At 39.2% G+C, this 62,309-nt stretch overlaps 8 protein-coding genes across 12 annotated transcripts; 1 reads left to right on the top strand and 7 right to left on the bottom strand.

Moving 5' to 3' along the window:
* Positions 1-1,730: 1,730 nt before the first annotated feature.
* Positions 1,731-3,665, bottom strand: LOC137030571 (uncharacterized). 2 transcript variants are annotated; one of them, XM_067400975.1, is made up of 6 exons: positions 3,578-3,665; positions 3,120-3,473; positions 2,661-3,038; positions 2,404-2,532; positions 2,062-2,105; positions 1,731-1,968 (listed from the first exon to the last, which is right to left on the bottom strand). In XM_067400975.1, exons 1-6 carry the CDS (start codon positions 3,657-3,659, stop codon positions 1,837-1,839), a joined length of 1,119 nt encoding a protein of 372 aa, XP_067257076.1. In that variant the 5' UTR covers positions 3,660-3,665; the 3' UTR covers positions 1,731-1,836. The 2 variants fall into 2 exon arrangements, with proteins under 2 accessions (XP_067257076.1, XP_067257077.1); XM_067400976.1 differs by having other exon boundaries at positions 2,404-2,529.
* A 1,630-nt stretch (positions 3,666-5,295) lies between these two features.
* On the bottom strand, positions 5,296-10,806 carry LOC137030573 (uncharacterized). The gene is made up of 11 exons (XM_067400977.1): positions 10,739-10,806; positions 10,237-10,590; positions 10,075-10,122; positions 9,762-9,917; positions 9,598-9,632; positions 8,442-9,172; positions 7,919-8,269; positions 7,709-7,756; positions 7,452-7,598; positions 7,250-7,281; positions 5,296-6,476 (listed from the first exon to the last, which is right to left on the bottom strand). Exons 6-11 carry the CDS (start codon positions 8,482-8,484, stop codon positions 6,369-6,371), a joined length of 729 nt encoding a protein of 242 aa, XP_067257078.1. The 5' UTR covers positions 8,485-9,172; positions 9,598-9,632; positions 9,762-9,917; positions 10,075-10,122; positions 10,237-10,590; positions 10,739-10,806; the 3' UTR covers positions 5,296-6,368.
* Positions 10,807-19,636: 8,830 nt separating this feature from the next.
* Positions 19,637-21,613, bottom strand: LOC137030569 (uncharacterized). The gene is made up of 6 exons (XM_067400970.1): positions 21,536-21,613; positions 21,079-21,432; positions 20,620-20,997; positions 20,324-20,452; positions 19,932-19,975; positions 19,637-19,846 (listed from the first exon to the last, which is right to left on the bottom strand). The coding sequence occupies exons 1-6, from the start codon at positions 21,603-21,605 to the stop codon at positions 19,724-19,726; spliced, it is 1,098 nt and encodes a 365-aa protein (XP_067257071.1). The 5' UTR covers positions 21,606-21,613; the 3' UTR covers positions 19,637-19,723.
* A 2,886-nt stretch (positions 21,614-24,499) lies between these two features.
* On the bottom strand, positions 24,500-26,759 carry LOC137029931 (uncharacterized). The gene is made up of 6 exons (XM_067399749.1): positions 26,705-26,759; positions 26,148-26,504; positions 25,957-26,028; positions 25,713-25,865; positions 25,466-25,497; positions 24,500-24,721 (listed from the first exon to the last, which is right to left on the bottom strand). Exons 1-6 carry the CDS (start codon positions 26,745-26,747, stop codon positions 24,614-24,616), a joined length of 765 nt encoding a protein of 254 aa, XP_067255850.1. The 5' UTR covers positions 26,748-26,759; the 3' UTR covers positions 24,500-24,613.
* Positions 26,760-27,274: 515 nt separating this feature from the next.
* On the bottom strand, positions 27,275-29,227 carry nitr10a (novel immune-type receptor 10a). 4 transcript variants are annotated; one of them, XM_067400974.1, is made up of 6 exons: positions 29,176-29,227; positions 28,649-28,999; positions 28,452-28,544; positions 28,126-28,281; positions 27,951-27,991; positions 27,275-27,412 (listed from the first exon to the last, which is right to left on the bottom strand). In XM_067400974.1, the coding sequence occupies exons 1-6, from the start codon at positions 29,216-29,218 to the stop codon at positions 27,305-27,307; spliced, it is 792 nt and encodes a 263-aa protein (XP_067257075.1). In that variant the 5' UTR covers positions 29,219-29,227; the 3' UTR covers positions 27,275-27,304. The 4 variants fall into 4 exon arrangements, with proteins under 4 accessions (XP_067257075.1, XP_067257072.1, XP_067257073.1 ...); XM_067400971.1 differs by having other exon boundaries at positions 28,452-28,499; XM_067400972.1 differs by lacking the exon at positions 28,452-28,544.
* Positions 29,228-41,102: 11,875 nt separating this feature from the next.
* nitr9 (novel immune-type receptor 9) lies at positions 41,103-42,464 on the top strand. The gene is made up of 5 exons (XM_067401180.1): positions 41,103-41,139; positions 41,185-41,401; positions 41,495-41,589; positions 41,830-42,174; positions 42,259-42,464. Exons 1-5 carry the CDS (start codon positions 41,103-41,105, stop codon positions 42,462-42,464), a joined length of 900 nt encoding a protein of 299 aa, XP_067257281.1.
* A 3,692-nt stretch (positions 42,465-46,156) lies between these two features.
* Positions 46,157-50,064, bottom strand: LOC137030565 (uncharacterized). The gene is given in 7 exon segments (XM_067400967.1): positions 46,157-46,619; positions 46,708-47,031; positions 47,127-47,172; positions 47,174-49,068; positions 49,290-49,345; positions 49,487-49,612; positions 49,954-50,064. Coding segments are annotated over 4 exon segments (834 nt in total). The 5' UTR covers positions 47,498-49,068; positions 49,290-49,345; positions 49,487-49,612; positions 49,954-50,064; the 3' UTR covers positions 46,157-46,479.
* Positions 50,065-60,087: 10,023 nt separating this feature from the next.
* Positions 60,088-61,981, bottom strand: LOC137031044 (polymeric immunoglobulin receptor-like). Its single transcript, XM_067401622.1, has 6 exons — positions 61,939-61,981; positions 61,410-61,760; positions 60,911-61,267; positions 60,609-60,701; positions 60,453-60,499; positions 60,088-60,213 (listed from the first exon to the last, which is right to left on the bottom strand). Exons 1-6 carry the CDS (start codon positions 61,967-61,969, stop codon positions 60,088-60,090), a joined length of 1,005 nt encoding a protein of 334 aa, XP_067257723.1. The 5' UTR covers positions 61,970-61,981.
* Between the last annotated feature and the right edge of the window lie 328 nt (positions 61,982-62,309).

Below are 62,309 nucleotides of genomic sequence, written 5' to 3'. Positions count from 1 at the left end.
ACAGTATCACACTGAATAACAGTTTTTTATGAATTGTTTATATTGTGTCAGAAAGTTAATATTAACTTACACATTCACATGCATATGAATGAATGATAATTTAGTCAAATTATCTGTAGACTATACCTGCAAGTGCAAGTGCCTTTCTTCAGATGTCAAATGTTCAAAGAGAATGATCTTGAAAGGGATATAAATTGAGTGTTGATGTGGAGACTTTGTGAACATTACATGTAACTTGACCGCTTTTGCATTTTCCTGTCATGTGGTCAAACGTGTCATTTATTGGGTTTGTTTTAGAGTAAAGAAAGCTTTATTGTGCAATGTATAGGCCTATAGTTCTTTTTTTCTTCTTATTCTTTTTTTTTTTTTTTCAAATAATTCATATCACTAAGTTCCAAAAGGTTAAAGGTTTAGCTAAGATACATTTTATTAGGCCTATATTTTTTAGTGCTAAAACAAGAGGACCAACAATAATGGAACAAATAATAAAGTTGACATCTTTTAAAGAAGTATGCACACATTACATGCATTATTTTCAGGTTGCTGTGGATTTTATCACTTTACTGGCCAAAGTCTACGACGTCAGAGTCAGGCTGAACTTCCTCAAAAATGTAGTTTAAAAGCAATTAAAGTCCCCCTGCAGTCAATAATGTTATCCCTTAAAACTTAAAAATACTTGATAATCAAAACGACATATTTTAAAGTTTTTTCCCCTCAGAAAAAAGAATTTATCCCTTGCCTTAAAATAACTTTAATGTAACTCTACATCCTTGCTTTATTTATATACGCAAATTCATCGATATGCAAATGAATCCCCGCCTCCACTCAATACCAGCTCGGACTTGATCCACTCCGTCAATATAAACTAAACAATGGCAAGTGAAAATATTGGTTTAATTAAGCCATATGTTCGAACCAGAAACTGATTCAGGAGAAGAAGAGGAAGAGCGAATTATATTTGTCCACAAGTCAATGGCTGCGTCCAAAAACTGGAAAATGCTGCCTTCGGAGGACATATTTCAAGGTAGGAAGGCACGTCCAAATCCAATGTTAGATTCACTTACTTTTTCCTGACGGATGAGCCCTTCCGAATGGAATGCAGGGAGAGTCAGAAACATTTGAGTTCTTGAACTGCATTTTAATACAAACTGCTTAATCTGTGCAAACTCGATTGTCAACAGCAGGGGGAGTAAAATAAACAATCGTTATCAAAGCAACTGCACAACCTAGACATTCTGCTTCATCTGGTTCAGATAAGCTTGTTTGGGCGTTATGGTCTTCATCAAACAGACTTTAAACTGCTTAAATATGAATTTTTGTGATTTATTTATTTTTAAAATTCATGTGTATTTAGGTTCAGGTGATTGGCTCGAAAAAGCCTGGTAGGCTACTCAGTGTAACTGAGTGGCCATGTGGCAGTTTTCTTTTATAAGGGCAACGCATTGAGGATGGGTGTATTTTGACCCTCTTAGTCATAAACATAGTTCTACAGTATATATTGCAATATTTCAGTTTTGCTTCTCTGATCATTGGTTCACTAATATAATCAAATTTATTAGTGAAAGAATAAGGCTATCAGTAAATAAAATGCCTTGTTATAAAATCTTTTTCCACCAGTGAATTCAAAACCTTTGTTTATTGAGGAATCATACAGTGTAGGCTTGTTGTGGATGACAATAGAATCACTATAAATGGTATAAAAAGACAAAAGTTTTTATAAGACAGTGGCATTTGTTTTATTAGAGCTCACAACTACATTCAGATACAACTAATACACACACAGGGCAATATTACTTTAATTTAAATGTTATATTACAGAATTATATCACAGAATTATTATTTGGTACTGTAACCTCTAGCAGTTGAGTACAGTACATGTGCATATGAGCTTCTTCTTTCAGTCTCGTGTCTGTTTGAGTTTCTTCCAGGGAAATGTACCGCTGCATAGCTTATCTCCTCTGGTGCACCCTAAAACCAACACCAAAGTGCTCAATTTACATAACTAAATGAATAAAACATAAAATATTGGGAGTACAGCAATGTAGTATATTTAAATTTTACCTCATTAGCAGGAGATGAAGAAAGTGTTTGTAATGGCTGAGTTTCTGCAAAGAATATTAACTTTCCTTTTAGTTATTTAAAGACATTTAACATTTACACATTTTGATATGTTAATGTGCAAATGTATATTTTGAAATATGTACTCTAAAGTAATCAAACCTCTCTCAATCACATCTCAATGATAAAATCAACATTTAATCATATTTTACTGTGGAACATTATTTAAATTCAGATGGATTTAATTTTAAACAGTTATAGTTTGTAATTTGTGTCAGTTATATTCTAGTAATCAACATTATCACAAAATATGGTCTGAATATTCTTAAAATTCAAATGGCTTACCGGAAAATGTTTCTTGTCGTTTTTGTGTTCTCTTACACAGAAGGATAGCGATGATCACCAAGCACAGTATATTTGTTGCTACCAAAACTGGGACATTTAAGTCAGTCCAGGCGAACTCAGAAATTTCTTCTAAGATTAAAAAAAAGTCTAAATATTCGAACTGCAATTAAGAGGATTTGATGTATCCTATATATATATATATATATATATATATATATATATATATATATATATATATATATATATATATTTCTCACCTCCAATTTCAAGCCTACTTCCATTCCCAAACAGCATCTCTCCACACATGGCCACAGCGCAGTAGTAAGTCCCGGCGTCAGTTAAACTGAGGTTCCTCTTGGGGAGATTGTAGACACAAGACTGTGAATGGGAATCTCTCTCAGACCTCTTCTTGCATTGATCATTGCTGTTTTCATGCTTGTAAATGATTCCTGGATGTGTATCTCCAGTTTCATGTCTAAACCAGTAAACGCTGTGATTTCCTACACATCTCTCAGTGAGAACAGTGCAGTGAAGATTCACAGAGTCTCCTGGGTTAAACTCGTGCTCATTTACCCAAGTATTCGAGTCCTCCGCAGACAAAAACTGCTTTATATGATGATGTCTTGTATTTACCCCTGAAATGAGAAATCTTTGGGGATTATACATTATTATATTATATAGATTAATTTATATATAGTTTTGCTTTGTTTACTTACCTTTATAGTTCAAAAACAGCCCATTACTAAAAGTTATAAGATCATAGTCACGGGTACCGCAGTAATAGATTCCAGTATCTGCTGGCTTTGATTCTTTTATAATTAAAGCAAAATAATTCTTGTTCTTTACAGCTGTCAATCTTTCATCATTCTTGAAGTCTCCATAAAAGGCTGGTGTTGTAGCATCAGCATAGAGAGTGAGGATGCATGTTGGAGCTTCTCCCAGAGATTGCTTGAACCAGGAATAGTAGTTCTCGTGCTCTTCAGAAATAAAGCACTCTAAAGTTATAGTTTCACCTGCATTGAAGGTCTCCAGGACTTTCTTTTGAACTATAGCAGCAGATGTGATGAAGCCTGAGAGGAGAAAAGCACAAGCAGGACCATCAGAGCAGATCAGAATAACACCTCTTCATAAATATAACTTTGCAGAACAAATCTCTCTTCCAGAGCAAACACACCTGTCCTAAAGAGAAGAGAAAATATCAGAAGTTTAAGCATAGTTGAGGTCCTCTGTGCATTTGACAACATCTTATGGAGCATTTGTAAGATGTGTGGGTGTGAAACGCCTGGTTTAGAGGAGTCAAGCCTTGTCTTTCTGATTTAGATGATCTCTGGGTCTGATTGGCTGTTGTCATTTTTCCATTCAGGCTGTCTGGCCCAAAGACGTTTAGCATGTGGTGTGGCTTATCTTTTGTTCTTATGCTCACATTTGGAGTCTTTTGAATCTGGGTCTGGTGTAATGATCGATTGGTAAAATTTAATTCTTGCGAACTCTTTTTTTTCAGTAGTTTTTGACCTTTTATTTCCTTTATTTTATTTTGTTACACAACACGCTCAGAATAATAAAATCTCACCCAGTCATGAACTATTCCAGATAATTCAGCCTGTCATGGATGTTGGACACTCTTTGCATGTTTTTTTTTTTTTTTTTTTTAATGCCTAATCAATTATTTAACCCCAAAACAGGTCCACTTACATGACCACTAACAATATTATCCTGTAAAACATGTCAAGTAATGAACTACTGCCCCCTATGTGCAGTCAATGGAAAAACAGGCTCACAGCACATCCTTTTTGTCAAACTATTACAAGCACACTTTATTATAATTCCTATAATATTAATGTCACAATACCTTAATTTTATTTTCCTATTTTAATGCAAATAACTGCATATTTATTCTTGCAAACTTTATGGTCATGTAGCAGTTTATTATGTGTTAAATCAAGGTTTTTGGGGTTTAAAAACAGCATTAGTTGATTGCAAACAAATATTTACATTTGATATCAGAAATGGGCTTTTGTAAGTTTTTTTTGCGTTGAGAAATACAGAATGAACTTCTGTCAGCTGCACCTTCAGATCCAGAGCATCTAGTTAAATGATCTTCTAGCATGTTAAAGTACAATAACCTTTGTATGTGGCACATTTTGAATCACTGCTTGTGCAGGATTGGTCGGTAATACTCTAAACATGGCCAGATCACAATTTTTTGCTCTTTGCTTTGACGCTTGGGTTTCACTGCAATAAGATGCTGTATGGAAACTTTTACCCACAGAGATCTAAGCACGCTTAAGGCCGTTTGTTTGTTCTCTGTTACTTTCAGAAACAAACGTTGACCGCAACCTAAGCGCTGTGGGTTAAATTCATTGTCTTATATATATATTTAGTGGCATAAGTCTGTTTCCGAAACCATTAGTCAACATGTGAAAGGAACTAATGTGTGGTATGCATGCAGTTGCAGGCTTTAACAGTGCTTTGCGAAAAAGATTGCATTGACATTGAGCCTCCAACACACACAGTACTAAAAATAAGGCACTATATTAAAGCACAATATGACAGTTAAATAATGGCCTTAAAATAGAAGTGAAAGAATCAAGTTTCATTGCTGCACAGTGGTAAACAACTGATTATGCATTGAGAGAAATATTGTTGAAATGTCCATAAAAATAGGACCCAGTGTACTGTGTTAATATGAAATATGAATTTTGCGTATTGATTTTTCGCAGGTGTTTACCTGTTTTTTTTAATTACGTGTTGCATTGTGTTGTGTTTATGGTTAATGAGCTTGGCCTGAGAAATGATGCTTTCAAAGTTGCATTTTATGTTTTTTAATTAAAACAAGGCCGTCAATACACTGCATCTGAACACAAGAAGATAAGTTCTATACAAACATTGTGGTCTTGAATTTAGTGTAGTAATTATTTCACTTCTCTTTTATTGATATTATTAGCACCATCAGCATGTGGTGTTTTGGCAGGTAATTAATACACAATAATAATAATAAAAGCCATTTGAAGGACTTTTTTGAAATGTCACCTGTCTTCTGTTGTCATTTGACCTCTTAACACCAAATTCTTTACACATTTTCAGCTTCATTGTGCAATCAGAACCTGTCTGTAACATTATATTTATTTTTTTTAAAGTATATATACTTTTTTTATTAAAGTTATTGTCATCTGTGACTTGCCCCCTCACTTATAAACAAGGGGTATTTTGTTTGTGGTTATGGAAAGTAGTGTGAAAGGCATGTAGTGTGAATGGTGTTTATGTGGTTTAGCTGCAGTGAGGGGTGTGAAAGATGAGCCGAGGGTCAGTCTGGTGAGCGGAAAACAGTCAAACTGTGATGCTCTTGTGTGCTGACAGGTGCACCCACTGGCACGAAGACATTTTAAGATTTTTTATTTATTTTATATATATATATATATATATATATATATATAAATACACATGACACAATGTTTTGTTTTGAAAGCATGTTCTGCTAATAAATTGCCATGAGCAATATTATAAAAATGTTCATCATGATCAGGCTATACTGCTGCTGCTTACAGAGTATTAAATTGTTGTGAAATGTACACAAAGGTATAATTATGTTTTGAAGTGTATATTTTCAGTTTTGTAATCTGGTCCGCTGAAGTTCCCCTCGGCACGTCTCATTCTACACTGAGCAGCTTCTTCCTGTCAGGGTCTGTATAGGAAATGATATCATTCACAACCCCTGCCTCTTCTGGGGCCTAGTTATATCTTCATGATACATATATAAACAGATCTAAATTAAATTTCTTTTTAGAACTTTCAAATGCATTTGATTTTTCACAACATTTGCATCAAAAATAGTACACATTACAAAGCCCACATACACTTTAAATTTATGGCATAGGCAATAGCGCATAAATATTAGCATCTTGATGAAAATATAGCTTGTAAACATAAAAATAGGCTACAATATTTGACCATGTGTCATTGTTGGACTATCTGGTAGCAGAATACACAACATCTGTATCCTCAGCATGTCTGGCTGCTCTTCTGGTTTTCTGTTTGGAGAACTGTAGAGCAGCATACAACGTTGAATGAGGCTCCTGTAAAAAATCCAAAGGCACTTTTAACGACAGAGCCACTGTAAGCTTTCACTTATTAAATTCAAATCAAATGTGTTTAGAAGAAAATCAATGCATTTAGCAAAACAAAGGAAAATTATTATATATAAAATAGACTTAGTAGCATTGAACTTCATGATATACATTCACTGTTGTCATGTACATTTGATTATTTAATTCTGATGTTGGGAGAATTTGGGAAATAGTCAGGGAAAGAGAAATTTAGCTGATATTGTTCCTGATTTGTAGTCCACACATATAAAATGCAAGATACTTTAAATTTTATAACCCAATATTTATTGCTTTTTTCCTCACTTTATTTAAGAATAAATCATATTTAATTTTGCTCAGATAGAGCGATATTCTTTTCTATAGATCTGGATTCTTACAAAAAGATTTAAACCATGCAGTCCTATATAAACAGAAAAACAGACGCAGGCCTGCAATCTATATGCGAAAGATCCTCAAGAAACAAACTGTATCCATCATGAAGAATTTTAGACATTTAAGGAATATTGATAAACTGATATTAGAAACGTTATTATATGCTTTTAAAATTATTGTGATTTTAACTCCTTTAAATAGCAGAGATGCACATATTCAAATCTTTTGTACACGTGTCAAGATGATGTCAAACTCGGGACTAATTGGGAGTTCTGAGTGAAATATGCTTTGCTTTTTATTTGTGAATTTGAATTTAATTTTCACATAGTAAAATCAGCTACTATTATTTTTCATTTTAAGTATAAATTTACCTCATGGTGTTGTGTTATATGCTGATCAGCATCTGACAACACAGAAAGACATTTAATCGATTTACAGTGTTTTACATTATAATTTATGTTAAAGACATTAATTATCAAAAATTGTTTCACAGTACAGTTATTTGCCATTCATACACAAACTATGTTAACACATTCACAACTTAAATCTGTTCAAATGAATAGATAATCTTACCTTTTTTCTGTGTTTTTCTGATCTTAACAATGACAAGGGCAAGAGGAATGGCAATGAGAATAATAATAATACCAGCAAAAATATAGGTCAGTTTATAAAAGATGTTTCCAGCACAGTCTTTTGTAGAAATCAAACTCTCCTTGAGATCTGTTAAAAGGAAATCACATTTTACTCTACCAAGACACAATCATATAAAAGCATTATTGTGTATGGAATTATGAATGTTAAAGTGTTAAAGAAAGTCAGATGATAAACACCTTTATTTGTAATTTCTGTTTCATTTTTCAGTGGTGTAATGCTCCTTTCTGTGCAATAAATGATTGAAATATATTAGTCATTTAGAAAATTAACACTTCTTATCCATAAAGCGTCACTGAAAAGTGGTCTGGAAATCATAATGATGAATGTCTGTATTTTGCAAATGTTGGGAAGCAGTTCCTCTAGTGCTGTTGATAAAGAAAGATTACCTTTAATATCTAGGTGTGTTCCACCACCAAATGTGATCACCCAGCTATGCCAACCACAGTAGTACAGGCCAGAATCAAAAATATCCACATTTAAAATCCTTAGGGAGGTGTTTTCTCTGTTTAGAGACATCACAAGATGGTCTGGTTGAAATCCATTTGAATATTTTGCCTCTACTTCAACATCGTAAGGTAACATCATATATACAATGCTAAGAGGTACAGCACAGTTTTTTTGCTTGAACCAGTGCATGTTGTTTCCAATTTTTAAGGTGTGTTGACACCAAAGAGTGACGTTATCTCCTGGTCGAGCTGATATATTAGTTATCTTTGATGCTGTAGCTGTGCACAAACCTAAAACCCACAGAGGAATAACAAATAACTTTATATTAATATTTATAACACTGATAATACACGAGAAAATGCTGCATTTAGAACTATCTCATACCTGATGTTTACTAATTAATATTGAATTAATAATTCCTATCTTGTATGACTGAAACAATTATAGTGCAGTAATGCTTACCCATGCCACAGATCAACAGTGCTGAGATTATTAAATGATCCATCACTGTACTGAATCAAACTAGAACAGATGAGGAAATTAAGATGAGGAAATCGATGTGCTTTATTTATATGAGGGGGTGTGGCTTATGCAAATATCCAAACTATGACAAACCTGTCAATCAACAGGCAACTCCACAGCTCATATTGCCAGTTCAAAAAAAGAAGTATCATTATTGATCAGATGTATTGATTTGATGCTTGTTTACTGATTTTGCTGCCCATAATTTCCCCATAGCTCTTTTGAGAATACATTTTCCTAAGCAGATTTACAGCTAAATCAGATAAAAAGCATCTTTCACTCTTGTGTGTCTTTGAACATGTGTTTTATTGAACATTTCTGAATTATATTCTCAACATGATACATTTTACCTGGCCCACAATTGGTTAACCTGATTTTATCCTCATTTTAATTCTGTGAAGGCCCAGGGATGAAGCATATGACACTGAGTTGGAACCTCAGCTTTCTGCCTAACAATTTGACCTCTGATAATTACACTTAAAAAAAACAAACAAACAAAAAAACCCTGTGATATTACTCGGGTGGTAATAATAACCATAGCAAATAAGTTTTAGATCATGTTATGTTTCAAGTAGTGTAAGTGTACACAACAGTTGAGTACTTGGCTTGTCTGCTGTTTTGGGTCTCTTGTTTTTGAAATGCACCGCAGCATATTCTACTGTATCATTTTCCTGCAAAGAAGCAGAAATGTCTTTCAAGATTCTAATCCAAGACATCTTAGATTTTATTCTCAAGCCTGTTTTCCTTATTCTTAGCCCAAAAAAAATTCTACTACAAAAAATAGAAAAAGCTACTGTTCATGTCCTTAACAACCAACAGAATTAAAAATAATATTGTTCAGAAACATAAAATAATAGTTAATACTATAAAACAATCCAAAAATATATTATAAAATAAAATTTTCATTTAATTTCAAATCAATTAATTAATTTAATCTTGTTCTTTACAAAAAGGTCAAAGTAAGTGTAATCTGGGAGAAAACACAACACTGATGTTAAAAAGAATTGGAACAAAGACAGAGATTTGCTTGTTCTCATTTCTACTTTGATATATTTTGAAATTGTTTTATTTATCCCTCAGAATAATCAAAGTTTACCTTGTCATCATGCTGTTGTGCTTGACATTCAGCGACTACCACATAGGAGAGGAAAAACAATCAGTTACTGTTAAGATATTGAGAGAATTAATTTTTTTTTTAAAGTATTGCACATTTGTGATTAACATGTGATTGATCTATTTAACCATATGTAAATATCATACCTTTTTTATGCTTCTGCCTTTTATGCTCCCTGATAATTGCTAAAATGAGAGGAATAATACATGTAAAAACAATGATGCCACCAAATAGGAGGGTCAGCGTGAAAAAAATGTCTTCTGAACACTCCTCGGTACTAGACACGGGCGATTTCTCATCATCTGTAAAAAGTGGATATTTCAGTTGTACATTTTACTTTTTGCCACAAAGAACATATTACATATATGAGAGACTGACAACACAATAAACAACATTCACATATTGAACACCTGCAGATTCAATTAAGCACAGTAAAAGAAAATAAAAGAACAAACATACCCTTTTTTGAGGTCCTTGTGTCATTTGTCTCTGATATAACATTCTTTTCTGAATGGGTAAAAATAGTTGAATAGTATGAATCATTTACCAAAAAAAAAAAAAAAAAAAAAAAGAACATGAGAGGCTGCATATATGAACATATAATAAGATTCAACAAGATACCTTTTATTTCAAGCCTGGTTCCATCACCAAATATCATGTGGTGCTGTCCCATAGCTCCACAAAAATAGAAGCCAGAATCAGAAGTACTTGCATTCTTAATTGTTAGGGTCGTGCTTTTGCTGAACTGATGCATGACCAGGTGCTCATTTGTGAAATTGTTGAAATAATTTGCCTCTACCTTCTGAAGACTTCCATCGTATAACATGTGCACAATAGGAACTGGTACATCACCGTCTGTTTGTTTGAACCAGTACAGGTGTCCAGTACCATTGATAGCATGTGGACACCACATAGAGACACTTTGTCCTGGCTGAGCCTTTGTGCTTGCTGTCGAAAATGTAACTTGGAGAAAACCTGAAAGCCATTTAAAAAAAAAAAATCATAGCACACCACAAAACATTTTATCACTAAAAATGTGTTTGCCCATTTCAATAACTCTCCAAATATTTCATACATGTCTCACATCATAGAATTGTAGTTTACAGAAGATAATTATTCTTACCCGTTCCAAAGAGCAATAATGCTGCAGTTGAAATACGCAACATTTCTGCACTGTCAAACCAGAGCTAAGGAGGAAATTAAGTGGGTGATATCAAGGAGGAGGAGTGACTTTTACCACTGAAAAAATTATAAGACCTCCCAATGAAATGGCCAGTCAGGATCAGACACGTCATATGACACAAAAAATCGATTACACTACTTTGTTTTTAGTCTTCTTTTTCCATTGCTCTGAAAATGTTTGGCATTTCTTGAATGAATTAAATTAGAATTTGTGATTTAATGAATTTTCAAAATGTGGTCATGGCTTTATTAATTATAATTATAAGATCTTAAGATGCGTGTATGTTACTATTTGGCTACTCATTTGCATGAAGTCACCTACTGTCTAGAGCCTGCAAGCCTGCTGAACTACATGTGATGTTAAACCCAATGATGTGCATTGGGCCTAACAGCCTGCAGTCTCAGCTTCAGATGTCATGCCCACAGACGGTTGGATGCATCTGATGCATATGGCACACTTAAAGGTGCTACAGAGGATGTTTTGTTTTATATATTTTGCAATATTACTCGAAACTGTCTTTACTAACTGATAAAAGACTATTTATTAGCTGCATTGAAAGGAATAATATTAAAGGTTCCATTTTTCGTGTTTTTTTGAAGCTTTGATTGTGTTTATAGTGTGCAATATAACATGTGTTCATGTTTCGCGTGTAAAAAAACACAGTATTTTTCACATAATTTACTTATCTGTATACCGCTGTTTCCACTGTCATAAAAACGGGCTGATGACTTCCTTGTTCTATGAAGTCCCTCCTTCAGAAATACGTAACGAGTTCTGATTGTGCCAGCGGTTCGTTCCTGTGTTGTGATTCGACAGCAGCTTAGCGCTCCTTGCCCGGAAAGGTCACGCCTCTTACCATAACGTGCGCTGCACATAGTTTTACATGTGAATTATTGTGGTGTTGTGCCGAATGAACACAAAAGACAATAATTCCCGAGAGACTGAACTCTATAATCTCCACAAGCAGTGACAGAAAATGTACGTTAGCACTCACTCATACGGAAAACAGCCATATACATGAACATAGTCCCCTCTTGTGGCCATTATGTGCACTGCAGTCCAACATTAACTATTGCAGTAAGGATACCACAATTATAATTTTCGGGAACCGAGTTAAACATAAATTGTAACCATTGATCGCTAAGTACAGCGTCCCTGGGAAGGCCAAACAAAGGTAATTGGACTGCTGGATGAAAATAACACCGTTTCGACGACATGGCGACAAACAAACTCTACAAACGCAACTCTTGCTCTTCTCTGTGGGAGCGCAACAAGACCACGCCCCCTTTTTTGTGTATTCCTGTGGGCGGAGGTTAGTCAAAAAACTGTTTTAGTGACGTCATTAAAGAAGGAAGTAGAGGGATGTAGTCCAAACTGGCTGTTCGATGTAGGCGACTTCTGTTAAATAAAATATCTTGCTTGGCATTGAACTTTGAGCTTTAAAATTTTACAGATTTTATTTATACTCTAACAACAACATTACACACTAACTAAAGTTTGAAACATGGGATCACGAAGAATGGGACCTTTAATATACATCATCTGTGCACGAGGTAGGGCCTTAAAAACATCAATTGTTTGCACATTCATCGCATAAACGATTGGCCCTCTGGCTTGTCAATCACTGCCATGACATTCCTTGTGAGAGACGTGCGCGCTCCAGTAACTTTCCACAGACGCCGCATGCAATGTTTTTGTCAGGAGTAACAACTGCAGATCATGAGTTACCTGCGGTGAGTCCGACATAATGAATCCACAAACACGACACAGCAAATGCCGGAGGTAAACAAACACTCGTGATTCAATACTCATGCACGAGTTTTGGGAGGCATTCCCCTGAAAGGCGTTCCCCCGCATGCGCTCATTTCAAAAACTCACTAACAGTCTTTAGTTTCTCAGTCGTCAAAAACATCCTCTGTAGCACCTTTAACTGGAAACACTTCAGGAGTTTCGAAGTCGTCATCTGATCAATTGAATTCTACATAATTTTCGGGAGACCTGGAAACAAAGCTGTCATGTTTCCAACTGTGACAATGAGCACTTATCAGGATCAGCTAAACGCTGGATTTTCAAAAGTATATGAAGTTTGCGGCTCCGTTGTTGTAGTAAATTTGCACTATGTTCTTGAATGAATAATTTCACTCCCCTAAACATAATGTAGAACAAAAAGAACTGTGATTGGTCGTGTTACATGTCGGTCAAATGTCCTCTTGGGCGGTCCTTGGCCAGTGAAAGCTGCGATGGAGTCCTGACCTTCAGTCTAAAGGTCTGGCTATGCGAGACTAAGGCTGGGCACACACTTGAAGATTTTAAGCCTGATTTTCAGACCGATTTGCAACCCCCAATGATCTGGGCGGTGTGGTCTGATTCGTGGCTTCTTGCAACTGAGTTTTTGTACAAAAACTCCTCAATTGCGTGGTGTCATTACAATAATTTTACTGCTCCTGATCGTGTAGAAGTCCACACAATCCCAAATCGTAAATATCAAACATGTTTGATCTTTACATCTCTTGATCGGGCTGCCTCTGATGTGATACCTACGATAGTCAATGAGAGCGAGCCAGCTTTACCTGCCAGATGTTGCGTGCTTCTTTACTCCTAATGTGTGTGCACCTACTATAAAACATGCCACGAAAGTGGAGTATTGAGGAAGACCACCCATATTCTTTTGATCTCCTTTGATTTTCTTCCCATCAAGTCACGTTTGATCTCGTGAGTCTCAATGAGATCTCGTCTCACTGTGAAAATGTCACTACAGTCCACAGGTGTGTGGTCTTGTGGTCCGGACGAATCTTCTAGTGTGCATTCAGAGGATTGTGATGCTAAAAATCGGTTTAAACTGCCCTCATGTCTGTGGTTTCCCACAGTTTTAAAATCGGTTAAGATTTTAGATTTTAAGATTTTTTGTAAGTTGGCTAGTGTGTGCAGGCCTAAGCAGCATGTGACCTTTGAAAGTCAAATAAGTGTTCTTTTCAGTAAGTGTGCATTACATGTTAACTATTTTTCCACCGCATTTTTATTTGCACAAATGTTTTGTATTAAGTAATTGTATTATGATGGTGGGATAAAGTTTAAGCATAAGTAGCAAGTCTGATTAGATTGCCATCCCTTACTGTTGCTTCTAGTGGTTTTCAAAATCATAGCCAGCACCCTCTTTTTTCTATACAAAAACACTTTACTGGATGAAAGTGAAAGTGACATGTGAAGGCCAAGTATAGTAACCAATACTTGTCCTCTGCATTTAACCCATCCAAGTAGGTGCACATACATTAAGAGTAGTGAGTACACATACTGAAAACAGTTGAAGACACACCCAAAGCCATGGGCAGCCATTTTGCTGTGGTGCCCAGGGAGTGATTGGTGGTTAGGTGCCTTGCTCAAAAGGCACCTCAGTCATTTCCTGGTTACCAGTCTGATTCTCTAACCATTAGGCCATAACTGCCCTGGATGAAGGGCGGGTCTAGATTGCTCACTTGGTTGAGTTGAGATTGATGACAGTCTTGAATTCACAAATTCTATTGCAATATGTTTTTTATAAAACATGCCGAATGCTTTGTGCCACTAAAGGACTAACATGTATCATGTACACCATTTTAGATAGAAAATGATCATAATTATGCATTATTTTTGAGATGATGTTAAAGTCACCATGAAATCAAAAATGACAGTTCTTTTTTATGGAATTTAACAGTATAGAGGATAATTTCCCTGTAATATTCACCTATTTTTCTCTAATATGCTGCACTTTCCCGCCGGAACACGCCCCCTCAGCTGGACTGAGTGGCAAAAGAGCCTGCTGCACGACTAAATTTAATAGGGGAAACTGTGAAAACATGAGAAAAACAAACAATTATCAGTTTAAACTAAAAATTGGAGTCAATAGTGTTCCTTAAAACTTACCAAAGATTCAGTGATCCATGGATATTGACATGCAGCCAGCAATTGCATTTCCTGATATTTATATGTACTTATATTTATGTGTTTATATTTATATGGTATTTTGATGCCGGGGAGATACATAAAGCAAATTTGCCTGTGAATGCTACATAAATACAATATAGGCAGATCTAAATCCAGGTGATCGCTTATATCAATGTTATATTGTCATATCGTCCAGCCCTAAGGTTTCCATCAGCTTTTATTTAAAAATGCCCAATTATGCAGAATATAAGATGGTAAATATGTAATTGATGAGTTGTCAATACAATAAATAACAATGCAAAATATAGGGAATGATTTTTTTCACAAAATTCAACATTTTGACAAAACGATAACTGCAAATCCACATTTTGCTGCCCGGAGTCCAGTTGTTTTTGTGAATTGCAGCAATCCATTTGCTTCTCTTTTCTTTAGCTTTCGGCAGTCTGTGAAAATAGACCTCAGATTTCTTGTCAAATCTATTTGTACAATCAGTCGCAAAGGTCTTTCCAGTTTTAGATGTGTTTTGTGTGTTTTTCGTGGCATTCAAGATGAAACCAATGCTGCCACTCAGTCTTTTTGCTACTCAGTGGGCGTAACTGCAGTCACTCCGGCCGATGGTGATGTCATGTGCATACCCCCTATTTATTAAAAAAGATTTATCTATGCACAGCATTATTTATTTTTTTTTTTTAATTACTGCACCCTCATAATCTTTATTCAAAATATCTTCTCTTCTATTCTCTGATGGCGTGCTGCGCACATTGTGATATCGATGCTAAAATGACATATGCAGCCCTAATGGCCATTTCGTTTCTCCATTTTAATCTTATGTTTAACTCACAGCAGATTGCACGTCATTGGTTGCTTAGTAAAAGACATGAGAGTTGATTATCAAACTCGATGGAGTGGGTTATAATTTTCTAGCTAGACATAAGATAAGATTTTGATAAAAATGATTAGGCAGAGGTGTGGTGTAGTTAGAGAGGATGAATGCAAAAATACTTTATTAACAGAGGATTTACCAAAACCATACTCAAACTAAATGTCAGCATCATTCGACAAAAGAGAGCCGGAAACACTGAGATCAAACAAAGATGGGATTAACACAGGTGTAGCAAACGAGAGATCTGATGAGTAACCATAGTAACAAACAAGATTGAAATGAGTAACCAAGGAGAATGAGAACACACAAATGGGAGCAAACCAGGCAGAGTGAAAACAAAGTCAAAATGAGCATAACTGTGACATTACACGCCCCTTCCGGAAGGGGTGTCTACATGCCGTAAACAGAGTCCAACAGAGGGGGAGGGTGGGTGCTCTGGAAAAGGATGAGGGACTAGCAAATGACTGGAGAGAATAGAGGAGATGATGGCGGAAGAAACCAAGGTGGCGATGATTGTGGGAGGAGCAAGGGAGGACCCAGGAGCAGGAGTAGCCAGGTGGTGACCCAGAGAGAAGCTCATGGCGGAGCTGACAGAGGGAGGAGCCATGGTGGAGGCTTGGCTGACGACATCCGTGTAATGACTGATGGAGTTGAAGCTGATGGAAATGGAGCCCTGGATGCAGACGGAGAGCAGATGGGACAGAGCAATGCTGATGGTTCTGGAGACCAAGGCAGAGCTGGAGCGATTAGCGTCTGAGGTAGAGCCAGAGTACCAGAAGACTGAGGTGGAGCCAGAGGGAAGGCGAAGCCAGACTGAGCCAAAGGGGTGGAGAAACGGAGCGCAGCAGGATGGCTCGTAAGTGTATGCCGCAGGTAGGGCAACGTCTAACCAAGAGGGAGCCGGAAGGATGAGAGAGCCCAGTGGAGCCACAAGGACGATAGTCTCTGGCGGAGCTGGTGGAGGGAAGAGCCAAGGCGGAGCTGACAGGTCAACAGGCCAAGATGGAGTGACCGGATCAGCAGACAGAGGTGAAGCCATGAGATCCTCTTGACTAGGCAGAGCTAGATCAAGGAAGATCAACACAGCATTGGGTTGGGGAGAAGACAAGGGGCTAAAGGGAACCAGCAAAGGCAGGGCCTTTTGATGCTCCAGGAGATCAGTATCCCACAGAACTTCACATTCAAGGCTGTTGAAACAGATTCTGGCTCCTTTCCCCACTGAATTGTTACCTAGCACAACCAGTGGAAGATGTCACTGCCATCATAATGCTCACTTGACCACATGGAACGTAAAATATCACCAAACCTCTTTTCAGAGACTTTGGCATTGTTGTACATTTATCAGTATATGATTTTCTAATTTACATTAGATGATATATATCTGATGCCAGTTAGTAACAAATAATCTTTGTTTGATGCATAACAATGTTCTTCACCTTATTAGTTTTTAGATTAAATTGGATCTTATGCACTTATCTATAAAACCCATACACAAATCTATAAATTGCAAATGATCTTAAAATTGTGCGCTGCTGAATGTTTTCAAATCTCCGCCTTGTAAATGCAGCCTAATTAATGTTATTAACATATAAAAGATCACTATTCAATGTTCAAATCCTTTACTTAAGAATAGAGAGAATGGTGAGAAAATATGTCACATGCAATAAAATGCCCACAACAAATACACCTAAACATTAAAAATGTAAATTTAAATAACTTCTACATGCAAAATAATTTTAAGCATCTCTGTCATTATATACAGTACTGTATATAAAAACGGAATAACTCTGAGTGTTTTTTTTTATTAATTATTTATATTGTGTCAGAAAGTTAACTTTCTTAAAAAAAGTCATACTTGCACATTAACGTGCATGATTTATGACATTTTAGTCATCTTAAATTATCTGTAGAGGACTACAACCTCAACCAACATTTCTTCAAATGACAAATGTTAAAAAAAATGATCTTACCCACTTTTGTCACATCTTCCTGTCATGTGGTTATTGGGTTGGTTTTCGAGTTGTGAAAGCTTATTGTACCTGCATATAATATAATATTTTTATAAGAATACATATAACTAAGTTCCAATGTTTAGCTAAGAAATTTACGTTTTATTACTTATTTGGGTTACACTTTATTTTGATAGTACACTTTAGACATTCTACTAACTCTTTGCAACCATGTCAACTAACTCTCTGGAGGATTAGTAGACTGTTAGTTTAGGGTTTGGAGAATAAGTTGTGTTACGATCCTCGGCATCTGTGTTCCTGTGTGGGCTGATGTTCTGTATGAGTGTGCAAGGATTGGTTGCTGACGGAGGAACCTGATTGGTGGACCTGCTGATGTGCTGCTTTAAAGGTGCCATAGAACGTCTTTTCAAAAGATGTAATATAAGTCTAAGATGTCCCCTGAATGTGTCTCTGAAGTTTCAGCTCAAAATACCCCATAGATTTTTTTTTATTATTATTTTTTTTTTAACTGCTTATTTTGCCGCAATCATTAAATATTCACCAATTCAGGCTGCGGCCCCTTTAAATTCTCGTGTTCCCTGACCCCGGAGCTCGTGCTTGCCTTAAACAGCATAAACAAAGTTCACACAGCTAATATAACCCTCAAAATGGATTTTTACAAAGTGTTCGTCATGCAGAATGTCTAATTGCATAAGTATGGTATTTATTTGGATGTTTACATTTAATTCTGAATGAGTTTGATAGTGCTCCGTGGCTAAAGCTAAAATTGCACAGTTGGAGAGATTTATAAAGAATGAAGTTGTGTTTATGCATTATACAGACTGCAAGTGTTTAAAAATGAAAATAGCGATGGCTCTTGTCTCCGATGGTAACTTTAACCACATTTAACAGTACATTAGCAACATGCTAACGAAACATTTAGAAAGAAAATTTACAAATATCACTAAAAACATCATGTAATCATGGATCATGTCAGTTATTATTGCTCCATCTGCCATTTTTTCGCTGGTGCTTGCTTGCCTAGTCTGATGATTCAGCTGTGCACAGATCCAGACATTAATACTGGCTGCCCTTGTCTAATGCCTTGAACATGAGCTGGCATATGCAAATATTGGGGGTGTACATATTAATGATCCCGACTGTTACGTAACAGTCGGTGTTATGTTGAGATTCACCTGTTTTCCGGAGGTCTTTTAAACAAATGAGATTTATATAAGAAGGAGGAAGCAATGGAGTTTGAAACTCAACGTATGTCTTTTCCATGTACTGAACTCATGTTATTCAACTATGCCGAGGTAAATTAAATTTTTGATTCTAGGGCACCTTTAAAAGGGCTGCGCTGTCGACCTCATTCTTGCGTTGGCCTGTTGGCTTGAAGAGCTCTGGGTTCCTCCTCTCGTCAACAGATCCTCTCCCCTTTTTGATCATGGTTACTGTTTTCAGTATGTCATGCTTTCATTTGTAATGTTATAAACTCTCATGTTTTATTAGCATAGGGCTGTCCTGTCATTTTATTAGACTTCGTTTGTGATTTGTTTATTTAGTAGGGAGGTAGGGAAGTTACTTATCATTAAAATGAACATTATAAGGCTGTATTGAAAACATTTGAGTTTTTGAACTGCATTTTGAGGCAAACTTTTCAATTTTCAACAGCAGGGGGAGTTAAACAGACAAGTGACTCAAAGCCTGGAATTGTGAGTGCCTGCCCATGAGCAAAGAGGGCAGGTTTCTTTTTATTAGGGGCCATGCATTGAAGATGTTTAGTCCCTGGTGTATTTTGTCCCTCTTAGTCATAAATGCAGTATATTGTTTTTATATAGCCTACTGCAATATTTCAGTTTTGCTTTCCTGATTATTAGTTTTATAATATAAGAATAAGGCTATCAGACCTTTTTATAAAATGTTTTTCCAACAATGAAATGAAAACATTATATTTTATGCCTTGAGGTATTATTCAGTGTTTGTAAGTGGTAGGCTTATTGTGGATGATAATAGAATCACTAAAAATCATACACACATACAAAAAGACAGGTTTTGATAAGTAGACAATGCCATTTGTTTTATTAGAGCTTACAACAGCATTCATATACAAATATAACTAATAAACACATATAAGACAATATTACTTTATCATGTTATATCACAAAATTATTATTTAATACTGTAACCTCTAGCAGCTGAATACACTACATGTGTGTATGAGCTTCTTTCATGTCTGTTTAAGTTTCTTCCAGGGAAAAGCGGTGCTGCGGAGCTTATCTCCTCTGGTGCACCCTAAAACCAACACCAAAGTACTCAATATACATAGATAAATAAATAAAACATAGGAGTGCAGCAATATAGTATATTTAAATTTTACCTCATTATCAAGAGATGAACAAAGTTTTTGTAATAGATGGGTTTCTGCAAAAACATATGAACTTTCTTTTTAGTTGCAGTATTCAGAGTTGTTTCTAAGATACATTTTATATGCCATGATATTTACACATTTTGATATGTTTATGTGCACATGTATGTTTTGCAGTAAGTAATTTAAAGTAATCAAACCTCTTTTAATCACATCTCAATGATAAAATCAACATTTCATCATATTTTACAATAGAAAATTATTTAAATTCAGGTGGATTTAATTTTAATTTTAAACAGTTATAGTTTTTAATTTCAAGTAATATAATCAGTGTCAGTTATGTTCTAGTAATCAACATTATCACAAAATATGGTCTGTATATTCTTAAAATCCAAATGGCTTACCAGAAAATGTTTCTTGTCGTTTTTGTGTTCTCTTACACAGAAGGATAGCGATGATCACCAAGCACAATATATTTGTTGCTACCAAAACTGGGACATTTAAGTCAGTCCAGGCGAACTCAGAAATTTCTTCTAAGATTGAAAATAAATAAATAAAAATAAATCTAAATATTCAAACTACAATTAAGAGGATTTGATGTGTCATATATATATATATATATATATATATATATATATATATATATATATATATATATATATATATATATATATATATATATAAATATAAAATTTCTCACCTCCAATTTCAAGCCTACTTCCATCCCCAAACAGCATCTCTCCACACATGGCCACAGCGCAGTAGTAAGTCCCGGCGTCAGTTAAACTGAGGTTCCTCTTGGGGAGATTGTAGACACAAGACTGTGAATGGGAATCTCTCTCAGACCTCTTCTTGCATTGATCATTGCTGTTTTCATGCTTGTAAATGATTCCTGGATGTGTATCTCCAGTTTCATGTCTAAACCAGTAAACGCTGTGATTTCCTACACATCTCTCAGTGAGAACAGTGCAGTGAAGATTCACAGAGTCTCCTGGGTTAAACTCGTGCTCATTTACCCAAGTATTCGAGTCCTCCGCAGACAAAAACTGCTTTATATGATGATGTCTTGTATTTACCCCTGAAATGAGAAATCTTTGGGGATTATACATTATTATATTATATAGATTAATTTATATATAGTTTTGCTTTGTTTACTTACTGTTATAGTTTAAAAACAGCCCATTACTAAAAATTATAAGATCATAGTCACGGATACCACAGTAATAGATTCCAGTATCTGCTGGCTTTGATTCTTTTATAATTAAAGTAAAATACGTCTTTTTCTTTACAGCTGTCAATCTTTCATCATTCTTGAAGTCTCCATAAAAGGCTGGTGTTGTAGCATCAGCATAGAGAGTGAGGATGCATGTTGGAGCTTCTCCCAGAGATTGCTTGAACCAGGAATAGTAGTTCTCGTGCTCTTCAGATATAAAGCACTCTAAAGTTATAGTTTCACCTGCATTGAAGGTCTCCAGGACTTTCTTTTGAACTATAGCAGCAGATGTGATGAAGCCTGAGAGGAGAAAAGCACAAGCAGGACCATCAAAGCAGATCAGAATAACACCTCTTCATAAATATAAGGTAAGAATAAACTTTGCAGAACAGAGTAAACACACCTGTCCTAAAGAGTAGAAAAAATATCAGAAGTTTAAGCATAGTTGGGGTCCTCTGTGCATTTGACAACATCTTATGGAGCATTTGTACGATGTGTGGGTGTGAAACGCCTGGTTTAGAGGAGTCAAGCCTTGTCTTTCTGATTTAGATGATCTCTGGGTCTGATTGGCTGTTGTCATTTTTCCATTCAGGCTGTCTGACCCAAGACGTTTAGCATGTGGTGTGGCTTATCTTTTGTTCTTAGGCTCACGATCGGAGTTTCTTGAATCTAGCTCTGATGTAATGATCGACTGATATTCTCGTGAACTCATTTTCAGTAGTTTTTGTCCTTTCATTTTCTTTATTTCTTTTTTACACCAAGCTCAGATCCAAAAAACAGGGCCAGTGTTATTTGAGCAAACATATATAACCAGTCATTGTTTCAGTAACATCATACTCACAAATGTTTACTGTATATAGTTTGTAGTATAGAAGTACAATGTATTTATAGTTAACGTTTGAATTTTGTCATTGGTCTTATAGCTTATCCAGTCATGAACTATTCCTGATAATTTAACCTGTGTTGGACACACTTTCCATGTTTTTTATACCTAATCCATTATTTAACCCCAAAACATGTCTACTACCATAACAACCAACAATATTGTCTTGTAAAACATCAACTACTACTGCCCCCTATGTGCAGTCAATAGAAAAAGCAGGCCTGCATCACGTCCCTTTTGTCAAACTGTTACAGCACACCTTATTATATTATAATTATAAACAATATCTTTATTCTTGCAAACGTTATATTCATGTAGTAGTTTACTATGTGTTAAGTCATGATTTTGGGGGTTTAAAAACAGCATTTGTTGATTGCAAACAAATATTTACATTTGATATTAGAAATGGGCTTTTAAGAATTTTGTGTTGAGAAATACAGAATGAACTTCTGTCAGCTGCACCTTCAGATCCAGAGCATCTAGTTAAATGATCTGCTAGCATGTTAAAGTACAATAACGTATTTGTATGTAAAATTTTGAACCACTGTGAAAAAATAACGTATGCATGCTGATTCAGTGTAATATTAAAGTTCTTTAATAATCACTGCTTGTGGTGGGTTTGTAATGCTGATGGACAAACTCTAAACATGGCCAGATCACAGTTGTCTGCACTTTGCTTTGACGCTTGGGTTTCACTGCAATAAGATGATGATGGAAACTTTTACCCACAGAGATCTAAGCACGCTTAAGGCCTTTGTTACTTTCTGAAACAAACGTTGACCGCAACCTAAGCGCTGTGGGTTAAATTCATTGTCTTATATATACATATATATTTGGTGGCATAAGTCTGTTTCTGAAACCAATAGTCAACATGTGAAAGGAACTAATGTGTGGTATGCAATGCAGTTGCAGGCTTTAACAGTGCTTTGCGAAAAAGATTGCATTGACATTGAGCCTCCAACACACACAGTACTAAAAATAAGGCACTATATTAAAGCACAATATGACAGTTAAATAATGGCCTTAAAATAGAAGTGAAAGAATCAAGTTTCATTGCTGCACAGTGGTAAACAACTGATTATGCATTGAGAGAAATATTGTTGAAATGTCCATAAAAATAGGACCCAGTGTACTGTGTTAATATGAAATATGAATTTTGCGTATTGATTTTTCGCAGGTGTTTACCTGTTTTTTGAATTACGCATTGCATTATGTTGTGTTTATGGTTAATGAGAAATTATACTTTCAAAGTTGCATTTTATGTTTTTTAGCTGAATCAAAAAGACACCCGGTCATCAGAATGCAGCTGCAGCACAACAACATTAACATACTCTGAAATCCAACAGAAATCAATTTAATTTAATTGTTTTTTAGTTAAAACAAGGCCGTCAATACACTGCATCTGAACACAAGCAGATAAGTTATATACAAACATTGTGGTCTTGAATTTAGTTATGTAATTAATTTCACTTCTCTTTTTTATTATTACCACCATCGACATGGGGTGTTTTGGCAGGTCATTAATACACAATAGTAATAATAATAATAATACAAGCAATTTGAAGGACTTTTTTGAAATGTCACCTGTCTTCTGTTGTCATTTGACCTCTTAAAACCAAATTCTTTACACATTTTAGCTTTAGTATGCAAAAAAAAAAAAAAAAAAGATTTAAGAATATGTTTTGGGGTGGGGGTGCTTTGGGAATTTTTAATTTCTGACAAAGATCAGCATTTTATTTTTCATGCTCATTTTTTCATTGCTGTTTAATAATCAAATTATCAAGTTCGTATTTTTTATTTTTATTTTATTGTCATCTGTGACTTGTCACCTCACTTATAAACAAGGGGTATTTTGTTTGTGGTTATGGAAAGTAGTGTGAAAGGCATGTAGTGTGAATGGTGTTTATGTGGTTTAGCTGCAGTGAGGGGTGTGAAAGATGAGCCGAGGGTCAGTCTGGTGAGCGGAAAACAGTCAAACTGTGATGCTCTTGTGTGCTGACAGGTGCACCCACTGGCACAAAGACATTTAAGAAAACGTTTTTTTTTTTTTACTTGTCATTTTTAAATGTCATTTATATAGATCAGTGGTCTACACACATCACACAATGTTGTTTTAAAAGCATGTTCTGCTAATTGTCATGAGTAATACTATAAAAATGTTCATCAATAAACTGCTTCTGCTCACAAAGTATTAAATTGTTGTGAAAGATACAACTATAACAATTTATGTTTTGAAGTGTATATTTTCAGTTTTGTAATCTGGTCCGCTGAAGTTCCCCTCGGCACATCTCATTCTACACTGAGCAGCTTCTTCCTGTCAGGGTCTGTATAGGAAATGATATCATTCACAACCCCTGCCTCTTCTGTAAGGGCCTAGTTATATCTTCATGATACATATATAAACAGATATAATTAAGGTTCTTGTTAGAATATTATTTCACAATTTTAATAGCATAAAAAATACTACACATTGCAAAGCCCACATACACTTTAAATTTATGGCATTAGCAATAACATATAAATATTAGCGTCTTGATGAAAATATAGCTTGTAAACATAACAGTATGCTACAATATTTGACCATGTGTCATTGGTGGACTATCTGGTAGCAGAATACACAACATCTGTATCCTCAGCATGTCTAGCTGCTCTTCTGGTTTTCTGTTTGGAGAACTGTAGAGCAGCATACAACGTTGAATGAGGCTCCTGTAAAAAATCCAAAGGCACTTTTAACGACAGAGCTTTTTTTTTAAAGTAATAATTCAAAATTGTACCCTATAGAAGAAATCAGATAATCAAAACAATAAAGAAACAAGGGTTTTATATAAAAACAGACTTAGCAGCAGACTACATTCTCTGGTGTTAGGATTTATAATTCATTTCAGATTCCGATGTTGGGGACAGTTGGGAAATAGTCAGGGAATGTGGGATTTTTTTCTCTCTCTCTGGCTGTTATTGTTGCTGGTTTGTACCCCACACATAAAGAATGCAAAATAAAATGTTTCATTTTATTTATTTTTACTTTTAAGAATTAACCATATTTAGTTTCACTAAGACAGAGCGATACTCAAGAGTTGGATTATCTAAAAAAAGATGCAGACTGCATGGTTGAATTCTTTCCGTGACAATCCAACTCTTGAGCAGAATATCACCTGCGGGCCTACTTCTCTTTTCTGTTTTACGGTTATAACAGAAATCAGAAGTAGGCGCACAGGCTGTATGCTAAAGAATCTCAAGAAACATACCATATTTCACCTGAAGAATGTTAGACATAAAAGGAATATTGCCTAACTGATATTAGTAAAGTTATTTTATAGTATATAATTATTGTCCTTATAACTTCTTAAAATAGCAGAGATTTACATATTAAATTTTTTTTGTACACCAGCCGACCTCTTTAATTTCTGTATTCTGTTCAAGAATTTTTGCCAATACAATTTTTAAGTTTACCTCATGATGTTGTGTTACATGGCGATCAGCGTCTGCAACAACAGAAAAAAAATAGATTGCTGTTTTTCCTTTTAATTTAGAGTTGTTTTCCGTTATAATTTATGCTAAAGATACTTGCTGTTTTTTATTAACTTATTACTCATTAAATTGTATCACAGAACCTTGTAAAATTATTTCACTACACAGTTGTTTGCCAAAAATCCATACAGCAAAGTAAATCTCTTGAACTGAATAGATGTACTGTTACCTTTCCCCTGTGTTTTTCTGCTCTGTATCTTAATGATGACTATCAAGACCAGAATGATGATGAGAATAACAATAATAACACCAAAAATAAAAGTCAGTTTATAAAAGATATTTTCAGAACAGTCTCGTGTAGAAATCGGGCTCTCCTTATGATCTGTTAAAAGTAAATCACATTTTACTCTACAAAAATACCATTTAGATAAAAGCATTATTGTATATGAATGTTATGAGTACTTAAAATTCACCTTTATTTGAAATTTCTGTTTCATTTTGCTGTGATGTAACACATTCATTCTCTGCACAATAAATTAAGTGATCTGGAAATAATAAGGATTAAAAAAAAAAAAAAGAAAAAAAAAAGTATTTTTTATATTTTTCTCCTAGAAATTCAGCAAGAAATTCCTCTATAATAGTGGTATTGATAAAGAAAGATTACCTTTAATGTCTAGGTGTGTTCCATCACCAAACGGGATCCCCCAAGAGTTCCACCCACAGTAGTACAGACCAGAATCAAAAATATCCACATTTAAAATCCTTAGGGAGGTGTTTTCTGTGTTTAGAGACATCATCAGACGGTCTGATTGAAAACCATTTAAATATTTTATCTGTAGTTCCTTAAGCTGGTAGGTTATCATCACATATACAATGCTAAGAGGTACAGCACTGTTTGTTTGCTTGAACCAATGTATGTACTTTCCGGTTTCTGCTGTGTGTTGACACCAAATAGTAACATTATCTCCTGGTCGAGCTGATATATTAGCTGTCTGAGATGATTTGACAACTGTAAGCAAACCTAAAAAAAAAAAAACCCAGAGAGCAATAACAAATATTTTTATATTTTAATTTAACATATAAGAAATGCATATTACATACAAGAAAATACTGTCCCAAAAACACACCTTTTAAAGTTCACACCTAATGTTTGCTAAATAATATTGAATTAATAATTCCTGTCTCGCATGATTAAAGCAATTATAATGCAGTAATGCTTACCCATGCCACAGATCAACAGCGCTGCAATTATTAAATGAACCATCACTGTACTGAATCAAACTACAACCGATGAGGAAATTAAGATGAGGAAATCAATGTGCTTTATTTATATGAGGGGGTGTGGATTATGCAAATATCCAAACTATGACAAACCTGTCAATCAACAAGCAACTCCACAGCTCATATTGCCAGTTCAAAACAAGTAGTATCATTACTGATCAGATGTATTTAGATTAATTTGATGTTTTGTTTCCTGCTTTAGCTTCCCATGTAGTTTCCCCATAGCACTTTTGAGAATACATTTTCCCAAAGCAACTTTACAAATAACTAAAAAGCATCTTTGACACTTATATATCTTTAAACGTGTTTAATTGATCATTTCTAAATTATATTAGAGACATGATACATTTTACCTGGCTCACAAAATGCTAAACTTGATTTTATCCTGATTTTAATTCACTGAGGCATGAGACATGTGATACTCAGAAGGAACCTTGGCTTTTTGCCTAGCAATTTGACCTCCAATAGAATTACATTTCTAAAAAAATAAGTCTGTGATATTATTCAGGTGTTAATAGGTGTTTGAGGTTGTGTTATGTTTCAAGTAGTGTCAGTGTACATAGCAGTTGAGTACTCGGCATGTCTTCCTGCGGTTTTGGGTCTCTTGTTTTTGAAATGCACTGCAGCATATTCTACTGAATCATTTTCCTGCAAAGAAGCAGAAATGTCTTTCAAGATTCTAATCCAAGTCATCATATTACATCGTAGATTTTATTCTCAAGCCTCTGTTTTCCTCTTTCTTTGCCCAAAATAATTTCTACAACCGTAACAGCCAACAGAATGATAAATAATAATGTTCAATCAGAATCCTATTTTTTTCTCTAATGCTTTTAATGCACTACAAATGCTACAAAAACAAAAAACAAACAAACAAACAAACAAACAAACAAACACTTTACTAAATGTATTCAATGTATTGTCAAAGTCAAAAGCATGTCTACCCAACAGAGAGAATCATAGCAGTGATTAATTTAAAAATCAATTTATTAATTTCATCATCTTTACAAAAATGTCAAAGAAACCAGTGTGATCTGGGAGAACTTCAGTGTCTCACTAAGAGTACAAAAAAAGTGATAAAAAAAAAAATAAAAAAAAATCAGAACAAAGAGATTTGCTTGTTCTCATTTCTACTTTGAGAAATTGATTTTTTTTTATCCCTCAGAATAATCAAAGTCTGTGTGTTTACCTTGTCATCATGCTGTTGTGTTTGACATTCAGCGACTACCACTATGGAGAAAAAAAAAAAAAAAAAAAAAAAAAATACTGTTAAGATATTGAGAGAATATTTTTTTTTTAAATATTCTTTCCACATTTGTGATTAAGATTTAAATGTATGATTACATTTGTGATTGATCTGTTACCTTTTTTAATCTTCTGCCTTTTGTGTTCCTTGATAATAGCCATAATTAGAGGAATAATACATGCAAAAACAATGATGCAACCAAATAGGAGCGTCAGTGTGAAAAAGATGTCTCTAGAACACTCTTTAGTACTAGACACAGGCGATTTATCATCATCTGTAAGAAAAAAACAACAAAAAAAAACAGTGGATATTTCAATGAATCAATTTAGGTTATGTAAATGTTGTTTATTATTTACGGTCTCATATAAACTGTACAAATAATGAGCGCTTTGTGGCATATTTAACACCTGCAGATTCAATAAAGCATAGAAGGTAAAATCATACCCTTTTTTGAGATTCTTGTGTCATTTTTCTCTGATATGACATTCTTTTCTGAATGGTTAAAAATAGTTGAAGAGTCATTGTGGCATTTACTGTCTGTGGTGTTTTTCAAAGTGTTCCATTTATGGCAAAGTTAAAAAAAAGAGCATTAAGCATTCTATGAAAATTACAGTATAGTGAGAGAGCTTCAAAAATATTACCTTTCACTTCAAGCCTAGTTCCATTGCCAAATTTCATGCGATATCCCGTAGCTCCACAAAAATAGAAGCCAGAATCAGAAATATTTGCATACTTAATTGTTAGGGTCGTGCTTTTGCTGAACAAATCCATGACCAGGTGCTGTTTTGTAAAACCATTGAAATATTTTGGCTCTACCTTCTGAAGGCTTTCAGTGTATAACATGCGCACAATAGTAATTGGTACATCACCGTCAGTTTGTTTGAACCAGTACAGATCTCCAGAAACATGGATATCATGTTCACACCACATAGTGACACTTTGTCCTGGATGAGCCTGTGTGCTTGCTGTAGAAAATGTTACTTGGAGAAAACCTGAAAAAAAATAAAATAAATAAATAAATAAAAACATTAAATGAAAATAAATTAATAAATGAATAAAACCATAGCACACCACAAACCAACACTTTTACATTAAATTCCTTCTCCCCAAAAACAAATTTCATTACATGTCTCCCATCATAGAATTGTAATTAGTAGATAATTCTTACCCATGCCTAAAAGCAATAATGATGCAGCTGAAATACGTAACATTTCTGCACTGAGTCAAACCAGAGCTGAAAAGGAAATTAAGTGGGCGATATCAATGCATTTTATATATAAGGAGGGAGTGGCTTTTCACACAGAAAAATATGGTAGACCTGCCAGTGAAAATGCCAGTTGGGGTCAGACACAGAGCTGTGACACAAGAAATCTCTTGTGCATAATCAAATACAAAATATGTACACATGAAGGCACCATTACACTACTCGGTTTAGTCCTTGTTTATTTAGTGCTCTGACAATGTTTGGTTTGGCATTTCCTGAATGAATTAGATCAGCAAGTGGTGAAATAAATATATAGGCCTATTAATGATATTTTCTTTTTTTCTGTCCAATCTATAAATGAGAGTAAATGTAACTATGTGGTTACTCATTTGCCCAAAGAAACCTACTGTGCACCTTATAGACCAGGTTGCAAGCCTGCTGAACTGCATGTGATGTTACATCCAATGATGTGCCTAGCAGCATGTGGGCCTACAGAGAACAGTTGCAAGTCAAATGAAAGTACTCTTTTCAATATGCATTACAAATTACTTGTCACTGCATTTTTAGTTGCACTTACTTTAAGCCATTGTAATACAAATGTGGTTTAAAAATAACTCTATGACCAGTTTCACAGACAAGGCTTAACCCTAGTCCCAGACTAAAATGCATGTTTGAGCTGTCTTAAAGTGGACATTGGATGCAAAATTCACCTTTACATGGTAATTGCATATAAATGTCTTAGTAGTATGTGAACAAGCACCCCATAATTATAAAAATCCAAACTCATAACATTCTCTTCAAACAAGCAGATTCAGATTTCACCCTATAATGACATCATTGTAGGTAGAGGCCCCACCCACAGCCAGTGACAATCTGTCCCATTAGGATAGACACAGCCCTGAGTGAGAAGCACAGTGTCTGCCATGTCTGTATCCTCACTGTAGTGCCTGGAGTTGTACAATGTCTGCGCCAAAGAGGCATAACAAGTGTTGCTTTGGGATGTACCATTTCACATAAATGTCCATAGACACCCACCATCTGAGTCACTGAAGACATTGTGGTTAATTTTTTTTATTTATTTTTTTTAAAGGAGGAAATGTCCTGAAGAAAAATCGCTAAAGACTTAGGTGTTTCTACTTCACAAACGAGGGTCTTTTCAATGCTACTGTAAGGGAGGATAGGCTTAAGGAGGAATGTCTGGCTTGATCCCAGCAGGGGTGACTATTAGAACAGGGTCCAGGAGTACAGTTCCATTTTTCATCCATTCATCCTTTATTCATCCATTGAAACAGGTAGGACAGGGCAAATGAGCGTGTGGTTTCTAGACAAGAAAAGAAATATAAACTTCAATAAAAATACAAATTACACAAGCAAAAAATACAGAATATAAACAGAAGAAAAATAAACTTACATTTCTCTTGAACACACATTACAAGCATCAGACAGCTCCAAAGTCATCAAGTCTATTGGGCATCAATGCAGGCATTTATAAATCAGGACCAATTAGCACACAGCAGCAGGGACTGGTTAATTAACAGAGGGCGTGTTCAACCAATAAACTGCTAATTGAAGAGAAATTAGGACTGGGCAAATAAAATCGGGGCATGTAAAGCTGCATTCACGTCACCTCGTATTTACCGGAATCTTGAAATGACAACACGTGACGTTATTATTCGGAGCTGTTCATGTCCTTTTGGTCCTTGGACTGGGAATTATGCGTTTCCATGGCACCACTATCAACGCCTAATAAATCAATCTACAGTGGTCAGGTGGTACAGCGGCCACATGGTACATCTGGGAGCTTTCAGAAAACTCCCAGCTTACAAGCTATAATTACAAGCTCTACAAGGACGTGAACGCTTTTTACAAGCTAGAATCTTGTAACTACAGGAATTACGAGGCCGCGTGAACGCACCTTTAGTTAGGCAAACCAGGGAAAGGAGTGTAAACAATGAAAAAAAAAAACAAACAAAAAAAAAAAAAACAGCTTTAATACAGCTGGATTTGCAAAAAGTTTGAGTCTGAAAGATGGGTCAATACCAATGCTTCATGCTCAAACTTCCATCCAGACAAATTATCACATGTCATATGTTGTGAGTCCTTCCAAATTGCCTTTCTCAAAGAGTTTGTTGGCACTTTATGGCTAATGTTGCTAAAGCTACCACGGAAGAGAGGGATGGGGTGAGCAGTAGCTCATTATCATTTAAAGAGACATGCACCAAAACGGATTGTTGTGAACAGAGCTGTTTTCGACAAGGTAAAAAGGGGGTTGTTTTACACCACCATTGAGGAATTTTAACCAAAGAATGTTACAGATGAAGACCCTAAGGAATCGTTCTTGTGGAGAATGGGCATCTGATGTCCCCTTTAACTGAAAGCAACTTGCACTGACAATATCTTAAAATATATAAGGGCCATTTTGTCTCAAGATGCACACAGTATTTTTTTTCTAAGGCGTGTTTATAAAATCTACTTAAATGTCCTAATTGAACAAAGGCCTAATCCTGGCTTAATCTAAGCCCTGTCTGTGAAACCAGGCCCTAATTAGCAAGTCTGAGTAGATTGCCATCCCTCACTGTAGCCCCCTAGTGGTTTTCAAAATCTTAGCCAGCACCCTCATTTTGTCACAAAATGTTGTTTTTTGCTGAATGGTGGGTGGGTCTATATTTCTCACTTGGCTGATAAGTTGAGATTGATGACAGAGTCTTGAAATCAAAAATGCCGATACAAAATTCTTCCTATAAAACCTGCAGAATGCTTTGTGCCATTAAAGGACTAACATGTAAGATATAAGAAACCCTGTTGATAGTTCATAGACTAAATTCAGCTAATAGAATTATTATAATTATGTATGACTGAGATGAAGTCAACATGAAATCAAAAATGACAATTCTTGTTGATTTTTTTTTTACTGCAAATTACTTTATTTAAATTATCCATGCACATCATTATTTAAAAAATAAATAAATAATAATAATACTGTGCCCTCAAACTTTGATTAAAATAACTTCCCTTTCAGCAACATCTCTTCTCTGATGGTGTGTTTTTCAGTTCAAGGGTGGGACAACCTGTCACTCACATGAGATCGACCAATAGTACAACACAACCATCTAATCAATTCCCAATGGACAAAATCAAGTCCCGCCCTATATCTTTTCTTATTTGAGAAGTCATTTCAGTCAGATATGAGTAAAAATAGGGAAGAAAAGCTATTGCAACTTCTGTTTCATGCCGACTTTAAGTTCAAAAAGTTAAGAAAACCATGGTTATAATTGTGTATTATCTCTAAAATAGTATTCTTAATTTTCTTAAAGGGTAAATAACGTCTCGGTTACGTATGTAACCCTCGTTCCCTGAAGGAGGGAACGGAGACGTACGTCAGTAGTGACCGACGAATTGGGATATCGCTTAGAGAGCCCTATCATCTTCGTGTAAACTAAAACAAGCCAATGGAATTGGCGTGCGATATTTGCATAATGCGCACCGCCCCCGACAGGTGTATATAAATAGGAAGCAGATGCAATCGCACTCTGTTTTTCGCTGAGGAGACAACTGGTGTCCGCACTACAGCGAGGGTACAGAAACTGTGGCGACGGGACGTACGTCTCCGTTCCCTCCTTCAGGGAACGAGGGTTACATACGTAACCGAGACGTTCCCTTTCAGTCGGTCACGTTCGACGTACGTCAGTAGTGACCGACGAATTGGGATCCCAACTAAAGCGCCACAGTTACGAAACCCCTTCCAGTGCCCAGCACAAGCTCAGCCGCCCATAGCACCGGCTGGCGGTGAAGGGGGCGAGCTTACACCGAGAGAGTCTACTGCTGTCTAACCACTACCCACTAAGTAAACTAGACACACTGGGGAAAGCGAACCCGAAGGGACGCTGCGGAAACCACTACCTACCCAATGGGGGAGGAGTTTACGTGGGAAATACACACATGGACTGGCCCGGGGGGGCAGTACGCATATGGAGTCCCTGGGATGGCTCCACCTGGTTAGGGGGAGACTCATCTGACAGGTGACAGCAGAGCTGGCTCTGCTAAGGGAAAGACACGGACTCGGCCCGTAGGGAGTTTTAAACCGTGGAAAATACACATATGGGACCGCTCACGTAGAGGGGTCACGACATATGGGCCCCAGCCAACAGACAGCGTCAGCGACGGATGTAGGCCTGGCATCAGACACTCCGCAATGTCCGAGGCGAAGGGGGAGGCGGAGGAACTCGACAGGGTTTGCCAAGCGGGGAACACGACTGGAGTGAAAGTATGCACGTATCCGGCCAGTGGCGGGAATGGCATTGCAAGCCGACACTTAGAGTGGGTACAACACGTCTACCGACTAGAGGATGCGAGTACACGTGAGGATACCGGCTCTACACGTAGGCTATAAAACCTAGCGAACGTGTTTGGTGTCGCCCAGCCCGCAGCTCTACAGATATCTGTCAGCGAGGCGCCATGAGGCAGCGCCCAGGAAGAGGCCACCCCTCTGATGGAGTGGGCTCTCAACCCGAGCGGGCAAGGCACGCCCTGAGATTCGTACGCCAAGGCGATGGCATCCACTATCCAGTGGGCCATCCTCTGCTTGGAGACAGCCTTTCCCTTCTGCTGGCCTCCGTAACAGATGAAGAGCTGATCTGAGGTCCTGAAGCTTCGCGTTCTGTCCACGTAAACGCGCAGAGCGCGGACGGGACAGAGCAAAGCTAGGGCTGGGTCTGCCTCCTCCGAGGGCAGCGCTTGCAGGTTCACTACCTGATCTCTGAAGGGAGTGGTAGGAACCTTGGGCACGTATCCAGGCCGGGGTCTCAGGATGACGTGAGAAGCACCGGGCCCGAATTCTAGGCACGTTTCGTCGACCGAAAATGCATGCAGATCCCCTACCCTCTTCAGGGAAGCCAATGCAACCAGAAGAACCGTCTTAAGAGACATTAGTTTCAGGTCGACTGATTGCAAAGGTTCGAAGGGATGACCCCGGGGGGCTGTGAGAACCAGGGTCAAATCCCAAGAGGGTACGGAGGAAGGGCGAGGAGGATTCAGTCTCCTGGCCCCCCTCAGGAATCTGACGATCAGATCGTGTTTCCCCAGGGACTTACCCTCAACTGCATGGTGATGTGCGGCAATGGCGGCAACATACACCTTGAGGGTGGAGGGAGACAGCCTTCGCTCCAACCCATCTTGCAGAAGGAAAGCACGGATCCGACCGAACATGATCGGGGGTCCTCTCGGCGAGAGGCGCACCATTCGACGAACAGGTTCCACTTCAGCGCGTAGAGATTCCTAGTAGAAGGAGCTCTAGCGGAAGTGATGGTGTCTACGACCGCTTGCGGGAGATCACTCAGAACCTCCGCATCCCGTCCAGGGACCACACGTGGAGGTTCCACAGATCGGGAGGCGGGTGCCACAGGGTGCCCCGTCTCTGAGTCAGGGTGTCCTTCCTCAGAGGAATCGGCCAGGGAGGTGCTGTCACGAGGAAAATGAGGTCTGAGAATCAGGTCCGAGTGGGCCAGTACGGAGCCACTAACAGAACCTGCTTCCCGTCCTCCCTGACCTAGCACATGAATAGTGCGAGAAGGCTCACTGGGGGAAGCGCATGTTTGCGCAGACCCGGGGGCCAGCTGTGTGCCAGGGCATCCGTGCCGAGCGTGCCGCCGGTCAGGGAATAAAACCACTGGCGGAGGGCAGTTTCCGGGGAGGCAAGCAGGACTACCTGGGCCTCGCCGAACCGCTGCCAAATCAGCTGGACCGCCTGGGGGTGGAGCCGCCACTCGCCCGCAAGTAGATGCTGCCGTGACAGCTCGTCGGCTGCACGGTAGAGCACACCTGAGACACGAGTGGCCCGAAGGGACCTCAGATCCTTCTGACTCCACAACAAGAGATGGCGGGCGAGTTGCAACATGCGACGGAAGCGTAGACCACCTTGACGGTAGGTGTACGCAACGGCCGCAGTGCTTAGTGAGCGGACTAGAACGTGCTTGCCTGACAACAGCTCCTTGAAGCGGGCCAGCGCAAGACGAACCGCTAGCAACTCGAGGCAATTGGTATGCCAATGCAGTTGAGGCCCCGTCCAAAGACCTGTCACTGCATGCCCGTTGTACGTGGCCCCCCATCCCGTGGCAGAGACATCTGTGGAGACCACAGCGTGCCTGGACACTCGTTCGAGGGGTACTCCGGCCCACAGGAACGAAGGGTCCAACCACCGGACAAGGGTGCGACGGCAGCTCGGTGTCACGGGGACACGGAGCGTGCCGCACTGCCACGCCCATCTCGGGACCCGGCCGCGGAGCCAGTGTTGAAGCGGTCTCATATGAAGCAATCCGAGCGGCGTTACCGCGGCTGCAGATGCCATATGCCCCAGGAGCCTCTGAAAATCTTTCAGTGGAGCCGCTGTCCTGCACTTGAGCGAGCTCAGGCAGTTCAACAACGACTGGACGCGCACCTCGGTGAGACGCGCAGTCCGTGCGACCGAGTCTAGCTCGAGACCGAAACAAGAGATCCTCTACCCGGGGGCGAGTTTGCTCTTGTCCCAGTTGACCTGAGGACCCAACCGGTTGGGAGCTACAACCATGTCGGGTAGGACTTTGTACTGACATGCCCGACCCTCGAACGCAGACCGACCTAGGAAGGGTCTGTGTCGAGGCAGAATCGAGACATGAAAGTATGCGTCCTTCAGGTCTATTGCTGCAAACCAATCCTGGGGACGGTCCAGGATTGGCCGTAGCCCACCGCCCTTTTACGGTACAATGAAGTAGGGGCTGTAAAACCCCGCCTTCATATCGGCTGGAGGGACCGGCTTGATTGTACCCTTCGCCAGGAGGACAGCAATCTCCACCCGGAGAACAGGAGCACTGTCCAACGACACCTGAGTGAAGTGGACAGCCCTGAAGACCGGGGGACGCCGGGCGAACTGAATCGCATAGCCGAGTCTGATAGTACGAATGAGCCAACTGGACAGGCTGGGGAGCGCTATCCACGCTTCCAGACACTGAGCCAGCGGGACCAAAGGCACCACAGACACACCGGGGGTGGGGCAGCAAGGCAGAGAGGGACCCGACTCGGACGGCTTGAGGGCGGCCCGGAGTGGGGTCGGACTCTGCGAGGCAGCAGTGTGCATGGGAGACGGCGCACGGGACGCGGTCTGCACCATCACACTGCCACCTGCTGGCGAATGGGGAGGGAGCTGACAGCAGCGAGGCGGAGCCTGGCACACTGGCAGACACCCCTTGTTGTGACCTGGAGTTTGAGGAAACTGCTCTTTTTGTGGCAAAGTGGGTACCGCTGGACTCCGGAGAGCCAGCGGCGGTAGATGGACAGCCGCCACAAAATCCCCCCCGGCCCTCCTCCGGGGTTGGGAGAGCAGATGGAATACTCTCCCAAAGGGCAGGAACCTTCCGCTCCAGGGCTGGGCACCACGTCCACGCCCGGCACCCTGCTGTTTGGCTGGTGTAGGCTGCTGCTTTGCCAACTTAGCAGGGGCGGAGGAAGACGCAGGCGGGCGCCCTCGGCGACGAGCGGGCTGAGGCTGAGCCACGGGCGGCTGGGTGGAGGCAGCAGCGGACCGCCGTGGCATGACATGTCTGATAGCCTCAGCCTGCTTCTGTGCAGCGGAGGACTGTTGGGCACAGCTCTCCACCGCGTCGCCGAAAAGGCCGACCGGAGACACGGGGGAATCCAGGAACCGATGTTTGTCGGTCTCCCTCATGTCTGCCAAGGTCAGCCAGAGGTGGCGTTGCTGGGCTACCAGAGTAGACATCGCCTGGCCAACAGAACGCGCTGTCACCTTCGTTGCCCGGAGGGCAAGGTCAGTGGCAGCGCGCAGCTCCCCAAGCAGCTGTTGGTCAGGACCTTCCTGGGGCATCTGCGACAGCGCTTTTGCCTGATAGACCTGCAAAAGGGCCACCGCGTGCAGGGCAGAGGCAGCCTGCCCACAGGCACTGTAAGCTTTCTCAGTCAGACCGGCTGAGAATTCACAGGCCTGGGACGGGAGACGCGGCTCACCGCGCCAGCCAGCGGCCGTTGGACACAACTGCGTCGCAACAGACCGCTCGACTGGCGGGATCTCCGCGTACCCCCTGGCTAGCCCGCCGTCCAGGGAGGTGAAGGCGGACGAGGGACCAGGCCCTGTACGAGCCCCAAGCGGAGCTTGCCAAGACCTGGTCACCTCATCGTGTACTTCCGGGAAGAAAGGCATTGGGGGGGGACGCTGGATTTGACCAGCGCGACCCCCCGCCAAGTACCAATCGTCCAACCGAGATGGGCCGGGACAGGGTGGAGGGTTCCACTCAAGCCCGACGCACAAGGCGGCCCGGGAGAGCACAGCCGTAAGCTCGGGATCCGACTCGGGCAACGCTACCGTCCCGGGCGGCAGCGCGTCCGAATCCTCCCCCGAGGACTCAGGCTCACCTTCCGATGCAGCGATCGACATCTGATCCGCCGCCGGCACACCAAAGGTAACGGCTGGACAGTCCGTAGAGGGCCCAGCGGAAACCAACGGTGGCACGATGGGTTGCGGTGCTGATGAGGCGGCAGGGGCCCGAGGAGCATTTCCGCTCGGCGGGGAAGCCCTGACCGTAATCCTCCGGTCACCCTTCCTATACAGCGCCGTACCGTCATTCCGGTTCCCGGGGCCGGAAAAAAACGGTCGTACGTGGCATAGGAGAGGGGACCCCCGCTTCCTGAGACTTCAGGAAGGAGAGTCTCGACCTCAGCATCGCGATAGTCATGTTCCCGCAATGGGAACATGAACCATCCACAAAAGCTGCTTCAGCGTGCAGAATGCCCAAACACGAGATGCAACGATTGTGCCCATCAGCAGGGACCAGGGAACGACCGCACCCATTAACGCACAGACGAAATGACATACTGTCAGGGTTCGTCTGTAAAGCTCTTTTAGAAGGGGAAGTCAACTCACTCGTGCTGAAGCACCCAGGGAGCGACGCGATGTGTCAGGTACACCACTCCCTGACACACCGAGGAACCGGCCCAAATCGCTACACACGCACACACTCTTTGTGTTGCTGTGAAAACAGCAGTTTTCGAGCTTATAGCTCAGCTCCTCGGAGACTCGCGACCTCGCTGAACGTGCCCTTTCACCAGCACTGAAAGCTCGCTGTAAATCCTCTTCTGAGGCAATGTTTTAGCATAAAACAAACGAAGAAAGGAGTCTTCTAAAACAGGACACCAGTGAATGGCTCCGAAGCGAAAGACAGAGTGCGATTGCATCTGCTTCCTATTTATATACACCTGTCGGGGGCGGTGCGCATTATGCAAATATCGCACGCCAATTCCATTGGCTTGTTTTAGTTTACACGAAGATGATAGGGCTCTCTAAGCGATATCCCAATTCGTCGGTCACTACTGACGTACGTCGAACGTGACCGACTGAAAGGGAACACACACAGTTTCTGCCCATGTTAATCTTGAGTACCTATAGAGTAGTATAGCAACCTTCATATCTCCGAAGATTTATAAAAGATAGATACGCTGTACTGAGTCTTTCTGAAAACAGCCGAGCTCCTGGAGGCGTGCCGTGTGAGCGAAGCTAAAGAGTGATGAACACGCGCAGCTTTTGTGTAGCGATTGTCTTCAAGCTATCAATGGTCAGCTAAACAAATGTATTTAACCCTTTGACACGTACAATCACACCGGTGTGATCAGTCTTGGCTGGTCCCTGGAACTTACGATCACACCGGTGTGATGAGAACGTTCAGTGCATCACGTGATCAACTGCCAAAGTCAAATGTGCTTGCTTTGGTTGGCGCTAAACCAGAGACGCACGCAGCACTTTTCATATATCACAAATATGCAGTGTTTTCAACCAAATAATGTTTATTTTAGGTTTCAGACATTTAAATACACATAAGTACTAACAAAACAATACATTTAGAGTTTGTAAAATATACAGTGAAGTCTAGGGAAGCGGCAATTACAATTCATTCCATAATAATTAGACGACACATTTTATTCATTTTCAGATACCATCAGATCTGATTCTCTGTGGTGCAAACTAACATGGCGGCGATCATTGCGAGTATAGCTCAACTAATGCAATCCTTAAAAAGGTGCAAAACACATCCACATATTTGTCAATCAGAAAATCAGATCTTTCATGCTATAGTTAACAAATTTGTGAATTTTTTTGAATAAAAAAGGAAAAATGTAACTTATTGCCAACAAAACAGACATTTGAAGCAGTTTTACTCACCACCTGCTGTTCCAACTCATGACCAGGATCATTATCGCTGTGACCGCTCCATCTTTCAGTTTCAAACGATCTGTAAATCCAGTGTTGAACTGGGCCTTGTTTATAAAAACATTAGTGCCGATACTGAGGGTGCGCGCAGCCTTGGAAAAAACAAGATATTTTCAATTCATTTTAATCAATAAAAAATGTATTGCAACTATCAGACACAACTTTATCCTTATTTTTGATAGTTAATTTAAGGCGGTTTCTATGGTTATTTTAATGAAAAATACTGAGAGGGCATCAATGTAATTAATGATTGAGCACAAATCTCTCAACTCCAGTCAAAACTGGGTTCTTTGGGAAGCAAGGTTATGTTTCCCTCACAACCAAAAACACACTTCTTTGGTGACATTGTTGATTTTGTAGTCTAAAAATAAAGTGACAAATCAGTCTCAAGCAATTCCTGTGCAAGGCTGCCGATGACTTCCTTAAAGCCATAAGAAAGGGCCATGCTCGAAAAAATGTCTGAAGTTTGTGAGGAATCGGAAGAGTATTTTTGGCACAGAAATACGTTCAACTCTTTTTTTTTTTTTTTAAATATATTTATTTAAAAACTCTGATAAAATACCAATGCTGATGAAACCATCATCACACATGCTATACTGAACTTTACTTCAGACATAAAAATTCTTAAATATTTTACAAGATGCGTAGAAAAGAACACAACAGAAAAAAACTCCTTTTGCCATCAGAACAGACATGAAGGTTCTTGTAGTAAACAGTAGTTTAAAATAAAACAAGGAATTTAAACTTTTGCAGGACATAAGCAGGAACCTTTCACATTATCATATAGTCACATTTAATGCCATGAAGCTGTCAGACATCCCACCGGTGAGGAATCATATAGAAATTTGAATTACTCAAGTGATTATGTTTTAGGCTATTCCAAAAGATATAAGGAATTTTGGCAAATGTCTGTTTGAGTTAAAGTCCGTTCACTCAAAGAAACTATAGGCCCTACTACACAGGTGTTTATGGCAGATGGCACACTTGTGGTCTTGTGATGCATGTGTGAGTGTGCCTGTGAAGCCACAAGGCTATAGGAATAGTGCATGTCAGTGTGTTCATTATCAGAGCCGTTTAAGTCAATTCTTCATTAAAGTTTTAATGTAGGCTCTTAAAAGTAGCCTTAATTAATGTAGATTAATTAATATCAGACCCACCTGATAATACTGCTGAGAGATGCTTGTCATTCACACATTTACACACCGTCAGATCGCAATTTTGATGATGGCACACTTTTGTGTTTGCCATGTTTATTTCTTTTCATCATCACACTTACTTAGAACTTAAGAAGGTCAAGTTACCACATGACCAGCAGAAAACCACAACTAGCACACACTGCCTTTATGTCTTTACAATTTTATAAATCATTTTCACTAAACAGTTCATTTATAAACTTGCATCTGTAAATGGTCTTTACATACTGTATGTGGCTACTGATGTTACTCATGAGCAATTATTTGTCTGAGACGTGAAAAATATAATATGAAATCATCTTTGAAGGAAAAGATCAGTGGGAAAAAAATCTGGCACGGCACTTTTTGACACACTCAACACTCCCGCTCACATCGTTCATTGCTTCTCTGGTGATGTTCATTTTGTCATTGCTCGCATGTTTCTTAGTGGTTTTGAACAAATCCATCCAGATATGATAACCTTCAGAGTTTTGCTTCTCTTTCTCATCGGTGAGTTGAACTGTCTTTAAATAAAATGTATTTACATAATTGAAGCTATTACAACAATTTTCTTTTTTAATATAACAATTTTTCCTTGTTTTAATGTTGTTTTAGGCCTTACTGCAACACATCTGAATAACCCACCTGTGTTTACTAAACCGGGAGAAACAGTTAATTTACCTTGCTTTTACCAAAACCAAATAGCCATGCACTTCTCATGGTACAAGCATGAACCTGGACAGAATCCCAGGCTCATCTCCACCATTTACAAGTATGATCAAAATGCCCGGTTTTACCATAATTTCAAGAATAATTCACGCTTTTCTGTACTGAATGAAAAGGGTGTGCATCAATTGGTGATAAGAAACACACAGATCTCAGATTCTGCAACATACTACTGTGGAAGCGCTTATTCCAACGTAATGGAATTCGTCGAAGGCACAGAGTTGATAGTTGAAGGTAATTATAATTCTGATTACCTATAATTCAATTGTTTTTAATATAAGGAGTATTTATAATAGTTGAGTTATTGAAGCTATTAACTGAATGCCAACAAGTGCAATGCTTCAATGCAATGTATACATAGGTATCTTACATAAAACTTGCTCAATAATCAAAATCAGGAAATAAAGAATAACATTTAGATATCTTGATTGGTTAATATGCATTCTTCATGAATATATAACTATTTTCATACAGGGTTGAAAAGCTACACTGTTGTAAAACAACACGCTTTCATTCCATCACATTCTGGAGATTCAGTGAATCTTATGTGCACCGTTTTAAATCAGACCTGTGTAGGAAACCACAGTGTGTACTGGCTCATACATGAACCACAGGAATCTCATCCAAGAATCATTGGCGCACATGGAACGAGTACTGATCAGTGTGATCGGATCTCTGAATCTGGTTTTACGGTACGTAGATGCGTCTACAGCTTCTCTAAGAAGGACTTCAATCTGTCTGATGCTGGGACTTACTACTGTGCTGTTGCTGCATGTGGGGAGATACTGCTTGGGAATGGAACTAAACTGGACATTATAGGTATGTTTTTCAATTATTCATTGGGGAAAAGTAGCACTTTTACAGTGTTAAAACTATACCTACATTTTTTTTTTTCTATTTCAGGTGCAGATTCCACACAGATGATGACTTTTGTTCTTCTTTCCATTGTTAGAACAGTCCTTCTTTTAATCACTGTTACTACAGTTACTGTTTGGTACTGCATGAAATCAAAAAGAATGTCAAAAGAGGGCTGCTCTTCATCTGTCATCCGAGATAGACGATCCCGACCAGAGAGAAGGCTAGGAGCCAGTTGCTCAAAAGTAATCTGATTGGATTTCGGCTGTCAAATTGGATCAAACCTTGAAAAATGGGTAGTTCAAAAGGAAAAAAAAAAAATATTCTGAAATCAGATTAGATCACAAAATTCCATCTTGATTTTGATCAGGATAAAATCAACAGTTTAAGTTGTTAAGATTGGGATAACTTTGATCCAAAAATCTGGATTATACTGATCCAATCAGAAGGGTGGCTTTCAGGAACAAAAATGTAATAAAACTTTAAAACTGGTCCAAAAATAAAAAAATTGTATCATGTAATAGACATACACAATTTTTTGCTCATGATTAGTTTAACTTTTAAAGTAATAAATTAGAAGAAGGCATTAGGCTACATATTTAGCCTTCCAGTAACCTACTGTAAAGTAAAAAATGTATATCTATATATCTTATAATATATTTGATTCAAAGTGTTGTTTTTTATCACTGTTTGTAAACTACATTTTCTGAGAGAACGCAAAAGCATTGAAATTTTTTTCCCTCCTACATCTAATATTCTTTTTTTATCACCATGACCCTTTAGAGGCTCCATAGAGCACTAATAATCCAGATTTGGTAACAGATCTGAAAAGTGTGTATCTGGATCAGGGTGATCCAATCCAATTTTGCTTTGAAAAACTAGCACATAAGTCAGATGGATTACATGATCTTGGATAGCAAAACATGGGGTTCATTCTGATCCAGATTAAACTTTTTGAACAACTGACCCCAAGTCTTTTGATGAAATCAGCTTCTGATCATCCGTAATATACAACATTTATCACTGCCAATTCAAAAAATAAAAATATTTTTTAATTTATTTATATAAATTTAAAAAATATGATAAATCCAAAAACTGCACAAACATGGAGTAAAAACATTAATAAACAGAATAAAATTACATTTGTTAAAAAAAAAAAAACAAACAAAAAAAAAACAAGTATTTTATTACAAAATTGCATTTTGTTGCCTGGGGTCTGTGGAGACCCCTAATACCCTGAGTGTACTTCCCAAACGAAGACCACACAAGGGTTAATTTGATGGTTCCCCACTGACATTTTACTGGCTATAAGTAGCTTTGCAAGTACATGTCAACTTATTCTACTTATCTAACAGTCTACTGATACTGAACTAATACTATATAATAAGAGTTACTAATAATAATAACTAATAATAAGAGTTACTTGACATTGAGGTCCAATGTTACTTATTGTCAACAGAATGTCTAAAAAGGAAACCATTAAAATAAAGTGTAACCAATGTTTGTAATGTCTCCTTGTTAGAAATAAACTGTCCAATGTCAAACTATGTCTGTTTTTTTTGGTTCATGGGAGCAAGACTACCCTTTCATTTACTTTTCTCAAAACATGGGGTTTCCAAATCCAGATCATTCTGATCCAGATTAAACAACTGACCCCAAGTCTTTTGATGAAATCAGCTTCTGATCATCCGTAATATACAACATTTATCACTGCAAATTCATGGGATGAATAGACTTGAAACATGTATTTGTCATGTAATTTAATGCTTGGGTGCACGGTCGGCTTATAGGGTCTTTGGGGTCTGCACAGACACCAAACGACGTTTGCTCAAATAAATAAAAAAATTGTTCTCTTTGTCCAAATGACATGAAACTTTGTACAGTTGTTAACACTTTCTAGATCTACAAAGAAAAAAAAATTGGAGTGATATCTTTTTTTATAATATATTTTTTATGTTAGTGTAAAAAAAAGGGTCACACTCAGGGTCTTCGGGGTCTCCACAGACCCCGGGCAACAAAATGTAATTTTTTAACAAAATAATTGTTTTTTAAAAAAACAAATGTAATTTTACTCTGTTTATCAATGTTTTTACTTCATATTTGTGTAGTTTTTGGAGGATTTGTCATATCTTTTAAATTTATATAAATAAATATATATATATATATTTTTTTTATACAAAAACAGCTTATTATGTAAAATTCACTTTATAAAAGACCCCCATTTCTAACTTTCATTCATGGGGATAACATGGATAATTTGACATGGTTTAGTGTAAGATTTTTGCCCATCTTTTGGAAAATGCAGTTTTAAAAGTAAAAAAAAAAAAAAAAAAAAAATCACTTTTAACAGTAGACGGCTGCAGAGCTCCACTATTTGCTATGTGTTATTTGACTGACTGAAAGACATCTTTTCACAAGTATTTTTCAGTTGGATTTATATCTAAATATTATGAAATCACAATTATGCCAATTAAAGACAATAAAAATTACTTTTTGTCAAAGTTTAGCATTTTTTTGTACTGAAAAAAAAAAAAGTTTTTCAAAAATGTTGATTTTGAGGATGAATTTTGTCCATTTTCTAAGTGGAGTCTCAATATTGAAAAATTATAGGTTTTTTTTTTTTTTTACTTTTTACTTTTTTACTGCATTTTCCAAAAGATGGACAAAAATCTTACACTAAACCATGTCAAATTATCCATGTTATTCCCATGAAATTTAGAAATGTTGGTCTTTTATAAAGTGAATTTTACATAAAAAGCTGTTTTTGCATAAAAACCTATTTTAAAAAAATATTTAAATTTATTTATATAAATTTAAAAAATATGATAAATCCTCCAAAAAATGCACAAACATGGAGTAAAAACATTAATAAACAGAATAAAATTACATTTGTTAAAAAAAAACAAAAACAAAAAAAAAAAAAAACAAGTATTTTATTACAAAATTGCATTTTGTTGCCTGGGGTCTGTGCAGACCCCTAAGACCCTGAGTGTACTTCCCAAACGAAGACCACACAAGGGTTAATTTGATGGTTCCCCACTGACATTTTACTGGCTATAAGTAGCTTTGCAAGTACATGTCAACTTATTCTACTTATCTAACAGTCTACTGATACTGAACTAATACTATATAATAAGAGTTACTAATAATAATAACTAATAATAAGAGTTACTTGACATTGAGGTCCAATGTTACTTACTGTCAACAGAATGTCTAAAAAGGAAACCATTAAAATAAAGTGTAACCAATCTTTGTAATGTCTCCTTGTTAGAAATAAACTTTCCAATGTCAAACTATGTCTGTTTTTTTGGTTCATGGTAGCAAGACTACCCTTTCATTTATTTTTCTCAAGCATGTTCTCATCTCCTGCGAATTAGGTTGACGTTCTGTATTATGCAAAAAAATGAGAAAAGCATACACATTTGACAGATATAAAAATGTTCTTAAATCTTTTATTTATTCCATATCAGAATGAGGATTGGATAGATAGTCTTCAGGACACAAACACATATAAAAAACAAATTAACCCAGAAACAATATAGTAACACAAATATCAAGAGTTTTTCAGAATCAGAACTGGTTAGTCTCTGGTAGTTTGTATCGTACAGGGAACATTCTCCTTATTTAGTGAACATCCAAGCAAAATATATTAGAGGAAGTCAAAATAACCATGAGAACATATGCATAATCATCACTTGCAAATAATAAAAATTATAATGCAAATAATGAGACAGTGCTAAGAAGATGCAACTCAAACTCAAAGCAGCCCATACCTGACTTACAGCATTTAAGCATTATTTTATAGGCCTTTATCGGTCCTGGAGGGCCACTGTCCTGCAGAGTTTAGCTCCAACCCTAATCAAACACACCTGAACAAGCTAGTCAGTGTTTTCAGGATTACTAGAAAGCTACAGGAAGTTGGCCCTCCACGACCAAAGTTGCCCATCACTGTTGTAACTCATTTTTAATATGATTAGACAATATTAAATGGATATGACTAACTGAAAAAGATCAGCAATATATACAGTAGCTTACCCAGAACAGCTATTTAGGATAATTGCGATTTGTCATAGTTATTTATATCGATAGTGAATATAGTTAAGCAACAAACAGGCAATAGATGTTCTAGGGAAATTACTGTTTAAGTTCTTAAAAAAATGAATTGGCTCAACTAGACTTACTTGGGTAGGGGATGATGTTTTAATTCAGTCAGCCTTCAGGATAGAAGTGAAAAAACTGTTTGTGATCAGACCGCATAATATAAGCAGCTTAATAAAACACATAATAAATACAGGTCAAAATGCACATACCTATAAAATGCCATTTGACCAAGGCTATCATAATTATTACCGCAGAAATTATGTTTGAAGACACCAAAATGAAAGTTCCTGGATTCATAATGTTCTGATCTGTAAAAGCACATGCAAATGGTGATGCTATTAAAGTGTTAGAATAACATGCTTGAACATTCAATACAATCACTGCACTGAATACTACCTGTGCCAGTGATAGTCACTTTAGTTCCTTGTCCAGTGATTATTTCTCCATCTACATCCATGGCACAGTAGTAAATACCAGTATCAGAGAGTGTGCGGATCTTCATTGTGAAGTTGTAGACACATGTCTGTGCATCAGCCATTATAAAAAGAGAAACTATAATTCTAGACATTGATTCCCCTGAGCTTTGCTTGAGCCAGTAGACATTGTGTTGTGCACAGTCCTCCATGAATTGAACTGTACACTGCAGAGTGATGTTATCACCAAGATGAACAGGTTTTAAATCAGGTTGCTGTAGAATTCTTCTCATATTTGAATGTTTTTCTTAAAAATCAATCCAAAATATAACAGTTCATTTTGTTGGACAACAGACTGAATGAGTTTAATGCAGTGTAATAATACAACTAAATAGTACTTACCTGTTATCATCAGAAATGTTCCAGGGCTGAAATACAGCGCAGTGAACTTAATCGCTCCACAATAATAAGTCGCTACATCCTCTTGTGTCATTCGGAAAATGTTTAGATGATAAGTTCCATTTCCGGCGTCCATCATCAAATCCTTTTAGAAAATAAACATTGTTCATATAGTAAGACTTTGCTATAGGCTGTGGCTTCTTTCCTAATAGCTGCTTGTACCACACAATGAGGTTAAAATCTTTTTTGAGGAAATAGCATTCGATTGTTACACTGTCTCCAATTTGGGCTTGTTGCACCCGTTTTGGCTGGTTAATAACATGGGCTGTAAAGCAACCTGAAATAAAAGAAAATGTCATAAAATGAAAGTCCATGCATTAACAATAGAAGAAGTTTATGTTTACCTACCACAAAAAGCAAGGATGATTACACTGACAGCATGCATATTTTCTCTGCATTGGCTCATTTTGAAGAATAAGAGACACAGACAACCAAAAAGAAAATGTTGTTTGAGCTGATTGGTAGATGTTGTCAGATGGCTGAGTTGCCTTTCATTGGTTAACCAAGAGCCCCCCTATTTTCCCCCAAAGGTACACCTCTGATTCCTATTAAGGCATGGTTAATGTTATCAGTTGATAATGTATATACACACATCTCAGTGTGCACTAGAAAATGACATTAGCTGTGCTTTTTTGTTCAAATGTTCAAATGTAAGTGTCTGTTGTGATAATGCATGCTAAACTAATTTAGATCAACCTTATACTGTATAGTGGGGCTAGGGTTAGGTTAGGCATATGCTAAGAATGTAAATTCAATAACCCATAACATTTTAGGTTTTAGAAAACATACTTTAAATTGTTAAGATGTGTCAAATTTGTTTATTAAGGAAATTAGAAGTTAACATTTACTTAAGATTATGTAATACATGAGGATAATCTTGTAATTCAGGCAAGTTGTATTTGTATTTTTGTGATAACGTACATAAAGTGAATGGAGTATGATTACCATTCAAACAGGAAAGAACAAGAGGTTATATAAAGGCCAGAAATTCGTAGCTGAAATAAAAGTGACAAAATAACTGAATAATGATACTTTGCATTACATGCAGTCTTAATTTTTTACATTCAGTTTTAAAATTGTGGTGGCCTGTTTTTGTTCTGTATTGATATGCTACAACAAATAACGTTGAGCAAACTTCTTTTTTTTTTTTTTTAAATAGGCCATTCTGTTTTCCATCCTGTCTCTGAACCCACATAGTGTGTCTGTCTTAGTATTTGGTTTTTGTGGGCAAGTACAAGGGTCTCTACAGCTCATTAAAGATATATGCTTTTTTGCCTCTGACCCCATTACAAGACACAAAAGAAGGCAAACATGGAAAAAAACAGCAACAGAAATACCGGTTATCTTTTCATCATCGTCATTATTATTATGTTCTGAACCCTTCAGCTTTGACATATTGTAATAATTCCTGTATATAAGGAAATGGTTATGCTTTGTTTAAAAGAACATATTAAATATTGATCAATGCCTAAGCTGTACTAAAACAGAAACTGTGAAGTACAAATGCCGTTTTAATAATAATGTTACAAAATATATTGAAAGCATGAAAATACATATTGCAGGGGTAAAGAATTGTCGATCCTGGCTTAGTATTATTTTCACTTCTTCATGATAAAATCAGTTTTTAACCATTTTTTTCTTTTTCTTTTTTTATCTGACTTTAAAGTTTTTAACAACTATACTACTGCATTTATCACTTGAAAACCAAATGAGAAAGGCAAGAAATGGCTCAGCTGTCTTCAGTGATGTTTGACACTTGACATTTAAGGCTGGAGTAGATTGGATTCCTTTGTGTCTTTCTTCGTTCAATCACTGAGTTCTCTCTACTTGTGTTGTCTTCAGAAAATTGCAGAGTTGTGTAGTTCAGGTTTTGACTAACTTGATTCTGTGAGGGGGGAAAGGGAAAAGCATTTTAGCACTGCAACTTCATGTGCTGTGTTCCTGTAGCTCAAACATTTCCAGGCATTAGCAGCGCTAAGGTCATGGGTTCAATTCCCAGGGAATGCTTGCAGCTGATAATATGTATACACTGAATGCAGTGTTTTAGATAAAGTGTTTTTCCAAAATGTTAATGTAAATGCTATAGTCATAAAACTTCTGACTTACAAGAGAAGAACTGGCATCAGAGGCTGGTGTATCTGGTGGAGATGGGTCAGAAACCCCTGAAACATATTGAAATTTGCTTATATAGGTGTGCTGGAAAAGTAAAACAAGGAAAATAATGTGAATAAAAAAAATACTGACCACAACTGAGCCCTTTCAAAAAGACAACATCTAACTCTCATTGCAATGTTGAAATGTACCTGCGTGCAATTCACTTGTTCTTCTAAGTCTTTGACATAGAAGTATGTTGATTATTCCACTCAAGAGCAAAATGAGAGTATTGAAGACAAACACCACATGGTAAGACCAGTTTTGATCTTGATTTTCTAATGGAGAAAACATTTTGGTTGGCAAATAGTGAAAACATAAGTACAAGAAACAAATAATGACCTAAAACAATGAAACTTAAAACAGTGTTGAATAATATTATTACTGCCAAAGCAAATTCTGATAATATGCAATTTTCTGAAAAATCACTTTAAAAATATATAACTTACATTCAATGTACTTTTGAATGTGTGTTGCATTGTGTATTTTTGGGATGTATTATAATCCTATCTAGTACAGTACATGTACACAAGGCTCTTTTCTTTTGCTTAATATGTTTAACACCAAACAACTTTAAAAACATTTCTATTTTAGTAGTAATTACTTCAGTAGTTCTTACCTTCCAAAATAAGTCTTAATCCACATTTGGTTTCGTTAATCCGTTCACATTGATAATATAAGAATTCTCTTGAATGTCCAATACTAAGATTGAAGTTATTATGTTCTTGCATAGTATAAAAGCTTGAGTTACATTTTATATTCGTTTCACCTACAGAGAAAAAAAAAAAACATAGGTGGGCCTGTTTAAATAAACATACATGCAATACTGACAATATAATATAAATTCAAAAAGAAATTAACTTACACATGTTGCGTGTGAACTAGACAGCTTCTCACTATAGCACATGATCCGAGCTCTGAGGCTTTGTGCTGTGCCTTATATAGACCACCTTATCACCTCTCATCTGAAGAGCTGTCATTAGTGTGTGAAAGGCAGTTTTGTTTTAACACTGCGGTGAGGCTACAAACTCCCACGTCTAATAAATAAAGTTCATAGCCTTGAATGTTACTGGTGCAGTCTTCTCAAAATTGTGAGTAAAATACCACACAAACAAATGTCCTAAATCATAATTCATTAATATTCCATGTATTCAAAGGAAATATGTAGCGTATATTAAAAGCCACAGTAAAAGCCGGTCTGAGCAGCGCTTCAAGTCAAACACACCTTTTGCTCTCATGGGACTTTGATCTCGTACACTGATCGGTCTCAGCAGCGCTGCTTCAAGTCAAACACACCTTTTGCTCTTGCGGGATTTTGATCTCGTACACTGATCGGTCTCAGCAGCGCTGCTTCAAGTCAAACACACTTTTTGCTCTCGTGGTACTTTGATGTTGCACACCGATACAGCGCCTTTCGGAACCGTTCCACCTGCTCAGGGCCGCTCACTTATCACAGAATGCTCTTTTTGAAATGCTGGTTCGTGAATATATGAAATAAGCAGTCTAAGTTTATGGAGTTCAAATTGCTTTAATTAAGTTGTGAACCTTATACATAGCCTAAATGCACACTAAACATCAAAGTTGAGAATGAAGGAGAAGAAATTGACGTGTGTGGATTGTGAAGAAACTGAGTTAGCAAAGATTAAATTTGTGATATACTAACAGCGAAGTTTAAAAAGAAATTTGAAATACCTTTGCAGCACTTTACTGTTGACAAACATCCTGACGCCTTCCACACTGATGTGCATGCCGTTTAGGTGAATATGTAAATACGTGCTGTGCGGTTTCTTCACAATAGAAAAATAAACAAACAACATAAATAACATGAGAAAACAGCAGTTCCCCACGGCTCCCCCATGGAGCTTCCCATCAGGCAGGATCTCCTGTCAAGTCAAGTCAAGTCAAGTCAAGTCAAGTCAGATTTATTTATATAGCGCTTTTACAATTGGTAATTGTTTCAAAGCAGCTTTACATATCAGAAGCACAGAAAAAAGGGAAGTGGTTAAAAATAAGCTGTACAAACAAGCGTGGTAATATGTAACATATACAAGATGGTGCTGCATTAAGCCAATGTCGGCTGACTCCCAGGGGTGGAAAAAACCCCCTAGGAGAAAAACCCAGCGTGCTAGCACTGGGAAAAAAGTCCTAGGAGGGAAAAAAACCCTTGGAAGATATATATAATATATGTAAATGGATATGGAGATCAAAATCTGAAATTATACATTTTAATTATAGAAATTGAAAATAGATTATATATAAATATATGTAAGCGGATACGGGGATTAAAAATCTGAATTATAGATGCAGCCAGAACTGGATCTGTAGGCCCCTGGGCTACGTTGTAATCAGGTCCAGACACAGGTTCTCCATCTGAGATGGATACGGCCTGGATCCAGCACCCGGCAAACCTCAGGATAAGCAGAGAGACAGATATTAGCGTAGATGCCATTCTTATTCTTATGTACAGGTATATCTAGTGTTATAGGAAATGTTCTCGGTTCCGGCCGACCTAAATTATTGCAGCGTAACAATCCTTTAACGGATTTGAAAAATGTTAATGTATTGATAATGTGTTATGTGTATGCAAGAGCAAAGAGATGTGTTTTTAGTCTAGATTTAAACTGACAGAGTGTGTCTGTTTCCCGAACAATGCTAGGAAGATTGTTCCAGAGTTTAGGTGCTAAATAGGAAAAGGATCTACCGCCTTCAGTTGATTTTGATATTCTGGGTATTATCAACTGGCCTGAATTCTGAGATCGCAATAAACGTGGAGGACTATAATGCATTAAGAGCTCACTTAGGTACTGGGGAGCTAAACCATTTAGAGCTTTATAAGTAAGTAGCAAGATTTTAAAATCTATACGATGTTTAATAGGGAGCCAATGTAACGTTGACAGAACTGGGCTAATATGGTCATACTTTCTGGTTCTAGCAAGAACTCTAGCTGCCGCATTTTGGACCAACTGAAGTCTGTTTAAAAGCTGAGCAGAACAACCACGCGGTAGAGCGTTACAATAATCTAGTCTTGAGGTCATGAATGCATGAACCAACTGTTTCGCATTTGTCATTGAGAGCATATCCTGTCACAAGCAGGTGGCACGATTCTCCATCCCCGCCCAGAAATGTGGAAACTGTGGGCCTAGCCTCTGAGGGGGTAAGGCTCATAGACTCTGGTCTCCCAACTGAGGTTGTGGAGACCATTCTTCAATCCAGAGCTCCCTCCACGAGTAAGTTATATATGTATAAATGGAAACTGTTTTCTACATGGTGTAGTCAACGTTATATGGACCCTGTCCAGTCACTTATCAGCCTTGTGCTCCAGTTCCTTAAAGAGAAATTTTCAGAAGGTTTAACCCCTTCAACACTGAAGGTTTACATTGCAGCCATTTTAGCTTAACATGTTCCTGTGGGTGGTTCCTCTGTGGGTCGCGACCCCCTAGTCATACACTTCCTCCGTGGTGCGCTGAGGCTGAGGCCTGCAGTGTGTACAAAAACTCCGACCTGGGACTTAGCCATAGTATTACAAGGGCTAGCGTTCCCAGCATGTCACTGATGTAGCGTCGATAGTTCACATGAAAGGGAATGTCTCGGGTTACAGATGTAATCCCTGTTCCCTGAGTAAGGGAACGAGATGCTATGTCGCGTTGCCGTACCTCCTGCATACCTGGGAGCGCTTTGCTTCAGACATATTCCAAGCTAGCGTTCTTTGTTCTTGGTATGCTTTATAGTTTCCTGGTCCGTGACGTCACCCGCCTCTGACGTCTCGTTTCCTCATTGGTTGGATACAGAGGTGCTTCACGAACACAAAATGCAGAGGGTTCCCATCACATCACTGACGTAGCGTCTCGTTACCTTACTCAGGGAACATGGGTTACATCTGTAACCTGAGACGCTTTGAAATCATATGATCAAAGTGATGTGGTTCCCATTCAGTCGGTCACGTTCGACGTACATCGGACAGACCCGACGAATAAGAATCTCGCTAGAGAGGCCAATCTACTAGAGTGTAACTAAAACGAGCCAATGCACATTGGCATGCAATCATATGCATCAGCTGCTCGCCTCGCAGCGCGGGTATATAATGAGCAGCAGGTGCGTTGCATCTTCAGCTTTTCGCTTCGGAGCCAAACGGTGTTTGTTCCTGTTCTCTGCAAGCGAGTGTCTGCTAGAAGACGAGTCAAGCTTTTTGGTTGAACTTCTCTTTTTTTCCGAGTGCGGGCGAACAGCACAGCAGCGGGGTCGAAGTCCTCTCTTTTTCTGTTTTTGTTTCGTTTGCCGTTTTTGAGCAAATAGCTGTTTGACAGCGTCAGAAGGCTGTTCTCACAGCCGGTACGGTGCGCTTTTGAGAGCTGAAAAGCCGTTTTTACGGCTAGTAAGAGTGAACGCCTTCAAAGAGAGAGAAAGCACACGACAGGCTGCACACAATCCCTGTCTGTGTTGCGGTGGCCGTTCCCCTGCGTGCTTCAGCACTTCTAAAAGAGTAAAGTCCCTGAAAGAGCTTACACAAGTAGATTCGCGTCTTTTTAAAGACGACATCCTACTTGTGTTTCTGGATGCGGTCGTTTCTGTCCTCACTGACGGCCACAATCACCGTTTCACATGTCTGGGTGCGTGCTGAAATGATGTTCGTGGGTGTTCATGTTTTCATATGAGAACATGATCACGTCGACACGCCGGTCGTGACTCTTCTTTCTCCGGGAAGCTTGTCTGGGAGTCTGTTGTTGGCCAGCTGCCGCTTGTGTGTAAAAGCACAGCCGCGGGTCTGCCCGACACTCTGGGAGACCGTGGAGATCAACGAGAGCAAACCTCTCGCTCCTCTGCGTGTCGTGTGCCGTCGAGCTGCCGGGCTGCAGCGCGGGTTGTCACGGCAACCCAGCGCTCGCTCGGCGCTCTAGATGCGCGGTTCCCTTGCATAATCTCCATTGTAGCGCCCTCTCTGGTGCACCAGAAGAGGTCTACTTTGCTGATATGGCTTGGGTGACATGAGGTTGAGGGGTTCCTTCGGGGAACCAACCCCCTAGGGCCCCTCCCTCTCTAGCGCATTGCAAGCTGTGCAGTTTCTGGATTGAATTGCTGGTCCTTTTCATAGGGGAACCTAGCATTTCATTCAGAGCTCCAGCTGAGGGACAGACGTCGATTGCAGCATCGAAGAGAGTGCTGTTTTGCTCTGGAAATGAGGGTGACGCTGCCCACTGTAATGGTGTGTGCTTATGCTGACTCAGATTCGGAGTTTACAGCCATGCTTTCCTAGGTCTTCCAGATGTGCATGGAAAACTTGGCAGTATGGGGGTATATTGGTGCCATAAATATGGAATGCCTAAGGTGCCAGAATCTGCATAAGTTTTTCCTCTCTCACTACCCTCTTGGATGGGGTGGCTGTACACAGACCACACCCACGCTGCATGTGAGGCCAAGGCACTCTTTTTGCATGAGGGTAGTTCTGTGCTGGGGTTGAGCTGCGCTTGTTGACTAACCCTGATCAAAGTCACGGCGCAGGCCCTCAGCCAGACGATGTCCACCTCAGTGGTCCAGAAGTGCCCCCTGGCTTACCTTGTGAGGTGTGAGAGGTTGTCAAGCTAAATGCTTTCTCAATGCTCCCATCTTACGAGGTGGCCTTTTCGGTGACACTGTCGAGGACTGAGCCCAGCGGTTCTCCTCAGTTAGTAGCGGATCGGGGAGCTTCCCATGACAAACCATTGAGTTTCTCTTGGGCCGCCCCTCAGTCTGCTCGTCGCCAAGGGTGTCGTCCCCTGCAAGAAACTCCGGCCCAGCAGGCTCTGCTGTATCCATTGCGGGGAGATGACGCCTCCCGTCTCTGCAGCTGTTTAACTGGTTGGTGAGAATCACCCCTGAGACGGGCGACCCAGAGATGGGTGGGGCTGCTCTTCCACCCCTGGAGGAGGGCCAGGTGGTAAATCCTTTTATTGGGTTTGTTTCTGTTCCACCACTGACCCAAGAGGCAGCGGTACTCAAATTTAAAAGAGCAGTTCCTCCATTTCCTGGTCTGAAGAGGGTTTGGAGAGCAGTGGGAGGTGAAAAACCTCACCACTCTCATCCCCCTCTTCTGTCGCCAGCGGACAGCAGCGAGCAGCGGGCAGCCAAAGCCTCAACTGCTCCCTCTGTCCATCCGTGGAGCCAGGTAAGTGTTGCCTAGCACACTGTGACGCCGCTTCGGGCCGCCTCACAAAGAGAGCCCCCCCGAGCCGCGTCCCTGTGTTCCACCTGCGGGTACACCGGTGGTCCCTTTGGTCCTGCTTGTACGGTCTCTGCGAGCCGGGTTAGCGCTCCCCAGTCCGTCTCGCTGGCTCCTTCGGACCATCAGGGTCGGCTTTGCGATTCAGTTCGCCCGGCTTCCCCCCCAAGTTCAGGGACGTCCTCTTCACTACAGTGAAAGATGCCGATGCCCCTGTCCTGCGTGCGGAGATCGCAGTCCTACTGGCGAAGGACGCGATAGAGCCGGTCCCTCCAGCCGATTTTAGGTCGGGGTTCTACAGCCCCTACTTCATTGTACCCAAGAAAAGTGGCGGGTTACGACCGATCTTGGACCTGCAAGTTTTGAATCGGAGCCTCCACAAGCTACCATTCAAAATGCTCACGCAGAAACGCATTTTCGAGTGCATCCATCCCCGAGATTGGTTTGCAGCGATTGACCTGAAGGACGCGTACTTCCATGTTTCAATTCTTCCGCGACACAGGCCATTCCTGAGATTCGCGTTCGAAGGTCGAGCATATCAGTACAGAGTCCTACCCTTCGGGCTGGCCCTGTCTCCCCGCGTCTTTCGAAAGTCGTGGAGGGAGCCCTTGTTCCTATGAGAGAACAGGGTGTTCGCATTCTCAACTATCTCGACGACTGGCTCATTCTAGCACAGTCCCGGGATCAGTTGTGCAAACACAGGGATTTGGTGCTCAGACACCTCAGCCAGTTGGGGCTCCAGGTCAACTGGGAAAAGAGCAAACTCGCCCCGGTGCAGAGGATCTCTTTTCTCGGTATGGAGTTGGATTCGGTCGAGCAGATAGCACGCCTCACAGAGGAACGTGCTCGGTCGGTGTTGAACTGCCTGAATACATTCAATGGCAGGACAGCGGTCCCACTGAAGTTCTTTCAGAGGCTCCTGGGGCATATGGTGGCTGCTGCGGCTGTAACACCGCTCGGTCTGCTTCATATGAGACCGCTTCAGCACTGGCTTCACGGCCGAGTCCCGAGATGGGCGTGGCAGCGCGGCACGTTCCGGGTGCCAATCACTCAGGAGTGCCGCCGAACCTTCATTCCGTGGTCGGACCCCTTGTTTCTTCGGGCAGGAGTGCCCCTAGAACAGGTGTCCCGGCATGCTGTGGTGTTCACAGATGCTTCTGCCACCGGCTGGGGTGCCACGTACAACGGGCATGCAGTGTCAGGGGTTTGGACGGGACCCCATCTGCATTGGCACATCAACTGCCTCGAGTTGCTGGCAGTACGCCTTGCTCTGAGCCGCCTCAAAGGCCTGCTACGGGGCAAGCATGTACTGGTCCGTACGGACACTGCGAACGTTGCGTACATCAACTGTCAAGGTGGTCTACGCTCCCGTCGCATGTCGCAACTCGCCCCCCATCTCCTCCTGTGGAGTCGGAAGCTTCTGAGGTCGCTTGTCGCCATTCATGTCCCTGGTGTGCTCAACCGTGTGGCCGACGAGCTATCACGAGCTGCGCTGCCAGGAGAATGGCGATTCCACCCCCAGGTGGTTCAGCTGATCTGGAGAGAGTTCGGAGAGGCTCAGGTAGACCTGTTTGCCTCACCAGAAACCTCCCACTGCCAGTTGTTTTACTCTCTGACCGAGGGGACACTTGGGACAGATGCACTGGCTCACAGCTGGCCCCGGGGCCTGCGCAAATATGCGTTTCCCCCAGTGAGCCTACTTGCACAGACCCTGTGCTAAGTCAGGGAGGATGAGGAGCAGGTCTTGTTAATTGCGCCTTACTGGCCCAACCGGACCTGGTTCCCAGAACTCTCACTCCTCGCGACAGCCCCTCCCTGGCCCATCCCTCTGAGGAAAGACCTTCTTTCTCAGAGACGGGGCACTCTTTGGCACCCGCGTCCAGACCTCTGGAAACTCCATGTCTGGTCCCTTGACGGGACGCGGAGGTTCTAGGTGACTTACCCCCTGAGGTACTTAACACCATCACTTCGGCATGTGCACTGTCTACGAGACGTGCTTACGCCTCGAAGTGGAACCTGTTCATCGAGTGGTGCTCTTCTCGCCGAGAAGATCCCCGAAGATGCACGATCGGAGTCGTGCTTTCCTTCTTGCAGCAAGGGTTGGAGCGTAGGCTATCCCCCTCCACCCTCAAAGTCCATACTGCTGCCGTATCTGCTTACCACGACCACATAGATGGCAAATCTGTTGGTCAGCACGACCTGGTCATCAGGTTCCTTAGGGGGGCGAGACGGTTAAATCCTCCTCGTCCCCGCTCCATACCTTCTTGGGACCTTACTCTGGTGCTCAGAGCACTCCAGATTGCTCCCTTTGAGCCTTTGCTGTCAGCAGACTTAAAGATTCTGTCTATGAAGACTTTGCTGCTGTTGGCATTGGCCTCCATCAAGAGCATTGGCCTCTTACCAAGCTCAGGGCGTGCCCTGCCCGCTCAGGTTGCATGCTCACTCCACGAGAGGTGTGGCATCCTCCTGGGCGCTGGCTCGTGGCGCCTCGCTAACAGACATTTGTAGAGCTGCGGGCTGGGCGACACCTAACACGTTCGCTAGATACTATAGCCTTTGTGTCGAGCCGGTCTCCTCCCGTGTTCTCGCCTCAGGTCAGAGGCACGGAGAGGCCCCGGCTTAGTGTCGGCTTGCTGCGCTACATGCACGTTCTATTCTCCAGAGAGTCCATACGGGCAGACCCTGTTGAGTCCTCCGGTTACCCTTCGGCAGCCGACGTGGCGGAGCATCTGGCGCCAGGCCTATACTCCGTTGTATCCTTGAGAACCGGATTTAGGCTGGGTTCCATATGTGTGACCCTACGGGGATCCCATATGGCTTTTTCCACGGCTGCTCCTAAACGAAGCCTGTGTCTTTCCCTCTGGGAGAACCCATCTCTCACCGAGTGGAGTCATCCCAGTTCTTCCATATGTTGTACAACCTACAAGGTTAGTCCATATGTACTTATCCATATAACTCCTTCGGGGAAGGATATGGCTTCCGCAGCGTTCCTTATCGCATGTAAGGCTACGCTTTCCCAGCATTATCCAATTGTCGCACTGAGTGGGTTTTGGGAACAACAGTGATCGACCTTCTCTGTGTGAGCCTGGTCCCACCGTCCTTAGGCAAGGTGGTTCAGGTGGCTCACGACAGAGCGCTGGAAGAGGGCAGCTCCTGTGGCGCTTTGGTAGGGATTCCTATTCGTCGGTCTGTCCGACGTACGTCGAACGTGACCGACTGAATGGGAACGTCTTGGTTACATAGGTAACCCTCGTTCCCTGAAGGAGGGAACGGAGACGTACGTCCCGTCGCCAAAGGCGTTGTCCTGCTGATGCTGCCACCTGCTGGGTTCGGCTCCTCAGCGAAAACCTGAAGATGCAACGCACCTGCTGCTCATTATATACCCGCGCTGCGAGGCGAGCAACTGATGCATATGATTGCATGCCAATGTGCATTGGCTCGTTTTAGTTACACTCGAAGTAGATTGGCCTCTCTAGCGAGATTCCTATTCGTCGGTCTGTCCGACGTACGTCTCCGTTCCCTCCTTCAGGGAACGAGGGTTACCTATGTAACCGAGACGATATGTTTGCACAAGTTCTGTAATTCGCACTGTCCTGTCAAGTCATGTCATGTTTATTTATAGTGTACTACTTTATGATATATTGCTTTAAAACCACAAATATTATAACTGTTATTTATAAGCCTACTGTAATTGAAACATTTATTCAAGTGGGGCATTTACAGGTCCATGCCCAGGGCAACATCATGTATGCCTGCTTAAAATTCAGAAAAAATTGTGAATATGTCAATATGTGAACTTTAATAAGACCCTTATTACTCGTCTGGTATCGTTTAAAGCCCTTTAAAGCTGCACTGAAACTGTAATTTTGACCTTCAACCGTCTGGAGGCCATTGAAGTCGACTATAAGGAGAATAATCCAGGAATGTTTTCATCAAAAACCTTAATTTCTTTTCAACTGACAAAAGAAAGATATGAACATCTTGGATGACATGGGGGTGAGTAAATTATCAGGAAACTTTTATTTGAAAGTGGAGTAATCCTTTAAGGAGTTATCAACCATGGTTAATATTACATCAACATTGTTGTTATTGTTAATTTATTTTTAGTTTTTTTTAGATAATATTTTTGTGGTACAGAATAAAAACATTATGAATATGTGCTGTTGTTATTGTTATGGTAAGGCTATCTAAGGTGTTGGCTTTCACTACCCAGGCTAAACAGTGCTTCTGTAACAAAATAATATAATTCAAATAAAATAAAATACCATTACAAGCATGATTTTACAATCACAAGCAAAAGTGATTTTATTTGTAAAAGGCGTAAGGAAACAAACAACATAAGGATACATTAGTTTTGTTTTTTGTTTTTGTTTTTTTCAAAATGGGGTTAATTAAGGGAGGAAGCAGACTCAATGATTGTATTTTCAGACAACAGCTATTTCATAAATGAACTACTGGATCTTATTTGATGTTATATAGTTAAATCATCATACTTTTTGCATTTGCGCATTTGGATTACTCAAGTACAAAGAACAGGAAAGGTCTTGCAGAAGTCCTTTTTTAGGACCTGATCTTTGAGTAGACATCATTATGCTGGGAAATGTTGTGTTGTGTAGCACCTCTAGAGGGCCGTGATCTACTGCTGAAACTCACAGATGTATAAGTCAATGCATCTGCATTTCCAACCTGAAAGCAAGATTTTTGTAAAACATTTATTGGCATCTGTACATACGCTGATACATATTTTTTAAGTAAAGTGAACTTTATATGATTTAAACACCAAAATTAACACTGAAAATGTTAGTAACTGGACAAGAAACAAATCTATCAAATCTGAAAATGTACAATTATTCAAATTGTTCAAGAAACTTATGAAATATAGCATCAAAATGAGATTGTAAATAAATAAAATGGTGAAGATTTACCTGAGTACCTTCAGATGTCTCATAATCACAAGATCTGTTGAAACAGGCTAAAAAGTATGAATGTTAGCTTTATAGTTTTGCAAATAAAACAATCTGATTTAAAAATAGTTTGAAAACAATTAAATATGATACCTGAAGATCTGCCTTGGTCCTTACATCGCACGGCCACAAGTAAGATCATTATTAACATAGAAATGATGTTTGATGAGAGTAGTATAAGAAACAATGAAGTTGCTGTCGACTCACTGTCTGCAAGAAAATTTTATTACAGTTTGAATTATATTTTGCTGATGAGTGAATTGTTTTGAGTTAAAATATTTATAATTTTACAAAATTCATAAAAATATTTTTTGGCATGATGAATCATTATAATATATAATGATAAAAAAACACATTTGAAATATTATAATTAATAATAAACAAATTGTAAGTTACTTAATAGGGTTTTAACACTTTACCAGGTATGAATGTCAGATAAGTTCCTTTTCCAAACACTATCTTGTCACATGCGAATGCAGCACAGTAGTAAGTACCAGCATCAGAACGGCTGAGGTTTGTCTTTGTGAGTGTGTAAATGCAGGTCTGTGTAGTAGAATCACTCTCACAGCTATCTTCATGCTGTTTCTTCATATCTCCATCAGCGTAAATGATGGCAGGACGAGATTCATCTGCAGCCTCTCTGAACCAGTATGCATGGTGTCCTCCAGCACATTTCTCATCAACCGTTTGAATGCTACACGTGAGGGTAATTTTTTCTCCAATGTGAAATTTATTTGAAATCGGCTCCTGAAGAACTGTTGTTGTGTTGTGTTTTTCTTTAAAGCAAAACCAAAAGTATTTTATTGCATTGTATTTTTATAACTTTTATTTATTTATTTATTTATTTTTTTGAATGATTATCACTTTTAGATATTATGTAAATCTGTTTCAGGTATTATAATGAAAGGCAAAACATACTGTGAAGCATCAAAAATGTTCCAGGTCCAAAATACAGTTCTCCCAAAGATATCACACCACAAAAGTATGTTGCTATATCTTCCTTTTTAGTCGAAGAAATGTGTAAATGATAAATTCCTCTTTCTATTGTAACGTTAAAACGACCATCGGTATATCCATCAACAAAGTCAACCTTCGTCAGGTAAATGTAACTTTTTAAAATGGCTTGAAGTTTTTTTCCCATCTCCTGCTTGTACCACACCATATTGTTAAAATCTGTACTGGGTAAGTAGCACTCAATAGTGACATTATCACCCAGTTTAGAGGTTTGCAAACGTTTTGGCTGCTTAATGTTTTGTGCTCCAATGCAACCTGAATACAAAAAGCAGTAAAGATGTGTTATGCAATCATTTTATGTAAAGAAATTCATTTTAGAATCTTAGTTGCTTTGTATAAATGAATAAAGAATCATAAAAGTTCAAATGAATAAAATTGTCATAATCTGATGATTATATTCAGTCATTTAAATTAATCCATCAATCATACTTACAAACAAAGGTGAGGAATAAAACTGTGCTCATGTTGCTTTGATTTGCAAGCAAAGAATAAAAGATGGCAAGGTGCACAATCTGAGTAACTGGAAACTGATGCTCGTGATTGGTTATTCTCAAATATTCTCGTATGACAAAGTCAGATTTCATTGGCTGTTCCATCTATAGATTTTGGGTGTAAGGTGCTACTCTCACAAGTAAAGGAAATGGTTCTTCTTATAATGAAACAAAGAAACAGGTTTTTATTGATATTAAAAAAAAAAATCAATATTACTTCAAATACTGAAAAAAAGTTTTCATTATTTAATTTTAATTCCACAGCTATGTTCAGACATTTTCCCTGTGACTTTCCTGTTACTGTTTTACAATT

This window comes from Chanodichthys erythropterus, chromosome 11, assembly GCF_024489055.1.
Source record: "Chanodichthys erythropterus isolate Z2021 chromosome 11, ASM2448905v1, whole genome shotgun sequence".
Classification (NCBI taxonomy): domain Eukaryota; kingdom Metazoa; phylum Chordata; class Actinopteri; order Cypriniformes; family Xenocyprididae; genus Chanodichthys; species Chanodichthys erythropterus.
The sequence above is the reverse complement of the archived record's forward strand: the minus strand, read 5'-3'. Positions and strand labels throughout refer to the sequence as shown.

Coding starts and splice junctions, on each gene's coding strand:
- LOC137030571 (XM_067400975.1), bottom strand. CDS start 3,659: ATGCTCCATAAGATGTTGTCAAATGCACAGAGGACCTCAACTATGCTT. Junction 3,474..3,577: donor TTCTCTTCTCTTTAGGACAG/GTGTGTTTGCTC, acceptor TTCTCCTCTCAG/GCTTCATCACATCTGCTGCT. Junction 1,969..2,061: donor CTTCATCTCCTGCTAATGAG/GTAAAATTTAAA, acceptor TGTTGGTTTTAG/GGTGCACCAGAGGAGATAAG.
- LOC137030573 (XM_067400977.1), bottom strand. CDS start 8,484: ATGGATCATTTAATAATCTCAGCACTGTTGATCTGTGGCATGG. Junction 7,599..7,708: donor AACAGAAATTACAAATAAAG/GTGTTTATCATC, acceptor TCCTTTTAACAG/ATCTCAAGGAGAGTTTGATT. Junction 6,477..7,249: donor ATATAACACAACACCATGAG/GTAAATTTATAC, acceptor GATTTTTTACAG/GAGCCTCATTCAACGTTGTA.
- LOC137030569 (XM_067400970.1), bottom strand. CDS start 21,605: ATGTTGTCAAATGCACAGAGGACCCCAACTATGCTTAAACTTCTGATA. Junction 20,453..20,619: donor AAGTAGGCTTGAAATTGGAG/GTGAGAAATTTT, acceptor TTTCAATCTTAG/AAGAAATTTCTGAGTTCGCC. Junction 19,976..20,323: donor ACGACAAGAAACATTTTCTG/GTAAGCCATTTG, acceptor ATGTTTTTGCAG/AAACCCATCTATTACAAAAA.
- LOC137029931 (XM_067399749.1), bottom strand. CDS start 26,747: ATGGTTCATTTAATAATTGCAGCGCTGTTGATCTGTGGCATGG. Junction 26,029..26,147: donor AACACACCTAGACATTAAAG/GTAATCTTTCTT, acceptor TATTATTTCCAG/ATCACTTAATTTATTGTGCA. Junction 25,866..25,956: donor AACAGAAATTTCAAATAAAG/GTGAATTTTAAG, acceptor TACTTTTAACAG/ATCATAAGGAGAGCCCGATT.
- nitr10a (XM_067400974.1), bottom strand. CDS start 29,218: ATGTTACGTATTTCAGCTGCATCATTATTGCTTTTAGGCATGG. Junction 29,000..29,175: donor ATTATTGCTTTTAGGCATGG/GTAAGAATTATC, acceptor ATTTTTTTTCAG/GTTTTCTCCAAGTAACATTT. Junction 28,282..28,451: donor CACAAGAATCTCAAAAAAGG/GTATGATTTTAC, acceptor TTTTTCTTACAG/ATGATGATAAATCGCCTGTG.
- nitr9 (XM_067401180.1), top strand. CDS start 41,103: ATGATAACCTTCAGAGTTTTGCTTCTCTTTCTCATCG. Junction 41,402..41,494: donor CTCATCTCCACCATTTACAA/GTATGATCAAAA, acceptor ATTGGTGATAAG/AAACACACAGATCTCAGATT. Junction 42,175..42,258: donor AACTAAACTGGACATTATAG/GTATGTTTTTCA, acceptor TTTCTATTTCAG/GTGCAGATTCCACACAGATG.
- LOC137031044 (XM_067401622.1), bottom strand. CDS start 61,969: ATGAGCACAGTTTTATTCCTCACCTTTGTTT. Junction 61,761..61,938: donor TTTATTCCTCACCTTTGTTT/GTAAGTATGATT, acceptor TTTTGTATTCAG/GTTGCATTGGAGCACAAAAC. Junction 60,702..60,910: donor TTATCTGACATTCATACCTG/GTAAAGTGTTAA, acceptor ATTTTCTTGCAG/ACAGTGAGTCGACAGCAACT.